Here is a 72,089-nt window from a genome sequence, read left to right on the forward strand (position 1 = left end):
GAGAATTCGCAAGTCTTTGTGACAAAAATCCTTACACATACGGAGCCAAATAATAAAATATTTTTGTCGTTTAAACTGCAAATTATAATGACTTAAAACCGAGGCAGAGTGAAAAATATAGATACCCCACAAGCTAACAAAAACCGTCATTAATGTGCTGTATTACACTAGTGGCCAAAATTTCGGAAACCTTTTGGAAGAAGTGTAATTTTGAGGTTTCATGGCTCATAACACCACTTTTTTGTTTGGAGTAATACCATCAAATTATATATTAATGGAAAGATAATTTAATCAAGAATGTAATGCAATAACTTTTATAAAGGATTTTTTTATTAGAACAGCATTTATAAAGAAGAAAAATGAAACACATAGAAAAAATGAGATATACAAAAATTTTCACAATGTGAGTTAATACTTAGTTGGGTAACCTTTAGCGTTAATTACGGCTTTACAACGTCTTCCCATGGAGTGAACCAAGTTTTATTGTTCTGCAGCTGTTATAACGTGAAACCAAGATTGAATTATTCCTTCTATTAATTGGGTTTTATTGGTGGGTTGCTTCTGACTAACAAATTTTTTTAGTCAGCTTCATAGATTCTCGATTGGGTTATGGTCTGGGCTCTTCCCAGGCCATTCCAGCAGTGGAATATGATTATCTTGAAACCAAGTTTTGCACACAGTAGCAACATGACATGGAGCTGAATCCTCTTGAAATATAAATGCTTCATTATCTTGAAAATGATCATGCGGAAGGCTTCAGTTTGGGCTCAAGTATTTCATTTATGTAATTTTGGGCATTTATATTCCCATTAATTAGGCAAATTCTGCCGACACCTTTTGATGTCACAAAACGCCAGATCATAACATGAAGTGTGGGTTTCACGGTAAGTGTAATGCAATCAGGATGCAAATCTTCTTCGATTCTTCTCCTTACGTATTTTATGCCATCACTCTCAAACAGGGAGATTTTGGTCTCATCATTCCAAATAACACTGTCCTCCCATTGTTCCGCTGTCCAGTTAACATGGGTTTTAGTCCAGTTTAATCTTTTCAACCTTTGTTTGAGCGATAAAAATGAAATTTTTCGTGGAATTCTAGCATTTAGACTAAATTTCTGCAGTCTGCACAGAACAGTCCTTTCACTCAACTTCACATTGTATTGCGCCATTTCATCTTGTATACACCCAGATGATTTTCTTCTGTCACGTAGGCACAGGCGCTCAATTGTTCTATCATCATTTTCTGTTGTGTACCTTTTCCTGCCTTTACCAGTCTGGTTTTGTAGTGAATGAATCTCCTCATAACTCATCAAAAGTTTAGAAATGCCACCTTTGGTTAAGTTTCCACCAATTTTTCTTCTAATTTCTTCATAACTGTAGCCTTGTTCACTTAATAGTACTATTTACATTGCTTTCTGGGTGACCAGTCAACTCTTGGCGCCATTTCTTTAATTTTATTACGTTTTACAAGTTCACTAAATGCAAGAACACACACACACACAAAAAAACCCAACCAACTTGATAGCAATCACATAACACACCGACAAATGTCCTCCTCTCAGCCACAATACATGCCATCAATAGCTGAATCCTACTGTGACCTTATTGGCTCATTGCCCAAACAAGATAACACCTGATTGCTCTCTAAACACCTTATGCTCATTGACTACATTCAAATGAAGGAAAGCTACTTCATATCACAAGTTGTGCTTCTTTTTTCTGGTTATTTGGATCTAACGTTTCACAGAATACAGATCATTGCACAAACTTTGTTGCATTACATTCTTGATTAACTTATCTTTCCATGGATATATACGTTTATGGTATTACACCAAACAAAAGTGGTGTTATGAGCCATCAAACCTCAAAAATACACTTTTTCCAAAAGGTTTCCACAATTGTGGCCAGTAGTGTATGTGCTGTATTAATACATTAGAAAAACAATGCGAAATGCAATTATGGATGATATAGTTCTTTTATCTATATCTATGATATAGATAAAAGAAATCGGAAATTTGAAAATTTCCGATTTCTTTTTTTTTTTTTGAAAATTTGAACTTTAAAATTTGAAAATTCGACAATGCACCTGCACAGTGTGCAGGTGCATTGTCGTGTAGTTACAGTGAACTGTTTGTTCAGTACTACTCTTCTCCCACTCGTCTCAAGCGTTGATTCGAACGTGTATGACATTAAAAATAACATTGAGTGTTAACCGATATATCATCGAGCAAATTATTTTTAGCAATTCCATGAATGTCGATGAACTCTGGATAGCGCTTTCTATTGAATCCCTATCATCTCGAAATCTGCGAACAATTCAAAAACTCACGTGATAGGCAACCATTCCGCAGTTGTACTGTAAAAAAAAAAAATTTTGGACAATTTTTTTTTTTTACTGTATGGCCGGAATAAATTTGTCTCGTTATTTAACAGCTCACTGCATATTTCTTTACAGATATATTCTTATTCTTCATCACTTGAAAGTTCAGTAACGAAGTATTTATTTAAGTTTAAATTTATTAATAATATATTTGAAAGCGACTGATATATCAATGTGGTTATACCGTGGATATCACTAAATTATTTGGATATTAAAAGGACACTTTGACTCGAAAAAAACAGCCTTTAAGTTCGTGAAATACTATTAATGCACGTGCGGCTAGTTTTCGTTTGTTTGTGAAACAGATGATAATTAGAAGCATGTGGAAGACACGTGCGGGTGTAATTGATAGAGCAACTAAATAGCAAAAAAAAATTCATCAACAAATGAAACAGATTTGAAATGTCAGGCAATAAATATTCATCTCGTTATCCGAAATGAAAACAGAAATTGGGCCTCTCATTAGGAGGCTTTTATTTTACACGTTATGGATATTTAATGAGAGTTTGAAAAAGAAAGAGGTGAGAACCAAGTGATCATTTTATATCATCTTCACCATAATAATAACAATAAAAAAAAATTAAAAAAAAACTTGTGTTCGAGATATGTTCAACAGAAACTGATTAACGAAACATAGGATTATTGAAGTTTAATAGTTTAATAACTTCTCCTCTAATACATCACGTAAAAATATTGTTCGAATATGAGATTTTTTTAGAATATTACTGAGACAGTATGGAGAACAAGGTACGAGAAAAAGGTCGTATAAATGTATGGCGTGTAGCATATAAAACTAAGCATTTAAAAATTAGCGTACACTACAGTGGAAACTGGGCTCGTTTTCAAATTAAAATTAATCATTCCAATAAAGGGTTATCACAGGATGTCATTGTCCGCGCAGTTAGCCTCGTGGCTGTGCGCTTCGCAACCATATGCTTGGTGGAAGGAATGTCCTAAGTACGATTCCCGTCGACGACGTGAGGAGTTTAAGGATCTTCCTCAGCCATAGCCAAGTTAGCCGGTCTTGGGCGTGGACAGCAGGGTTTTTCCTCCAGTTTATCTGGGGTTTTTCATCCCGCAAGCAGGCAAACCGGCCCCGTGAACACACGGATCTACAGCCATAAATAAACTTAACATAAACGTAACCCCCCCCATGAGGGGGTACTCAACTCTCCCCAATAGGAACGGGGGAGAAAAAATGAGAACACTCAACTTTGTTATCCACAATGCAGATTGTAGTATTGCAAGTGGTTTTACGTCCGTCTTTTCCGATAGATGGCGTTAGGACTAGTTATCAAACATCCTGCCTGATTTCTGTTATAATAGTAATAGCTGTTGTCGTCATCGAGAGGTAACAGCCCTAATTAGCAACGATCATATAGAAAAAAAAAGTGTAATCTTCTATAACAAATTATTTTAAAATAAATACCGTTGAACTGCGATGTATAACACACTCTCCCTAAGTGCTCCATGAAACAGGGAATATACTTTAACTGCGTGAATATGTTTAAAAAAATTCAGTGATTTTTCACATTTTAAACGTCGTAAACTATCAATATGATTTCGTACTATATTTTGCGTTTTTAATATTAACATCATTTCTAGTGGATTTAACAAGCAAATATATAATAATCTTAATATTAATCATGAAATGATATTGTTGTTAAAATTGAAATTGAACTATTTTATTATTATAAATCAATAATAAATAAACCTCTATGATGTAGTGCGCGTTATAAGTCACAGAAGAAATAACCTTTTATTCTGTTTATAATAAATCAATGAACCTTCATAAAACTGTCTTGCGCTTATTTATATATTATGTGTTAATTGTGTTCGATGATAAGATACAAGTTTAATTAGTTTGTTATATTTCCATTTGTTCTGATACATTTAATTCCTCTTGTCTTTGTATAGTTTGGTTTCAGGTTTTTAACAATAATTTCTTGAAAAGCAAAGTACTTATTAGGTCTGTGTCATAGATATAATCATTGTTACACAAATATGTACTTGAAAAAAATAAAAATAATAAAAATACCGGTTTTCCTGAAATGAAAATGAATGAATTGTAGTGATAATATGGACATTAAAGATTGAGTTAATTTAGGCGAAATTAAAAAGTAGAAAGTAGATTCTCAAAATCATGTTTATTCCCTTAGCTCAGTTTCCCGTTTTATTTCGTATATTATCTTTCCCTCCGTAATTATTAGATGTATGTAGAATATCTGAACAGCATTTTGTCCACAAAGCAATCACTTTCCTTCTATAACAATACAGCCTACAGAATGAACAACATTATCCAATAGGACAGGTATAATCAGGTAAACTTTCTTACAGCTTTCTTTGTCAACACAATTCAAGAATGGAATAATACTTTGAATACGATCGTGGCATAAAATATTACATTTTTGTCTACATAGGCATGTAGCAATTGGGTAATAATGAACTGAACGGGCAGCTTTTATTATCCAAGCTGATTCCTCTTTTTGCAAGCAATTTTATCAAAATCTGAATACAGTATACCTGTCGGCAAGGACAATCATAGGAAGGTGCAGCTGAATCACGTCTTCAGTATTCCTCCGGAAGGAAGAAAACTCATCTAGCCTTAATGCAGGGCTGTTCGCTACTAGTGCAGCATTTCGACACGGACCTATTTTAATGGAAACCATTGGTTTGCATGGACAAGTCTTGCATTTATTTATGCTACATGAGACATTAAAATTCGAACAACATTCTTTTGCACATGGAGAAGAACAACGGCAGGACATCTTCGATTTGTGCTCACCATTCTCCAATTATTATTGCCCGACCAAGAACTTCCCGGATATCATTCCTCACCAATCGGACACATGAACTGAGGCTTGCTTCAATTGTATGAATAAAATTCTTCCTTTCACACGGCCATCATTGTATGAAGAAGTAATATCCTAACTTCCGTCTCACAAGGACAAATCCAGTTGGGTAATTGAAATTACGCACACTTGCCTCTAAGATCATTATAATTCATACCTATTTCATAACTAATTCATAACTATCTAATTCTTAGATCTAATTCATAATATTGTTCTTACAACATTGCACGTTACATGGACAAGCACATTTTGTGATAATTGAATTACATATACAAGTATATAAATTGACGCATGTCACACGAACAACTGCTGCATGCGTAAGAATTTTTCAGACAGCATTCTTTTCCACACGGACAAGTAGCATTCGGTATCGTTGAATCGTTTTAACATGGTCCTATAGGTTTTTCATGAGTAAGATAAAACTATGAAAATTGCATTTTTCTGTGAGTAGCAATAAATGAAATTTAATGTGAGTAGTAAATTAGTTAGCATTATATAATGTAATATTGATTTTTATTCACAGTGAATAAATCACAATCACTGTATGAAATCGCTGAGAAGTTCATTGATTACTGGAATACTTCGAAAAACAAAGTCTATTAAAAGGTACCAGTAAATTATAAACAGATGTCAATTAATGTCGTAAACTCCAAAAAAAAATGTACTATGTAATATATATGAAAAAATGAAATACGTTAATTCCTTTTTCATCTAATACAGAATATGTTATAGCTTAATGTTGGGACAAATTGTTAAAATTCACCAAAGAAATGACTAAAAAAATAAAAAAAAGGCTTAAAATATTCCTCTAGTTGGCGAGTAGAATCTAAGCTAATAAAGGTCTTTCTTCTATGCCTAGAATTATGAATCCAGGAACACTCCCGCTAGGTACACTAAATTGATTTTAATTTGTATTATATCGAAAAATGTAAAAAAAATATTATTTTTGTCACTAACACTTTATTAACTCTCGAATAAATTACATGAATATTATATAAGGAATAATACTATAAGTTGTTACATGAGAGTCATTCAAATTCCAATTTTATTCTTATAATTTGCTCCAAGTACGATTCATATAACAGAATAATAACAATCACAATAATGGCTACACAAGACACTTAAAATGATTCTATGATGCATTTTTGTAGATTTGTAGATTTGGCAAAGCGTTATCATACGGAATATTTACATTTATACACTTCACATGATATTTTTTCAGTTTTCGTAAAAAAGTACATTCTTATGTACATAAATATACATACTACATAAGTAATAAATATATTGTTGAATAATAATATTTTATATCATACAAAGTATTGACATAAGTATTGCTTTTTTTTGGTGGGGGGATTTAAATATAATTTTTTCATATCAATATCATAATTCATTGTTTACATATACACAATCAAGGACATTGTTATTACATTTTTAGTACTACAAAAATCAGTATAAAATATGATGAGTCTTTTTGACTAAAGGGAGTTCGATAATAATAATGTCATTATTTTTTATCGATGAACTATTTTAATGTGAATACATACATACTATTTACAATGTATACACGTGAGTGTAGATTTGCGTAAAGTACATATATCTACATAGGTTACATGCATAATAAGGGAATATGATGTTATTGAAGAAACTGAGTTAGGTGCTAATATTCGCAGTAAAAGAATGATGAGGTGGAGTAACATCTAAAACTGGTGTTAGCCTTTCTGCAGCCAGTGGGATTAACGATTAGCTAAACTTTTAGTTTATTGTTAGCGTTTGTTGGTTATTATGAAAGGTATGGCAACTGTTGCAGTTCTAAGTGGCTTTAATGTTCTGTAATTGTTCAGATGTTTTAAATTACGTGGCATGTTGTTGAGTAATGTGGGTATAAAATGCTGCCTGAGGGTGGTTCCATATAATTGGGAGAAAAGCATCGATTCTTTGCTTTCTCGTGTTTTTTGTGAATTATTATTATTATCATTATTATCGTGACCCCCAAGGAGTGCAACGACTCATCGGTTGGAGGGGAGCTCCACTCTACTCCTCTACACACATCCCTCCATCTCCCCCTACTACTTAACTTTCCACCTTTCCACACAAAGACTACTACTACCATGACCGCCCTCTATCGCCCATCACCATCCACTAACAAACAGTATATTTTGTATGTAAACTGGTGGATTCAAATAAAATCAATCAATTTTATTTGAATAAATGAAATAATTGATTTAAAAAAAAATCATCATCTAACGCCTTTTTTTATTCTCGTATACGGGAGTAGGCGAGGCCATTTAGCCTACTCTAACTTTTGGAGACTGAGTGGGCAGTTCAATCTCCACTGGTACCCAATCAGAGACAGATGGCCCAAAGCTATCACTAATTAAGCGGTACGCAGTGAAGAGAGACAGCTCAAATGTGCCGCCATCTCGTGGTCCCTAACCCTAACACAATATATTTTAATGTCTGAAATAATGTGGGTTCTACGGTCGATTTTCTTGAGTTTACAGGACGAAAAACCCGAGTTTCCGGGAGGAAAAAACCTGCTTGCCCGTGCCAGAGATCGACTAACTCGGGAACCGGTCGAAAAAAGGCTTAGAAAAATTTCCTCTAGTCGCCGACTAGACTCGAAACCAAGTCTTCTTTCGTGCGGCCAAGCGCGATGGTGTGCAAACGCCACATCCACTGAGCTACACAGGCTCCTAATTGATTTCATAATAAATAAAATGAAATAAAGTAAATATATTTAAATTATGAAATATAATATAATAACTTATGTTAGCCTCTATTTTTTTTAATTTAATTATTTTAGCCTTAAATTTATTTATTTTTTAAATTTAATATTTGTTACTTAATTAACCAGTTTATTAATTTATGACATTAGGTGAGGCAAAAAGTTAATGATGCGAATTATATGTATTCGGTGTCCAGAATATGTTTACTTAAAAATAAGTTGGATATTCGAATCTAAAATAACACGGATGTAACTTTTGAAATCGCCGTCAGGTGTAAGATTACTCCGTTGTATATTGTACGTCGAAATTGCTTAATAAAAGTACTATATCTGGTCTCTAAAGAAGGTTAGAGCATTATATAATATTACCCGCCTAAAGTATTAACCTGTTATAAGATTACACCTTTCATGGGTAGTATATTGATTAAGCAATAAAAAATAAATTAAAAAATTGGTAGAGCCTATGCTACCAATGACTCAGCAAAAGTTAAACAAGTTTGAGCGCGGTTAGTAGTTGGAAGGGATTCAATCGTTCGATGCTGTTGGCGCACTCTCCCTCGATGAGTCTTTGGACTCCCTGAAGGTGTCACATAATAATAAAAATGGCATTTTTAAGATTGTTTTCCATATTTGTTTAAGACAATATTGTTTAAAATTTTTGCAGAGATACTGGTGTTGAACCACGTGAAAAGCGAGTAACGGCCATAAGTTTATTATTATTATTATTATTATTATTATTATTATTATTATTTAACAAAGATCTCGTGTAACGAACTCGGATTTTTATTTCAAAGAAACCCGATTTTTCATTCTAGAACGGACAAAGCAAATTCAAATGATACGCAATTAACATGCGCAACAATGCCATATATGGCCTTGATTGTTTCGTCATATACTAAAACATAAAAGTATTGATCTACTCAGCTGAAAAAATTAATATGCAGCGAGAAGTTCGATCTTATTAGAATCTGATCGTTTAAAGATATGAAGATTACCGAATTCCTAATGTTTTTTGTTTGTTTGTTGTAGTTGTTGTCAATGAGAAACCGCCCCTTCTCTTAGACTTGGAATCGCATTTCATTCAGCGATTTTGAACCCGTCTAATAACAATATACCTTGCAGCAAATGATTAACGTAAATGACCTTTCTAACAGGAAGAAAATCTCTCCTTAAAAATATAAGTATGCAAGCACAACCTGTTCTACCAGGAAGTTCCAAGTACCAATAAGACAACGCTACAGGAATAATACACAACACATGCGCTAGCTAGCACATTGGTGACTTAAACAAATATATCGTCCAATGGACAAACAATACAAGGCACATGATACGACCTATTAGCCAATAGTCGTGCAACATGATTTCTCTCAACCAATAGTCGTGCAACATGATTTCTCTCAACCAATAGCTACGCAAAATGCCATCTTACTTTCTCCCATACCAGATATAATATGATTAATATGATCAATATGATTAATAGAAAATTTAATGGCAATAAGGAAAGAATATAGTTTAATCGAAGTATATTGTCTTAATAGATAAGCATACTGTCTCTTATAATACACATCATGATTTAAAGTTTTTCAATGAAAATCCATCGGAATGGCCGAAGTTAGATTGTTGTCCCCTGCTTTGGTTAATTGTTCGAGTGGTGGTTAGTATCAATAATAGATTTTTTTTTTAAATAAATTCGATTTGAGTTTCATAATTCTAGAAAGAAGAAATGTTCAATAATTGCACATATATGTGCATACATTCCTTCGAATATCGCATCGTAATAAAAAATATTCATGAACTATATTCTAACAAAACAAGTTGTGGATTTTTTGGTTTTTATTTGATTTAGATCAATAATAAATGATTGAAAAACAGAACAATGTTAAAACATTTAAGGTATTTTCACTCACTGAAGTTTGGAAGGTATCAGAAATGATGACAGGATTTTTCTTCCAGCGTTCCTTAAAGATCTTTACCTCTCTCCGCGTTTTTATTACATTGTTAACACTCAGTTAGCAAATATAATATTGACTATGTTAATTATAATATGTTAAATATAATATGTTAATTTATGTACACTATATTACTTGACCACTGCCAGTATCTGTGTATTGCGTAAGTGTTTCGGCCTGTTTCTATGTATTTCTAGATAGAAAACACCTAAGAAACATTTTGGAATATCCATATGAGACAATCTAACTCATCGTCAATTTTAAACGCCTTGCGCAAGGTTCTTCGAGTCCTTAACGTGATTTAATCCTGTCAGTAGCAATTTCAAATACCAAAGAGAAAATTGTTCGCTCTGATAGCCACAGATTCAGACAGTCGAGATACTGACGTTGTTAATAAATTTCCAAATTTTGCAAATTCAATTCCATTTCAGAATAAAATATTAATAATGAATGGATTTTTGATTTTAATTTATAATTATAATGAATGTATTAAATATTTGATCCTGCACTTGAAGTGGAATGGCAAAATACATTCACTTATATCATTTATTACACAGTTTAGTGTTCAGTATCCATGATCATTGGTACATTTAATTTCTGTTCCCAAATGTGAACTATCTGTGACAGAAATATAAACTTATAAATGTTAAAATAATTTTTCTTATCTGAAATTCATCGCTTTATGGCACATCCTCTGTAGCTGAGTGGGTATATACTGGGTCGGAAAGATCTGGGTTCGATTCCAGTCCATGACTTGAGAAACCTTTATCTGGTTTCTAGTCTCTTTCGACTAAAGGTGAGTTAGCCGATCTCATACGGGGTTAGGGGTTTTTTCTCTTGGAAACTCGGGTTTTTCGTCCCTCAGAACACAGACGGATCAACAGTCAAAAAATACATACTTAAAATCCCTCATTAGGAGGGCTCAGCCGATCCTAAGAGACGAATAAGGAAAATTAGGGGAATCTCAAACGACAACATCACTCATGACTTTTCCAAAATTCTTTAATTTTCAAAGTGAGATGATTCTCATTTTGAAACTGATTGTCTTCAATGTTTTGAAAAGCTAAAGTTGTTAATTGCTGGAAAAGACTGCCAAAGAAATCTGTCTTTGTTTTGTTGTTAGAACATATCAGTGAAATATTGTGCGAAATACTTTTTAAATTTAAGAAAATAATATTCGTAAATTTTTTATATTTATTAAACAATCTTTCTTTTGTGTTACAATTCTCTTGTCTTATTTGGGAGACTAAGATAAGTGAGTGTAAAATATTAGATTTTAAATATTTGACTTTGAATTCGAATAAAAGTTTGAATCAGACTTCGAATTTTCTCTATCAAGTTTCACTCTTACTCTTGTTTAATACTGTTAGCCTGAGACTTTAGCATACTTGTAAATATCGCAAATTTCTCTCTTTTTATTTATCTATATATCAGCACATGCATCCTTACCTCCCTACTAGAGCTCTCGAATAATAATAATAATAATAATAATAAATGTGGGATTTAATATCCCCTGATTTAAACAATGTTTATATCGCCGAAGTGAAGCCTATTGGCTCTTTATATTTAAGTAATAATAATGCTTATTTTACATGGAATGAAAATAAAAGTCTGCGCACATGTCTGCTTTAGCAAGACGACATGGATCGTTTCTATGAAACGATCCATGTCGCCTGGCTAAATATTCCAAAATATTCCAAAATATTCCGAAATATTTTGTAACTCCAGCTTTTATGGAGTTACAAAAAAAGGCTGCCGACACATTGCAATAATACTAAAGTGCTACCACTGGTTTATCAGACTTACGTGGGTAGGATTCATATAAACGTAAGGTCAATATTGTCTGTTGATTGAATGCGCTGTTTTTCTGCTTTTGCGGTATGAATAAACAAAATTTCATAACGAAGATCCATACCATCTTCGTATTAGAACGCTTGTCCGAAATGGGTCCTGCGTGAGGTATCTTGAAAGTATGTGCAAAGTGTAATGATGACAGCACTGCACAAAATTACATTGCCTTCGGCCTTTAGTTCCCAGAGAAACTCAAGAGGTATGTCAGTGGATCTGCAATTATTTATGGACTCTTGTTTTAATTATTTGCCCCAAGTCTCTAAAACTGACATTAATGCAGGAGTAACCATCCAAACAATGGTCGTGTGTGTGTGTGTGTGTGTCATTTTCATAAATATAGTTGCAATCAGATGCATCCATGAGCAGAGAGAGAGAGAGAGAGAGAACGGGAGAGCAGGAGGATCTTGAGACATCTCTAGGCAAAATGAAAAAAGAATTTCCGTCTTTAAAATATATTACTTGGAAAGAAGTCAATGAACACCATTGTGTGAGAAACCATCAGCCATGGTGCCCATTTTAAAAATATCTAGAACCTCCTTGCCCTGCGATGACTGTAGCTATCCTACGGGGTATACGGGCATAATTTCTACAAGCGCTCGAAGCGATGAATAGGAATTTTGGACCACTCTTCCTGTGTACAGGTAATGAGGTCCTGGATTGTTGTATGGCGGACGTCCTTCCACCTCAACCGATGCTTCAGTTCATCCCATACATTCGAGCAATAGTACTGAAAACATGGATCTCTGGACGCTGGTCTAGTCTACATTTCCTCAAACCACGCAGTTACCCCATGCTCTTGCTGAAAGAGATAGTGGTCTGTTCCATAGAACTACTACAAATTAGAAAGCATTATTTTGTCTAAAATGTTCAGTTACCTCTCGGAGTTCAATGTTCGCCGCATCACAAACGGAGGTACGAGACCAAACCAGGAAAAACAGGACCATACAATCACACTGCCTTATCCGAATTTCATAATTGGGATTACGCACTCTGGTAAGAGATGTTCACTCGGCATATGATACATCCACACTCGTCCATCTGTCAGGTAGAGAGTGTAACGTGATTCCTCGCTCCATAACACAACTTTTCAACTTTCCCCGTTTCATGTACACGCTCTTTGCACCGCTGAAGACAACGCTGCATGTTGGTTCGGGTAATATACTGTCTTACCATGGAAAGTAATGCCTTGTTGTGAGCGTCTGTTCTGAATGTTTTTATGAAGATTCTCGTTTTGGTGGATATCCGGAGCTCCGAATGCAACGTGTCGACCGAAAAATGGCAATTTTTACATATCATAATTCGTAGCACCCTTCGGTCACATTGGATGACTGTCATGGATCGTCTACAGCGGGTAACACTTAGAGCTGACTCACTCTGCTTCAATCTCATTATGGTATCACTGATTTTTGACCGGTAATGGCCAAATTCTTCACACATTTCCCTTTCAAATAGGCCTGCAACATCGCATCCTATCATAACGCCTCTTTAACATTGTCAATTTTGTTATCGTAGCCATTTCACCCGGACTCAGTTAAACTATTGTGAGTGCATCATATTCCTTCAATTTATACTGGATACCAACACGTCACTCGTTACATGACACGATGGATTTTTCCCATGGATTTACCTGTCTTCTTTCCAAGGAGTGTAGTACTTATCGATAAACGTTGATTTATAAGTTAGAGCATGTTTCAGCATAACATTAACTGTAAGACAATTAATGTTATGCTGAAATAAAAAAAAAAGCTTTTTGCTACGGTCCAAGAGACGGACAGTATTTCTGCTGATGAAAGGGTAAATATGGCAAGTATTCCATAATACCTTATGAAGAAAATGAGCTACTTTTGTTGTTATTGTACTGCCGAAGAAAAGGAGACTATGAAGCTAGCTTCTTATGAATGTCGGTTGCATGTCTACCTCTGGCTGAAAGTCTGTTTTGCAGAATTAGGAAAACTTCCCGGGATGAGGGGCCTTCCCTCTCAATAAGATCTTGTCTCTCCTTCATTTGACAAGGGCATATAACTATCCTTCTTTGTATTATATGGGAATTGAATCCTGGTCTTTCTAAAGATATGTTATCATCAGAATTGCAAGCAAAATGACCAAAATTTCCTTGTTTGTAATCAGGAACCAGACATGTTTGTAATGATATTGGAAAAACGTACTCTTAGAAGTCTCTGTCAATTTTCAACGTTTACATTTAAATCACACAAAATTACAATGTAAAGAACTCTTAATGAACTCATGTTATAAAATCCATGTTTGCAAACAAATGGTTTTGTAACAAATAAAGCTCGGATACTTAAAACATTTTGCTGTCTTAGCGCTATTAAGGTTCTTCAAACTTTTTTGCAGAAAAATAGAAAAAATAACAACCAAAATAAATATTTTTATTTGCTTCATAATTTAATATTAAATTTAATATTATGAGTAATTAATGATACGAGTAATGTTAAATTAAAATACGTTTTAATTACTTTATGTTAACGTAAAGAATCCAGTTTATAGTGGATTATGAATTCCACAAATCAACTTAATAAGTTTATCTTGTGTCACTTAATATTAAGGAACAACAACAAAAGAGTTTGCATGTTATCGATCTGCATCGTGAATTCCATTACAAAACTTGAAGTTTCATTCAGAAAAGGTTCGACAAAATTCTTATCTTGTTGAATGAGAATAATGGGTTTAAGCGATCGTTAAAATAATTCAAGTAATTTACGATGTATTCGATTTAGGTTTTCTGTTCAGGGATTAAATTTTTTGATTCAGTTTTATTAATTTAATAACTATTACGAGAGGTCATTTTCCTGCTCATTTAAATATTATAATTATAAATTAAATAATAATTCGGGGTAGTTTTACTCAATAAGAGAATTTTATTATTATTATTATTATTATTATTATTATTAAACTTAAACTTGCATTTAACAAAATATATAACAAAGCATTAACAAAAATAAAAATACGCCCCCAAACGAAACAAAATCCATGGATAACAGACAACATACTAACAGACATACAAAGAAAAGATGCCCTATGGAAACAACTTAAGAAGTCGCCGAACAATATCGCTTTAAAAGCTGAATACAAAAGAAAACGGAATCTCCTAACAACCCAGATTAGACCGGCAAAAAGAAACTATTACAGCAACAAATTAACAACAGCTCAGAATGACATAAAGGAAACCTGGCACCTGATTAATGAAATGCTGGACAATATACACAGAACCACTGCCTCAGAAACAATAAAACACAGCTTTGCCTGCGACCCAAAATCCCTTAAACATTTGGCAAACAACTTTAATCAGCACTTCGTAAATTCTGTCCAAAAGTTACAAGAAACAACCTTTCCTCACACAAACGAACATTCTCCCCTAGGTCCACGAGCAACCCAGTCGATGTGGTTCCCCACAGTAACAAAAGAAGAATTATCACTGGCAATTCAACAAATTAACCCTAACAAAGGACCGGGGATAGACGGAATCAGACCAAAAGACATCAAGAAACACTCAACCAACCTACTTCCACTTATTCAAAAACTGTTAAATAAAATCTTCGAAACGGGACACATACCTGAAGCACTGAAGACTGCATTAATCACACCCATACACAAAAAGGGAAAAAGAAACATTATAAGTAATTACAGACCCGTCGCCACGCTGTCTGTAATCAACCAAATCAATGAGCGCATCGTGCATCAGAGACTCTCCACATACATTGAAAATTTTCAAATCATACCCAAAACACAATATGGCTTTCAAATAATAAAGGAACAGCAACACTCCTGGAAGATTTCACAGATCTAATAAACGCTGCATTGGATAAAAACAGAATAACATTAGTGGTATTCATTGACCTAACAAAAGCATTTGACACACTAACACATAAAACCTTATTAACGAAACTTACCCATATCGGAATTGGAGGTGGTCTACTCCAGTTGTTTAAAGCATACACGAAAAACAGAAAGCACACCACACGTATAGGATCAGCACACAGCAAAGAGGTACATGTAACCTATGGAGTACCGCAAGGAGCTGTCCTATCTCCCATTCTATTTAACATATACACACACGACATAAGCCAACTCCCCCTAAAAAGTAAAATCTTCCAGTATGCAGATGACGGCCATAGTATCCATTCGCAACAACGCAAATATCGCTTACACAAATATGCAACACGACATCAATCAAATCACTAACTGGTTAACTGAAACGGCATATATATAAACCCTGGAAAAACAAAGCTAATGATATTCAAAAAACCCCAAACCCGGCACATAGAAACTAAATATCTCACTATCAAACATTCATCCTCCTATACAAAAAGCATAGACCCTGAAATCACAACCATCACACAGGTGAAAACAACACGCTACCTTGGACTTCACTTCGATGCTGATCAAAGTTGGAATAGCCATACAAACTACATACATACCAAGCTTAGGATAATAGCAAGCAAACTATACAGATTAAAAGACATTGCCCCAACCCACATAAAAATACTAATCTATAAAGCATTATGTGAAAACATTTTAAGATACGCAATCACATCATACGCATTCTGCACAGACTACAGACATAACAGGCTACAATGGTTGCAAGATAAAATGATAAAACTGATATTCTGGGAACAACCCACTCTTATGCAGGAAGCACGGACAAAACACAAAATATTTAAGGTGAAACATTTATGCCACTACATAGTCATATTAAAACACTACTACAGCCCCACGTATAGAGTAACCAGAACAACATATCAAATAACAAGACCACAGTCAACAAACTACATAGCATATAAGTACAACAATCACCACAGCAAAGCCACCCGAAACTTCTACGTACCTCACATGATAAACAAACTGCCGTTCGACAACAGAAACCTACGAACATACAGAGAGCTGAAAAAGGCACTATATAAATATCATAGCTAGAATGAAAATTAGAGCAATTCCTGTTTCTCCCTCCCTCACCACACATGCACACACACACACACACACACACACACACACACACACACACACACACACACACACACACACACACACACACACACACACACCTATGACAAACCCCCCCTCAAAAACTATCACTACAAGAACACCAAGAAACAAACACACCATGTCTAAATCCAACCCTATTTGCCCAAAAAAAAAGAAAAAAGTTAAACTGTAATAGCAGTCAAAGTCTTTCAAGCACGTACCAACAAACAGTAAAATCAACACCTGGCTTGTGACCAGTATAGGAACATAACCAAGAAACCACCACCATCTATCATCTATTATCTTCCTCAGATAAGCTCTGCTAAGCTTCGAGGAAGAAAATTATTAACTTGCAAGTATCTGTTATCCACAATTGTAATGTGTTATAAAATATTATATATATATATAATTATTACAGCATCTATGTATGCAATTTATCTGACACATTAAAAAATAATAAATAAATAAATAAATAAAATAAATAAATAAATTATTATTATTATTATTATTTAATTATATTTAATATATTTAATATATTTAATATATATTATATTATTATATTATTATAATATTATATTATAATATAATAATATATTTAATTGAGCCTGTGTAGCTCAGTGGATGTGGCGTTTGCACACCATCGCGCTAGGCCGCATGAAGGAAGTCTTGGTTTCGAGTCTAGTCGGCGACTAGAGGAAATTTTTCTAAGCCTTTTTTTTCGACCGGTTCCCGAGTTAGTCGATCTCTGGCACGGGCAAGCGGGTTTTTCGTCCTGTAAACTCAAGAAAATCGACCGTAGAACGCACATTATTTCAGACATTAAAATATATTGTGTTAGGGTTAGAGACCACGAGATGGCGGCACATTTGAGCCGTCTCTCTTCACTGCGTACTGCTTAATTAGTGATAGCCTTGGGCCATCTGTCTCTGATTGGGTACCAGTGGAGATTGAACTGCCCACTCAGTCTCCAAAAGTTAGATAGGGCTAAATGGCCTCGCCTACTCCCGTATATACGGGAATAAAAAGGCGTTAGTTGATTTTTTTTTTAATATATTTAATTAAAGAGACAACGGACCTATGGCAAGAACTAAACTCTCTAAAGCAACAGTACGAGCTCTCAAACCAACAGCAGCACAAAAATGACCTCCTCATAAATGGTCTCCCAGAAATAGCTACGGAACCTCTAAGAGACACTGTAATACAACTAAGCCAAAAAATCGGCTCCCCCATTGAACCAAGAGACATCCAGTCAGTGCATCGGTTACCACAAAAAAGGAAAAGAGAAAATAATACCCGTCCTTATCCCGTCGTAGTGCGACTCACCAACAGCCTAACAAAAACTACACTTATAAAAGCTAGCAAGATTAAAAATCCAGTAGTAAAGGATCTGAAAGGAGACCACGACAACACCCCAATATACTTGTCTGAATACCTTACTCCACACTATCAGAAAATATTCTACCAAGCAAGGAAAGTAAAAACAGAAAACAATTACCAGTTTATATGGATAAGAGACAGCAAAATATTCCTTAGAAAGACACAAGACTCAAAATCAATCGAAATAAAATCCGTAGATGACCTCAACAGGCTGTCACATTGAAAGGAATATCGACAACTCGTAAAGAAGGACCAGCACCCCAACCAACATGAATGCACACCATCAAGCAGACGTAATCACCCCGGAACATGATAATTGCCACATTCTGAAATCAATATCAGAATGGAAACAACTGAAAATCCCCAAAAAAGGACTATCTATTCTCCACATCAACATCAGAAGCATTCAAAAATACTGGCTGACCCTGCAAGCTTATCTGAAGGAAGATATAGACGAAATAGACATTTTAATACTGACTGAAGTATCTACGACAAACGAAGAGGCATCCTCCTACCAAATGCCACACTTCCAACAACACAAACACTGCAGACAAACAAAACGAGGCGGTGGTATAATAATATTTACCAAACATAAACTAGAAGTAACAGAAATAAACTATAAATTAGAATACGCAGAAAACATATGCATCGAAATTAAAAACATCAAACAAGAAAACTCCCTGATATTAAACGCAATATACAGACCACCCAACTAAAGCACCACAAAATTCCTAGAAGAACTAAACAGATGGCTTTCAGCCACGAAAGTAGGCACCTCAAAATACTTGATAATAATAGGAGACATTAATATAAACATTAGGAACATAAATAACAACACAGAACAATACCTAGACCTATTATCGGCATATAACATAACCCCATCCATACAGTCGTATACACGAGAAGAGATAGTCGGAAACACAACAACCTCAACCTGCATTGATCATATAAATATAAGGGCCCCTCCAAACAGCCACACAGCAGCCGTCATAACATGCAAACTAGCAGACCATTATTTCACGGCATTGCAGTTACACACTGAACCAGAACCCATAAAAATCACTGACACTACAAAACAGTATCATAGCATTGTAAACGAAGCAATAGTGAACGATGAAATCAGAAAAACAGACTGGATGCAGATAGCATCTTTAGACACTGCTGAAGCTGTATATAATAATCTTAAACTTGCATTTAACAAAATATACAACAAAGCATTAACAAAAATAAAAATACGCCCCCAAACGAAACAAAATCCATGGATAACAGACAACATACTAACAGATATACAAAGAAAAGATGCCCTATGGAAACAACTTAAGAAGTCGCCGAACAATATCGCTTTAAAAGCTGAATACAAAAGAAAACGGAATCTCCTAACAACCCAGATTCGAACGGCAAAAAGAAACTATTACAGCAACAAATTAACAACAGCACAGAACGACATAAAGGAAACCTGGCACCTGATTAATGAAATGCTGGACAATATACACAGAACCACTGCCACAGAAACAATAAAACACAGCTTTGCCTGCGATCCCAAATCCCTCAAACAGTTGGCAAACAACTTTAATCAGTACTTCGTGAACTCTGTCCAAAAGCTACAAGAAACAACCTTTCCTCACACATACGAACATTCTCCACTAGGTCCACGAGCAACCCAGTCGATGTGGTTCCCCACAGTAACAAAAGAAGAACTATCACTGGCAATTCAACAAATTAATCCTAACAAAGGACCGGGGATAGACGGAATCAGACCAAAAGACATCAAGAAACACTCAACCGACCTACTTTCCGTTATACAAAAACTGTTAAATAAAATCTTCGAAACGGGACACATACCTGAAACACTGAAGACTGCATTAGTCACACCCATACACAAACAGGGAAAAAGAAACATAATAAGTAATTACAGACCTATCGCCACGCTGCCTGTAATCAACCAAATCATGGAGCGCATTGTACATCAGAAACTCTCCACATACGTTGAAAAATTTCAAATCATACCCAAAACACAATATGGCTTTCAAAAAAATAAAGGAACAGCAACACTCCTGGAAGATTTCACAGATCTAATAAACGCTGCAATGGATAAAAACAGAATAACATTAGTGGTATTCATTGACCTAACAAAAGCATTTGACACACTAACACATAAAACCTTGTTAACGAAACTTACCCATATCGGAATTGGAGGTCGTCTACTCCAGTGGTTTAAAGCATACACGAAAAACAGAAAGCACATCACACATATAGGATCAGCACACAGCAAAGAGGTACAAGTAACCTGTGGGGTACCGCAAGGAGCTGTCCTATCTCCCATTCTATTTAACATATACACACACGACATAAGCCAACTCCCCCTAAAAAGTAAAATCTTCCAGTATGCAGATGACACTGCCATAGTATCCATTCACAACACTGCAAAAATCGCTTACAAAAATATGCAACACGACATCAATGAAATCACTAACTGGTTAACCGAAAATGGCATATATATATAAACCCTGGAAAAACAAAGCTAATGATATTCAAAAACCCCCAAACCCTGCCCAAAGAAACTAAATATCTCACTGTGAAACATTCATCCTCCAATACACAAAGTGCAGAACCTAAAATCACAACCATCACACAGGTGAAAACAACACGCTACCTTGGACTTCACTTCGATGCAGATCAAAGTTGGAATAGCCGTACAAACTACCTACATACCAAGTTTAGGATAATAGCAAGCAAACTATACAGATTAAAAGACATTGCCCCAACCCACATAAAAATACTAATCTATAAAGCATTATGTGAAAACATTTTAAGATATGCAATCACATCATACGCATTCTGCGCAGACTACAGACTTAACAGGCTACAATGGTTGCAAGATAAAATGATAAAACTGATATTCTGGGAACAACCCACTCTTATGCAGGAAGCATGGATAAAACACAAAATATTTAAGGTGAAACACTTACGTCACTACACAGTCTTGTTAAAACACTACTACAGCCCAACATATAGAGTAACCAGAACAACATATCAAATAACAAGACCACAGTCAACAAACTACATACCATATAAGTACAACAATCACCACAGCAAAGCCACCCGAAACTTCTACGTACCTCACATGATAAACAAACTGCCGTTTGACAACAGAAACCTAGGAACATACAGAGAGCTGAAACAGGCACTATATAAATATTATAGCGAGAACGAAAATTAGAGCAATTCCTGTTTCTCTCTCCCCCACCACACATACACACACACACAAACCTACGACAACCCCCCCTCTCAAAAAACTATCACTACAAGACTACCACTACATGTCTAAATCCAACCCTATTTTCACAAAAAAAAAAAAAAAAGTTAAACTGTAATAGCAGTCGAAGTCTTTCAAGCACGTACCAACAAACAGTAAAATCAACACCTGGCTTGTGACCACTATAGGAACACAACCATGAAACCACCACCCTCTGTCATCTATTATCTTCCTCAGATAAGCTCTGCTAAGCTTCGAGGAAGAAAATTACCAACTTGCAAGTATCTGTTATACACACTTGTAATGCGTTATAAATATTATATACATATAATTACTACAGCAACTATGTGTGCAATTCATCTGAGACATAAAAAAAAAAAAATTCTGTATAATCCTTATTGTAAATACTGTAAATATTATTATTGTATGTAACTTATACTGACACCTAATAAAAAAAAATTATTATTATTATTATTGAATTGTGTGTTTATTCTGCATTACTGCATTGTATCGTGAATTGTGTGCACATTGGTGCCAATCCATATTTAGCTAGTTTAAAAAAATTTATATTCATATTTATAAAATGTACTCTGCATTTTGTATATCGAATTTTCGTACTGTACAGAAAAGATAATATGCTTTTCATTATGTGTGTGCAGATACTCTGTGTGATAGTAAACCTTATCATTTTCATTGTAAAAACAAAAACAAATAAGTCGTTTATAAAAAAAAAAAAAAAAATATTATTATTATTATTATTATTATATTCTAAATTCAAAAATTCTGTATAAACCTTATTGTAAATATTGTAAATATTATTATTGTATCTAATTTATACTGAGACATAATAAAAAAAATAATAATAATAATAATTATTATTATTATTATTATTATTATTATTATTACAACTGAGATCAACAGAAAGGAAAAAAAAAAGAATTACTTATTACATTGAAGTTCTGTAGTTACAGTGGTTAAAAACCTTAAAAAGCAAAAAATTGTAAAATATATATAAATTCCTCTTATATTTATGTTATTCTATAAATGCGGTTAAAAATGTAACATTATCCATACTGCAAACCATAAATTACCATCCATAGTAACTACTATTAACTCATTTTAGAATATAAAAAACGGAAAATTTTGTATGAAATTCACTGTAAACAGAATTATGTATAATATGTAAATATATGTAAATATTTGTATATGTAAATGCTCTGTAAGATGATAAATAAAATGTTAATGTTAAAAAAAAAAAAAATTATTATTATTATTATTATTATTATTATTATTATTATTATAAGTATATTCAATATTCAAAAATTCTGTATAATCCTTATTGTAAATATTGTAAATATTATTATTGTATGTAATTTATACTGAGACATAATAAAATGTTTTTTTTTTTAAAAAAATGTAGTTGGCATAATAATAATAATAATTATTATTATTATTATTATTATGCCAGCTACAGGACAGTCAGAAATACATACCATGTAACAAGACCTCAGACAACTAATTATATCACACATAAATACAATAATCACTACGGAAAGGCCACGCGAAACTTCTACATCCCAGACATGATAAACAAATTACTTTTTGAATACAGAAACTTTACAAACTACAATAGCCTGAAAAGAACTCTAAGGACATACTACGAACAAGAAACACGCACCCAAAATACCATACAAACTTAATGAAACACAATATATTCGTTCAGCATGCTTTCAGTTCAGCGACGCATCAATACATTCCAAGTTATTGTGTGTGTGTGTGTGTGTGTGTGTGTGTGTGTGTGTGTGTGTGTGTGTGTGTGTGTGTGTGTGTGTGTGTGTGTGTGTGTGTGTGTGTGTGTGTGTGTGTGTGTGTGTGTGTGTGTGTGTGTGCGCGCGTGTGCGCGTGTGTGCGTGCAAATTTCTCAATGAACGGTTACTATGAAATCAAGTCAATTAAACATAGACTTGATTTCATAGCTTCCTAACATAGCAAATAAACCAATAAATAATAACTGATGTCATCCTCAGATAAGCTCACAAATAAGCTTCGAGGATGAAAGTTGAGAAAATACATATCATCCGAGATAAAAAAGAAAAATTTAAATACACATATAAAAACATAAATGTATCATATGTAATCAAATGCATGTAATGTACGTTGTAATGTTGTATCATGTGTAATGATAAGTATGTAATGTATCTATCATATGTTATAAATGATTATAATTATTATTGGGGAAAAATTATTATTATTATTATCAGAATACATGAATGTATCAAATGTAAAGAAATGTGTGTAATGTTGTATTATACGTAAACATATGTAAGTAATGTTGTTTCATATGTAAACAAATGTATGTAATGTTGTATAATACGTAATAAATTATTATTATTATTACTATTAAAAAATATGAAAAAAAAAAAAAAAATATATATATATATATATATATATATATATATATACTGTATAATAAAAAAAAATATTATTATTATGTGACACCTCCAGGGAGTACAAAGACTCATCGAGGGAAGGCATCCACTCTACAACTCTGTCTTCACCAACTACAACGAACCGCAACTACCATCATCATCTACACCAACGCCATCTGCCACCCATTACCACCACTAGCATTTTCGCAGAAAATCACTAACATCCCTGCCCACGTCCGGATTAGAACCCCCAGCCTTTTGGCTGGAGAGCGGATACGCTAACCACTCGGCCAACCAGGCAGGAATTAACCTAAAAGAATGAAAAATATATCCAAAATTTTTTGTTCTATTTTTATTTTTATATCTTGATCGAATCGAAATGAAATTGATGCAAAGAATATGAAAACAGAGACTATACAAATGATACAATTGGTGTACTAGCAAAATGGGCATATAAAAGAGAGCACAGTTAAGCACCAACTTCCAATGTATTTTAAAAGAGCCCCTGCGATACAGATTTCCTACGTTCTATCGTGATAAAAATATTTTATTTAAACGTAGCTCCGATTAGAGAATTGTGTTGCAATAATTAAAAGTAAACTCCGGGTCCATTAGAAAAGAGTCCGTCACAGTGTTCTCATAACAGTCTGATTTCAGCCGATCAACTGGCTTTGAAGCACGTTTTTGTTGGAAGTACGATTGAGGCACGATGAGATTTTTTCGTAGTAGGATTTAGTTTACGATCGATACTCATTATTTATCACTATTTATTATTGATGTGTATAGTGAAACAATGTTGTGTCGTATGTCAAATGCTCGATAATTTATGTCTAGCTTACCTTCACGGCTATCTACTATACTAGCCTATCTTCTATTTTCAAGTCCTAATTTCTATAATTAATATACGTTATCCACCACTACGTAGTCCATCAATAACTGTAATCTTATCTTTATATATTACTACAGCTACTGAGTAGCGTTACTCCGGACAAGTAAGGTTTTCTCTATAGCGACATACACATCTTCTCGATCATGCAGGCAACTTAGAGATATAAGGATACTTTTTATCCCGTTTTGTTTATGTGGCTCCTGCGAAAGAAAGGTTTAGGTAAACCTATATTACATTCATACTCTCTGCGAGCTAAGGATTATCTTTCTGTTTTATTAATTTATATGATTTTTTGTATTTTTATTTATTTTTTACATAGTCCAGAAATCCTGCTCTATAGACGAAGCAAGAATTCTTTCAAGCATTTCCTACGTACAGTAAGCAGAGCAGTGGGTTCATAGTAGGAGATAAATTTCATGCACCACCTAAATACCACTTGGTCAATCCGGGTAACAAATTTATTATTATTATTTTTTAATATTGTTGTTTGTGAGTGCTGCCTTGCAGGAGAGTATATCGCGTTAAAATGAATTTGACGCAACAAAAGAAGAAAAATGATTTTGGGTTACACTTCTGTCTTACAGAGAAACAATATATGCAGGAGATAATCGTTAAGTTTTTTTTTTATGGAGAGAATCCCATGAAATACAAAAAATATTGAAGCAATATCCAGGAAAATCTCTTTAAAGAAATGCAATCTCTTGAAATGTAAAAATTTACAAAGTAAAAATTTAAGGATATTTATTAGCCACTTCAGTTATGTATCATATTTCTCTACTTTCATGAAGATAATTTTCTTTTCACACTTTAAGGTTAAATTATTTCATAAATAAGAAAAGATATCCAGTCTCAGATTACTGAATCTATTACATGAATTAAGTAATAAAGCCATTTTTATGAGACTAAACAGGCGTTGGTGTTACTTCTAATGGATGAAGCCTTAGTAGCCAGGAGTTGAGTTCTTCTGTAGGAGAAAATGGAAATGGAAGGTGAGAAGACAAATTCTCACCTTCTGCCTGAAGTATGTAAGGAGGTCAGTAGCTTCTTGCAATAACAGTTTTGTGCAATGATGTGCTGTGTCTGTGAGAACGAATATTCCTTATAACATTAACTACTTTACAGTACAAATATGCTTTATGTGTAACGTAATTCTACTAAAGGCGCTTATAAAGATTCCTGGTATATCCTGGATGGAATCAGAAATTATGTCTTCCGGAGGAAGTGGAATTGTGGCTTCTTCACCATGGTCTCGTATAGAGAGGTTGTGTTTCACGTAAAGAATCATTCGAATGTTTCTATGTATATGAAAATGTTTTATCAATATTGATGTTTTATAATATTCACAACAGGTGTTTCAGTACTTGGTCATCGTATATTGTCCATTGCATTAATCGGAATCACTTCCATTCATTTCTGTATTGCAAACATCTGAATCCTCATTAAAACTGCTGTTATTGCTGAGGGCTGAGCCAGCCATGTTGCAAATCACATAAAGCTGCAACTTTGTTTTTTTTAAATGATAATCGTTCATCCCTCTAAATATATTTTATTAAATTAGACCGATGTATTTTGATAGCAATGCAAATTATTAATATATTGTCCAGAAAATAGCGGATATTTTTTCTATGTAAATTAAATGATTACCTCTAATATCTTTAAGATTCAGAAATAATAAATATAAACATTTTTATAAAAGTCTAATTTAATAAAATATATTTAGAGGGATGAATGATTATCATTTCAATTAAAATGTAGTCTTATGCTGATACTTTCTTCGTTTAATATAAGTTTATCTATAAATCATATACTTTTACTTAATTATTAATTTCTCTATATCCACCAACTGGAAAAATGCCGGTAAAAGAGCTAAAAATTAAAAACAAAAATTAAAATAAAAACAATATAAATCATGCAATCCATGTTTATACTATACTCTGACGATTAGCCTGAATGATGAATGTGGAATGCTGGGTATTATACAATCACATGTTTTATGCACTTCACTGATATTCCCAGGTATAATTATTATGAATAATTTATAGCCTTTAACACGTTTTCTCCAAATAACTCAAAAGCAAGTATCTAACAATCTCCCTCTGGTGGTTATCGGATGAAACACTCGATGTTATTTCTTAAATCGAAATCGACAATTTGATCATGTAAAAACAGTTACATACATACATACATACATCTTCAAGGCCCACTCTTCCTAATTGGGTTGTGGGGGCAAGAGGAACTTCCAATGGTTACGATCCTCTGACACCAAGATCAGGTGTTCTGGTGGAATTCCCAAACGTGTCCACCCAAGGTTTTGGATATAATCTATCCAGCGAGTCCTTGGCCTTCCACGTGGCCTCCCACCCCCTCTGGCTTGGCAAAGAGGACATGCTGAGGGAGCCTCTCTTGTGGCATTCTGACCAGGTGCCCGTAGCAACGTAACTGTTATCTCTCAACACGGAGAAGCAGCGGTTGAGTATTGAGGGTTTCCCGAATTGCAGAGCTTCTAACGCTGTCGAGTTTTGTCAGCCCCGCAACCCCTCGAAGGAACCTCATTTCAGCCGCTTGGATTCGTGTCCGCATTCTTTCGGTCATTACCCAACTCTCATGACCATAAGTGAGGATGGGGACATAGACTGTATTGAAGACAGCCAGCTTTGCCTTCTGGCTTAACTCCCGCTTCAATACTACCGAACGGCCAAGCTCCCGCAATATTGAGCTTGCTAAGCCAATTCGAGTATCTAGCTCTACAATATAAATTTTCCATCATTCGTGAATATGAACCCAAGGTATTTAAACTTCTCCACCTGCCTCATTGGGACTCCACTTACATTTAGAGTGCACTGGAATGGTTGTCTTGAGACCACAAATATTTCAGTTTTAGCCACACTGATCTTCCTTCCGGCGTCTGCACAAACAGCTACAAACCTATCCAGGGTCCGCTGGAGGTCATCTGTGGAAGAGCTAAGCAGAACTAGGTCATCTGCAAAAAGCAGACGTCCAATGCTACATTTTTAAATTCTGACACACTCACTGCCTCGGCTGTGCCTATCAATCCAGTCCATAAATATTATGAAAAGGAGGGGTGACATTTCACAGTCTCTGTTGGCCTCTGCCAAGGGTGTGTTCTGTCACCCCTCCTTTTCAGACTTTGTGCTGTTTACCCTGACACAAAACTCTGGGCATTCATACAGGGACTTGATGGCAGCTAATAGTTGACCATCCACTCCATACTCCTGTACTACTTGCCAAAGCTTATCCCGAGGAACCCGGTCATATGCCTTCTCCAAGTCCACAAAACATGTGTAGACATTCTTGGCATATTCCCAAGATTTCTCAAAGACTTGCCTTAAAGTGAAGATTTGGTCAGTTGCGCTTCTACCAGGACGAAAGCCACATTGTTCTTCCTGTAACTTTGACTCAACTATGCTCCTGCACCGTCTTTCCAAGCACTTAGCATACACTTTCCCAGGTGGGCTGAGCAGAGAGAGATGTCACGATAGTTACTGCAGTCCTTCTGGTCTCCCTTCTTAAAGACTGGTATTATTATGCCTGTCTGCCATTACTTTGGTGCTCGCCAAGATATCCAAGCAGCCTGACACACTCGAGTCAGCCAGAGAACACCGTCTCGATTTAAGACTTTTAGCATTTCGGGCCGAATTTCATCATCGCCAGCAGCCTTGCCGATTTTAGTGATTTTATTGCTAAATGGACCTCTTCTGCTGTGAGACTTGTCATTGCCCCGATCTGCACCTCTTGGATGTCCACAACTGCTGGGCCACCCGAGTTAAGAAGGCTCTCAAAGTATTCTCTCAAAGAAGGCTCTCAGGAATATATTATGTATAGGAATATCCTTCTCTGTAAAATAAATTACTCTGCTACTTTCATAACGCTATGTCTTTTAAATATATAATTATTCATTGAATCAGTTGATTGGTTTTTTTCATTGATTTTTTCATTGATTTTCTTTACTTTCTCTTTATTATTCTGCATTTTAAAGATGTGTCTAAACCACTAAATGAGATGCAATAACTGCTTCTATTCAATATCCAATGAATAATTCTACCGGAAATTAAAATAAAATCCAGAAATAAAGATCCTAAGTCAATAAAAGTTGAATACATTCGGCTCGTAATCAGTCCCTTTTAATCCACATGTTAATCAATTTTTACATGACAAAACTTCATACTTATTATTTTAACTAACAATATTATTTGGACAGCGTTGAAAATATACGCGATCTCGTATGTATTGATTTTTATTTATTTACTTTGCTTTAAGTAAGGATTATGTTACTTTTATGAATATTTAAAATGAATATTTAGCCAAGTGCATCCATTTGGATGCACTTGGATAAATATTCATTTTAACTACTAACTCTGTCGAGAAAGAAAGAGAGAGTAATACAAAAACAATTTTATATAATATTTTTGAAGGAAATAAAATTTATATGAATTATCATTTAGTAATAGATGGTTTGAAAACCCTAGTTACCACGAGTATTTTTGCTATAATATTTAAGTGTTTTTTTTTTTTTTACTATTAAAATTTTTCTGTCTTGTGGAATGTCTAATTTGTTTATAACCTTAGTGTGCTGTCACACAATGTTAGCTTAAATGTTAGCTAAATAATAATCAGTATAATATCATAAAACATTTTAAATGTACTGATTTTTAATTTGCCTTGTTTATTACAATACAAAAATTATCATGTATATTACATTTAAAATTTGCAACTCAAAATAACCTGTCGTGCAATATTAATGATATCTTTACCATTAACATGAACATATCTTCCCATCAATTGCAGAAAATTTAACCCGTAGAATATTCCCATTCACAAAAATTGACATTTGCAAAATTCAAGGCTATACTATACATTTTACAATAAAATGCTGACCAAGACAAATTCTCTTAAAACTAACTTAAAATAATAATACTTGAAGGAAATAATGATCTTCAGAAGGCTCCGTGAGTCCTTATTATTGATCAGTTAAAAGACAACATTCATTTTCGCATGGACATGTTTTGTTGGGTAGTTTTAAATTATCAGGACACGTGCCATCTTCCACGCAATTTGTCCCTTTTTCTCCGTAGCATGTATACGAAACGTCTGAACAACATTCCTTTCCACATGGACAACCACCGCAAGATAACTTTGAATCTGTTGCACAAGTTCCATTTTCCACACAGGTACCTCCAATGTCGCTGCAATACAAGGAGGCCCAACAGCATACTTTACCATATTCACACGTATAGTTGAGTTCTTCTTCATTGCAGGGGCAGGTTCCTTCTTCAACACAGCCTAAAGCCGATCTTCGCCCGGGACAAGTAATGTTACAACATTCATCTCCACCATTGCATGAACGACAGGGCAACTTTAGATTTGGAGGACACGTTCCTAAACTAACACATGTTCCTGATCTCACTCCCTCTTCGGTGTCACATGTTTTATAAATGTCACAACATTCCCGATCGCTTGGACAAGTATAATTGGGCAGCAGTGATACGTGTGGGCAAGTTCCGCTGAACACGCAACTTTGTCCTTCACCGATACAAGTGTAGTAGACATCTGGAAAATGCGTTTAACATTATCATTCACAATTTACTCGAGTAGATGTAGAGCATTCTTTAATTTTTTAACGTAATAAATGTACAAATATTATATTTTTAAAATTAATCATATATTTCCAAGTAAGGAAAATTCTTCAACAATATGTTTGCAAAATTCGTATCAAAAACGCTTCATTAATCAAACCAGATAAGTCAAACGAAGATTAAATACAAATTATAACATATAATGTCACCAAACCCACTCGATTGGAATGCTATTCAAAGCTTTGGCATCCACAAAGGATTTTTATTTCCATTCATGCAGTCTCTCTCTCTCTCTCTCTCTCTCTTTCTCTCGTTGAAATTTAACTTGATCTTCAAATATTTAAAAATAAGCAGAATGATGACTCCCATTGACCGATGAAGTTGTTCTACCGCTTCAGAACTTTCAAACTCATCCATGCGTTTGAAAGTTCTTACGCAGCAGTTCACTATTCACTCATTTAATGAGATTTTCTATTACTAGTTTAATTTTTCCTAAATAACAAACTCACTTGGCATAAGACGATACTGTACAGTGCAATCAGTACGTAGCTGGGTGTTTAAGGACCTTCAGGAGGTACATCATTTTCATTCTCCGGTGTGACCTAACTATCTGGCTCATCGAAGGTAATTAGGTAATTAGGTGGCCCCAATATCCTCCATACTTTGTTCTGTGGAATATAGTTGATCACCTATACTTTTGCTCATTACCCATAGTTCTGTGAGTATAGATTTGACATTAACACAAAAACTATCATTAAATTTGGATGATAAAAGATCTAATTATTTCCTTCACAACTAGAAATATGTAGCCATTATTTTATATCCTCTAGTAAGCCAAACAAGAGAATATAAATATTATATTAAAACCAACTAAATCATTTATAATAGGTATGTTGGAAAGTGATGCAGAAACATAAATTTATTCCGAATCATTATGTAAACTCACCATAAATTATTATATAAATGATCACTGAAAATCACGCTGAAATTTGTAGCTGTTATATGCAGAGTTGCTGCTAAATAATCCTTCCTACGTTTTAAATAGTTTGGATAAATTTTTCCTTGAAAAAGTGTTACATCTCTGAAACCTCATTCTGCTATTTTTCGTAGTTATTTCAATAGAATCATCTCTGTTGTCCACATTATTCTGCCAACGTTTCAAAAGTAAGAAATGAAACGCTATTAATGTAGTCATATTTTCAAAGATGTTTTTGATTTATCATCGGAATATGAAGTGATTTTTCTCATATTTTTTTAAATCCATCAAGAGATTAATATAGATGGGATTAAGTCTAATCTGTATGTGGTGTGCCATTCAAGACAGGAATTGCTCTACGATGGTATTTTATACCATCGTAGAGCAGTGTTCCTGATAAGGTGGACACTGAGTGTATATTCACATGTAAATCGCATAAACAGTGAGTCACAATCTCTTGCAACATGATGCACCAGAAAGTGATGTTGTCAGAGATTGTGACTCACTGTTTATGCGATTTGCATGTGAATATACACTCAGTGTCCACCTTATCAGGAACACTGCTCTACGATGGTATAGCATGTTATCAACGTTTCCACGTAGATAACATGCGTTGGAGGGAGTTTTAGGTATTTTATAAATGCAAAACGATTGTAGCTTCATAACATCTATCAATATCGTGCAACCAGCGGCAAGGTTTGCAAAGAATCATCTGCAGATACGACAACAGTTAATAAATAAAATATGTGGTATAAAAATCTTCACATTTCATAAGCCACTTTTGTTTACAAAACAACGAAGAGAAAAGAAACTTCTAATCTCTGTTTACTTACGTTGAACAGTCCAGATTCGTGTGGAGATATTTTTAAAAATGTAAGATTGTCCTCTTGGTCATAATGAGCTAAATCAGCTGCCTTATCTAAATCTCAAAGAGTATATATAATGTCAAAAATAAAGGTAGTCAGGTCAAGTGATCCTCTCTTCCCTTCCAGTATTCCCGCATTTGATAATAGCTATGCTATTTGGATCCTAATGTCGCAGAATGAACAACTATCTCATAGATCGAATGCAGGAAACTAATTTTAAAATAAAGATACGATAACATATTAATATGTTATCGTATCTTTAACATTTCAGAATTAATCAATGTATAGGAATGTATAGGAATAATATCAATGTATAGGAATTTTCCTATACATTGATATTATTCTGAATAATATCACACATAATCGGCATATAAATTACATCATTCATTTATATCTTTTCGTTACGTGTTGAGTTTGAAATGCTTTCATTTTTTGATACAATTTTCTACGTTTAAGCTAATTTTATGCGTCTTTAATGAAACATATAATCCTATACACCCGTTAATCAGTTAAAGCCAATGCATTTTGCAACAGTTCATAAGAAGCAACTTATTCTTTTCAATTTTATCAATTCATGATTTTTCTTTTATTTTCAAAATATTACATCTAACTGAAACATATATGCAATAAAGGTAATAGCAACATCAAAAGTGACGTTTTCCCAGAATTTTCTCTTAAATAGAGTGGGATCCCTTCGCCCAATGATCTTTAAAAATTATTCTATTCTGTATGGTAGGCGAGGGATTTCAAGTTCGACTTTAAAAGCTAAACCGAACTGCTGCCACCATTGCCGCGAATGTACACAATACAGCTCTCATTAAATACGCATAGCTTTAAACATACCTGCATGTCCAGGAAGGATGGCGCCGATAAAGAAAAATGCTATCGCAAACATCGAAGCAGTAAGGATTTCGCTGTTAATAAATAAGAAAGAAATTACGGATTCCTTGTAGCTGAATGATGTAGTTACAACACGAACACTCCTGTTTTGTAAAGCTAAATTTTGTTTATGCAACTGCCTCAATGACGAAGCCTAGCACAGAAATAATAAAAAATTAGCCCTCTAGTGGTGAACATATGAAACAAAAAGACACGTCATTATGTTTCATATATATCTTTCATTCTTACTCAACAAACTCGTTAACTGTGAAAGAATAATACGGATATTGTATTAAAAACAGTTAAGGAGAAATGTTATTTTCAGTTATTCAGATTTTTTGTTCAATATGCGGTATATTTTTCTCCGATCGCTCTTACACATTTGGCCATATAAATCATTAATAATTATATTCTCGGAATAATGCATTTTGGTTTATGTATTGTAGTAATATTGTAAAGAAAACGAAGATTAAAACAGAAGAACGAAGAATTGGTATTTAGGATCGCTAACAGGAAAATAAGAATTAATTAAGACAGAGAAACGTGTGTGTGCCCGCGTGTGGGTGTAAGAGAGAGAGAGAGAGATTGTGTTTCACATGCTAATACAGTGATGTATATTGGAGCTCAGCAACAGAATCAATTTAAAACAATAAGTAATGAATGTCGTCGTTTTCAAATATTCTTTACACAAGCTTCAAAATGCATACCTTGAACATTTATTCCTTATTCAGACTCAATATTATAAAAATAAAAAGCTTCATTTAAATTGACTACAATATTTTAAATCTACAGTCCAATCAAAATACTATGATCACTCCCGTATTTCACAGTCAGCTATTGAACTCTGCCGGGTAACGTCCACATCATAGCGAAAGCGAGTATACATAATAGAGGAGATGTATCTATCTATCTATCCCAATGGCTTTAACAGGGCTTTAAGGCCCACAACTTTCCAAGCATGCTTGGATTTCGTAACCGAAATACGAGGATAGAATGGTCACTCCTATACCTCAAGGTATTCTTGGCTGTATCCCTGTGTGTTCAAGGGGCCGGTTTGCCTGCTTGCGGGATGAAAAACACCAGATAAACTGGTGGAAAAAACCCTACTGCCCGCGCCCAAGACCGGCTAACTTGGCTATGGCTGAGGAAGATCCTTCAGCTCCTCACTTCTCCGACGGGAATCGAACCTAGGACACTCCTTCCCCAGACATATGGTTGCGAAGCGCAAAGCCACTAGGCTAACCGCGCGGACGAGGAGATGTATGCCGTACTTTATTCGAAGTAGCCGATCGACATGGGAAAGGAACGTGATCTGTGGGACCTCAAAACAAGGCTCCACTGTAGCATATTGATTGATGAGTGCAGTTATTGTAGACTGATCAGTCAATAGTCAGTCAATATTGCAGACTGTTCGCGGAGTACAACTTAAAGCGTGAGTTTCAAAAGTGGAAGAATACTGCGCAGAACAACAGTCGCCGTACAATGATTAGCTTCCTCGCCGCAGTTCTGCCCCGTGGTTAAGAGGCGCCTTTGTTCAAAGTTATATTTCAGCGCCTCCATAAAATAAAATTTGCAAATTAAAATGAAATTAATTTCAATTTTTTTACTTAGTTAGTATATAAATACAAGATATACGTATGTGTAGGTAAAAATATAGCATCTCAAAAAAAATTTTTCAGTTATCACAAAAAAAAAATCACAACACAATTTAAACCTGCGTTGACACACCACTCATGAAGCAATACGTCAAAGCAAAGCAACTAATCGGTTATTGAGTTTACTGTTCATTTTGTATCGCCTTACTGTTTATATTAAGTCGTGCAATCTCTCTAGTGAAGTTTTATTTCATGAATAAGATATATTCATGAAATAAATAAATTTTATACATTGTATAAAATAATGTACTATTGTTTATCGTCTTGAAATGGCGCCCCTCCTAATCAGCCGCCTGTTTGTGGGGCATAACCTGCACACCCGCACGGGACGGCTCTGCTCTTGAGTTCGTAAATTAGGACCCAGATCTTTATAACTAAAGCACTAAGTTACTGAATGAGTTACGGTGGCTGATTTTACCCACATTCAACCCCTGTTTCAATCTAATGAAATACTCAAACGTTTAATTCCATACACATTTATGAATCCTCTTCACGAAGATAATAAAGAATTAGTGCTTCATGAAGAGGGCACTTTTCGACGCGTAAATATTGCACCACATTCGCGTTAATAGACTGAGTGTGCTTTCAAAATGCATACACCTTTGGGCACTTCGAAAAGATCTAAAGAAGCTCAGCGGTCAAATTCTTAGCGTTCTAGTATTTTTAAACCGCTGAGAAGAAGAGACTGGGTGAGCTAACATTTTGAGCTTACCCAGCACCTAGCGGCTGTGACTGGTTATTGTATCACCCAATCCAATTAGACGTTATCACTTGTCATGTGTGAGCAATTACTATATCCGATGGCTGAATTACAAACAACTGTTACACATGTTTTATGGAACTGAAAATTTGATAGTGGATATTATGATAAAAAACCGAAATGTTTCTCTTACTATGCAATCTGTTGAGGTTGCAAAGTTTTCATTTTATTTTTATTTTATTTTAATATGTTATATATGTGAGATTGATAAGACAGAAGAACCGCTGTTACTAAAACAAACAAACAAAAAACTGATGAATGTAGGATTCTCGAAAGTGTGGATGATTTCGATGCTATGTACACTGAGCCTCAGTAAACAAAATAAAATTCTTGGAAAACGGAGCCAAATATACATAAACCAGAGAAATGCACATCACATGGCCAACAAATTTTACGATGATTTGATTTGCTGCTCCATCAAACCATATTTATTCCTGCCATACTCTCTGTCTCCTCCTAAGTTTTTTTTTAATTACGCCATCATGAATTCGCTTATTCATGTCTAGACGTTATATAAGATTGCTGTTCGCTCTACCCAGCAACTTATAGGACACACATATCACAAATGTTAATTATTAATAATTTCTTTAGCATTAATGAAAGTATTTCAACTCACTTATTCTTTCTTTTCATTTCCTATTCTCACATGTCTTATAAATGATGGTTCACATATTTTCATCTTTGAGGATTTCAAATATACCAACCTACAGCATTCTCCTTCATTGTTGTTTTCTAATAAATCCTAAAACAAACAGATTGTTCTCCCACTCTACGCAGAAATAATCAAAGTTATCCTGCAATTAATTGCATTGGATCAATTAAGATGAGCGCTGATGCGCTATTCACTCTCAAAACTTTCACACATCAATAAAAATGCAATCATACGGTCATGGGCTTCTGCAGAGGAAGGAGGGCAAATGAGGAAACTCTCCCCCTGGCTTAAGAAAAGCCCAGGGGAGAGTTTCCCCATTTTATTGAGCTGGCCTGTTTCGGCTCACAGCAGGATAGCCATAGAATACGTTTATTGCAGCAATAAAAAATTTAGAATCCAAAACTGGAACACTGTGTTCCAGTTTTCGGTTCATCTTTTTCTGATTCGTGAACAGCAACACCAGTTCGTTAACCCTCTGTGTCCTGTGAGTTACTGAGTGAAGTGTGAATTGTAAATTTATAATGAAACAAACGTAAACAGAAAAATATATATTTAAAAGGTAAGCGTATGTAATTTAATTTTATTTTACTTGCAGTTTTTGATGATTTTTTCCATTTCAACTGAAATTATTTAATTTAGGATTTTGGGATTAATTAATTAGTTGATTTTTAATAAAATATGCCAATCAATTTTTTATATACGAAATTGTGATAAAAATTGTATTAATTCTGAATACTTTTTTTCCAAGAATTAAAGATCATTAAAATCGATTTAAAATGAAAATAATGTAATATATTTATAGTTAACATCGACAAATAATTACATCAAAAATGCTAAAATACGTTTATTAATGTAACTATTTAATGAAATAAATAATAATAAAAAAATATATTGATGTAATTATTTGTCTCCAAGCATTGCCCACCCGTGGAATATTTTCTGCGGACGCACGCCCATGCATATCGTCAAACTGACATGAAAGTTTTTAATGCGTGTTGCATATTGGGTGTGCTGTCATGTGCGTTATGCACATGACAGCACACCCAACCGAAATGGGCACTCGACCTAATCTTTATTGTTAGCACTACATGCTAGTTTCAACATTATACTCTTAAAGTAAGCTTGCGAAAAACTGACATCTAGCGGTCAACTGAAACATATACTGTACGTACTTTTGCTTTTAAAGTTATAATCACAATTAAATGTATAACCGATAATTTTAATATATTATATATAACCTGTTAAGAGAAAATATTTTTGTTGATATAGCATTTCTCCTCTTCCAAAATATAAAAATAAATAAATAAATAAATCTTCATAATTATTATTATTATTGTTGATGTGAAAATAGACAAGAAACTGTGTCACATTCAAAGCGAAATACGTTAGTATAGAATGTTAGCCTTATTCCCACATTCTGTTCTTTTACTGATTATGACGAGGGAGGAATAACTATAAATTTCGAAGGGGGGAGGATAGCAATCTTAATAATAATAATAATAATAATAATAATAATAAATATCTGTCATTACCAAATTCGATCGATTATTTTCCCATCTGAAAGGCTTTTATCCTTTGTATAGTGTTTAGCACTGCCATAACAATATTGCTCTGATAAATAACTGCCTACTATCAATACTTTAAGTTATGAAGTAGGCAGTTAAGATAAAAGCACTGATTACTGATAATTGTTTACGTGTTGTAAGTTCATTTGGTTCAATGTATTCAAATGAAAACGTAACAGATTAGCATTAAGAAAATGCTGCTCTGCTATTTTTGGAAAGACAATGGTGTCAAGCTTTAACAGAAGCGAGTGCAAAAAAGATGAAACTACATTGTTTGCTAATTATTATTTTTAAAATGGAAATGCTTCAAACCAGATGACGAGATACTGCATGTGACTACGTTGATGTACAACATTGTTGACGACATGGACAAGTAGCACAAGCCAAAACTGAACCATTTGCACAACCTTCATTGTCAACGCAAGTTCCTCCGTAGCTTCTACATGAATAAGGAACGCCAGAACAACACTCTTTTCCACAAGGACATGTAGAACATGGAATCATAAAATTTTCGGGACATGTTTGGTTTTCGACGCAGTTTTCGCTGCTAAGAGTGCACGTACCAAACACGAGACAACATTCCGTTCCAACTGGACAAGTAAATTGAGTTTAATTGTAACCGCATTCGCAAGATCCTTCCGACCGAGTCATATGTGTTTTAGTACCGACTAAAACACACAATTTACAGGATTGGTCGTTTTGATTTGATTTAAGGCACGAGCATCTATGAAACCGACATCCACTGATCAAGAGAATTTTAAAACACACACGTATTGTACAACGATAGTTCCGAGAACTGCGGTTGGCAGTGGGTCAAGAAGAGTCAATACATGTTGAAATAGAAAAACGAATAAGGATGTACGAATTCATCGCCAACACGCGGAATTATGTGCTTATGGGTAAAATTTTCCAGCTTTTATACAAGCAAAATTGTTACATCTCTAAAAGTTAGACTTTTCTTAAAACAAAAACTAATTTTTCGATGTGTATTTATCATTACACATCGACGAAACGCATTGATTACACTATTTTTGGAATGGATTCACCTTCTTCTGACATGCGCAGAAGTGTCGACTGCTCTGGCATCAGTGGTCGAACAGTATTGTATATAAGAGAGGAGGGGGATTTGGAATAAAAAATTCTGATAAACGCCTAGAATGAAACTGATATTACAGCAACCACAAGATATAACCTCAAGAAATAATAAAGGAGAATATACACATATAAGAACATACGTTACCTTCAAAACTCTTCCACTGGTATGTTCGTCCTTCTGGTTATATCAGTTGTTCTAATATCTATTTTGTTCTATCAGAGCTTTAGAGACGCCCCCCCCCTCGTATATGTACTCCATTTCAGAAGCTAAACATATCTCGTATCGAATCGTACGAAATTTGGTATCTCTCATGAAACGATCTCTAAGTTTAATCCTTTGTGATAAACAATAAAGTATAATGTTAATGCATTATCAAGCGTCTTACCTGGTTGTCCAACAACAAAAAATATCCGAAAAAAAAAATTCGATTGAAAATCCCAGCATCCTTTACTGCATGGCTGGTTGCTCTCTCTCGGCGCTGCTCTCAATAGACGGAAGTGTGCAACTCTTGCCGGTACATCAATCTGTACGGTTTCGTATGACTATTTATCGCTAGAGTTACGAGTGTTTTATTTTTAATTATTAATCTGTACATGTCTGACATCTAGCGGCTACCTCTTGAAACATAATTAACTCGAACTGCAACTTTGAAATCATAGTTTCTTAATAATGTTTAGAAATAGGTTAAGAACTATTAAGTCATCGAAATTTTTGAGAATGTGGAAGTAAATGCCCCCCCCCGCTCACCTTTATAAGCGCATGAAATAACCCATCGAAAATTTACAGTGCCAATGTAATCTCCATAAAGAGAATGACTTTAGTAATGAGGTACAACTTCCGTTTTCAGTTTCGAATGAAAGATGAATTGTTGAATAATATAATTTTATCTTCGATCCGCGTCAATCAATAATACGTTATCCTAGTTATGTTGTACAGTATTCGTTCGATGTTTTTTTTTTTGAGTAAAAAAACTTCATTTTCCAAAAGCAAATGAGGTTTAACTTATGATATGAGTTACTAGACCCAACACACACACACACACACACACACCTACTGATCTTCTTGTTCTGTCTTCAAGTGGCACTTAGGCACAGACAGCTAAGACATCAAAAATTTTCTATCGTCATTCTCGTATATATTGGTTAACCATAAGCCTCTTGTGTGTATTCTGGAGAGTTTGCCTGCATGCGGGATAAAAAAACGAGTTTCCGGAAGCAAACACCCTGCTATCTCCATAAAGGACACACACACACACATATACAGGGTGTTCGGGATAAATTTGACATATTTATAATTAATTATATTTTTCCGTAAGTTACATGTATTAACACACACTTCTCTTCATTTAAAAGTTTGGACCCTTCTTCATTCATATACAAGATGTCAGAAAGGATGGATAGCTGGAACCCACCTGATTCATGGAAGAGAATAACTTGTATCATGATGATTCGTGCCCGCCATCAAAATAAGGATATTACGACTGCTGCCCAATGCTCCCTGAATACAGTAAAAACAATCAGGCATGAACTAGAGACTTGCAATGGTGACTACGAGGATGTAGCAAGAAGAAAGATCCCTAGCAGACGATCTCATTGTCTGCTAGGGATCTTTCAGCAGAATCATCGTACAGCAGAATTCCTCGCAAATCTGCAGGAACAGGTGTTGAAGAACCCTGGCATTGGAATTCGGGCTTTGTTCGTGGAGTTGCTAACTGTAGTCAAGCCCTGGATAACAAGGGTAGCCAATGGTAGGCCGTATGTATGGCAGCAGGATTCGGCCCCTTGCCACACCTCTGGGAAAAGTCAAAAATGGTTGTCTGAAAATTTCTACGACTTCACCAGTCCAAATGTTTGGCCTCCAAACTCCCCAGACCTTAACCCCATGGATTATTTTGTATGGGGCGCAGTTGAAAAAGACACCAATCGCACTTCCAGTAATACAAAAGCCCAGTTAATGGATAAAATTAAAACAGTTTTTGCGGCCCTTCCCAGGGAGACTGTAGCATCAGCTTGTTCGAGGTTCCGAAGCAGAATTGAAGCTGTGATCGATGCTAATGGTGGTTATTTTGAGTAAATCTTGTTGATAGTATTGTAATTAACTCTGCCTGTAATGTTTTTTTGTCAATTCATTAAATTTAATAGATACAAAGAAGATTTTCTTTTTCCTTACGAAACTGTCAAATTTATCCCGAACACCCTGTATATATATTTATATAACATATGATATATATATATAATATATTATATTATATATATTATATATCTAATATATATATAATATATAATATATTTTATTATATATATTATATATCTAATATATATATAATATATAATATATTTTATTATATATATTATATATCTAATATATATATAATATATAATATATATATATATAATATATATATATATATATATATATATATATATATATTTATTTATTTATTTATTTATTTATTTAGGAAACAAACGTATTCGGAATTAATACAGTGTTTAGCACAATTTCATATATATGAAAAATTGACCAGCGTATTTTATTAAAAACCCAAAATTCTGAATCAAAGTATTTCAGTTCTAAAAGAGCAAAAAAAATAATAAAACTAACAAGTAAAATAATATTAAATTACATACAACTTTTAAAAATATATTTTTCTGTTTAAATCTGTTTCACTATAAATTGACAATTCACACTTCACTCAGTGATTCACCTGACGCAGAAGGCAAACGAAGACTCGTTGCTGTTCACAACAGTTCATTTTTATCACAAGTCAGAAAAAAATGACCAAAAACAGGAACACGTACTTTATTGCTGTAATAGAGCACGTATTCTAAGGCTACCCGGCCGTGGGCCTAAACAGGCCATTTCGTAACAACAATTTAAGACAGAAAAACAGTCCCATGGTCGAAGGTGTAAGGTTACATATCTCAATCACTTGTGGAATCAATAATTTGTGGAATTTTGAACTCGATTGCGGGGGAGGGGAGTTCCCCGCCTCTGAGGACGCACATGAGCGTATGATTGCATTTTTATTGATGTATGAAAGTTTTCATAGGGCATAGGGCATCAGTGCTCCTCTTAATTGTTCCAATGCAATTAATTGCAAGATAACTTTGAATAATTCTGTGTAGAGTGGGGGAACAATCTGTTTGTTTTAGGATTTATTAAAAAACAGCAATGAAGGAGAATGCCGTAGGTTAGTATATTTGTAATCCTCAAAGATGAAATTTGTGAACCATCATTTATAAGACATGTGAGAATAGGAAATGAAAAGAAAGAAAGAATAAGTGAGTTGAAATACTTTCATTAATGCTAAAGGAATTATTAGTAATGAACATTTGTGATATGTATGTCCTATAAGTTGCTGGATAGAGCGAACAGCAATCCTATATAAAGTCTAGACATGAGTAAGCGAATTTATGATGGCATAATTAAAAAAAAAAACTTACGAGGAGACTGAGAGTATGGCAGGAATAAATATGGTTTGATGGAGCAGAAAATCAAATCATCGTAAAATTTGTTGCCCATGTGATGTGTGTTTCTCTGGTTTGTATATATTTCCCTCCGTTTTCCAAGAATTTTCTTTTTTTTACTGAGACTCAGAGACTCAGCGAGAACTACTATGAGAAATAGTGTAATCTTTCTGCTGCTGCCAAACATGGATGAAGTGTTCGAAGTCGATGCTCCGTTGGCTGAATAAATCGTCTGAATCTTTTCTGGTGGATGAGGCTGAATGTTGTTACCACTGCATTGAAGCTTTATTTATAATTAGCAAGATGTACAATGTTTCTCACTCTGAGTAATAGTCAGTAATAGCAAGGCATACCTAGCGGCCAACAGATGAACCACAAATTTACACTTACATACATTTATTGTGAAGTAATGAAGAGTGGTAAACAAGCTGTTTCTTCGGAATAATTAAATATTTTATTGTGTTGGATTATGAAGGCTAAAGATTTTTCTTCTAATCACTGATTCTGAAGTAAAGTTATGTTTTCCAAAAATATAATTTTTTTATTCTGGTTTGAATTTTACGCATATCGCAACTACGCACTCATAATATGAATAAATTAAAAAATACATCACGTAATAGTAAAATTTCCGTATTCATTTAGGGATGCGATATGAATAAATATTTATCACGTGGAACATTCAGGTGCTGTATTCTCTATTTTTCGTGCTGGATCTTTTGAAATGTCATGCAAAATATACCCTGATTCTGAATTACAGTACACACACCTATATCATATATTTGAAAAGAAGCCATATCTATTCGGTTGAAACACCATAACACCAACTTCAACACATTTTCGGAAGCAATGTTCACCAGAATGAAATACGATGAATAAAAAAAATTAACGAAATCATGAATGTCTTTATTTACTAGTTTAAGGAACCTTTATAAGAATGTAATTATATGAATTAATTAAATGTATTTTAATACAGAGATTTTAATTCATTATGAATAATTATGCCAGTAATTTTAATCAAATAACTCAAATAGCAATTTAACTTTTGTTAGATAAGGATGCAACAGTGCGTTTTTGATCTGCTGTGAGCAAGAGCGGCACCCATCTTGCGCAAAGCTTTTTCATTTGCAGTTCTTCATGCAAATACATCCTACACGTTCTTTTGAAATGCCAATAGTCTCAGCAAAATCAAGCACTTTGACTCGTCGGTCATCCAGTACCATATCGTGCAGTTGATCAAAGATTTCCGCAGTGTTACTACATTTTATGGACGTTCTTAACATGGATCATCTTCAAGCCTTGTATGACCACGTTTACACTCGGTGCCGATTTTTTAATTGTCGAAAACGAAGGCGAAGAGTGTCCATAAACTTTCTTGAACTTCGAATGAATTTCTTTTTTCGTTAAACCTTCTTTCAAAAAGATTTTTTTTACCGCACGATACTCAGTTTTATCCATTTCTAGGGATACAGATAACACTTTTCCTTCAGTCAGCTGTATAAAACAAACTGTTTGATAGAATAACTTGCAATTTCAAACGAATGCTTAAGACAGATATAGCAACTTCGAAAAAAAAATAGTTCCGATAGTGTTGCCATCTATGGTCGAGGTGGAGAACTGTTCAGATCACCCTCGTATAATTCGAAGTTATCTTTATATAACTATAATCAAATGCATTTGCATTAGATTGACACGTAAGTGAGTGCCGTTTATATAAGCTACTTCTTAGGTTAATTCAGGCAATGCCAGGAAATAAACTGTGGCTCGAGTAACATAATAGTGACATAAATAAAGACTAAACACATATGACCGTGCTTAGTGCACATACTGTTTCTTTTAGTGGATGGACGAATGTTACTGAAATTCGGTATTTGAGATCATTGAAAACGGTTTGCCAGAAGAATTTCTTCTCCATATACGATTTACAGAATAGGTTGTTTTGATTTGATTTAGGGCAGAAGGGAAGGGGATCTGGAAAGTTCTGATATATACCTTGAATAAAATTGATGTTAAAACAACCAAAGGACCTGAAGAAAGAATATAACAGAACATAAAAACATAAGAACATAAGTAACGTCATAACTCTGCTACTAGTATGATCTTCCTTCTGGTTATATCAGTTGCTTTAATATCATTTTTATTCGAGGTATTTGTCAGAGGTTTCCAGACCCCGTCTCTCATCGTAAGTGTACTACACTTCAAAAGCTAAACAAATTTCGTATCGACTCGTACGAAATTTAGTATTTCTCATAAACCGATCCCTAAGATATTTAAACTAGAATGTTAACAATCAACTAGAATGTTAATGCATTACCACACATCTTACCTGGTTGTCCAACAACAAACAATATCTGAGATAAAATTCAGATTGAAAATCCCAGCATACTCACCCGGCACTGCATGACTGGCTGCTCTCTCGACATTTCTCTAACTGTACGGAGATGTGCAATCTTTGCAGGTACATCAGTCTGTACCGTTCCATATGACTTATTACCGCCAGAGCTATGAGTGTTTTATTTTTAGTTCAACAACGTATATTTCTTTCATCTTTAGTCATTAATCTGTATATGTCTGACATCTAGTGGCTATCACTTGAAACATAATTAACTGGCACTGCAATTGTTAACTTTGCAATCATAGTTTCTTCATAATGCTTTCAAATATGTTAAGATCTATTTAAGTAATCAACTTTTTGGGAATGTGGAAGAAAATCCCCCCCCTCTCTCTCTCTCTCTCTCTCTCTCTCTCTCTCTCTCTCTCTCTCTCTCTCTCTCTCTCTCTCTCTCTCTCTCTCTCTTTCTTTCTCTCTCTCTCTCTCTCTCTGCGCATGAAATAACCCATCAAATAATATTACCGTGCCAATTCTAATGATGTAAAACTTCCGTTTTCAGTTCTGAATGAAAGATGAATTTTTAGTGATTAACAGTTGTGAAATCGTTCATATCGATGCTATTATTCCCACAAAGTTGATTATGATTTTACCTTCGATGCAAGTTATCCTAGTTGTGTTGTTTTGATTGCTTTGATTTTTCTATTTGGAGTAAAAATCCTGATTTTCCAAACGAAAATCAGATTTAATTTATTATATGAATTACCAGACCAAACGCACGCACGCACTCATGCACGCACGCACGCGAACACACACACACACCTACTAATCTTCTTGCTCGGTCTTCAAGTGGCCCTTAAGTGTCCAGGTCCATCTAAGTCAGATTTGCTATCGTCTTTCTCGTATATATTGGTTAGCCATATGTCTCATGTATATTTCTCGGGTTCTAGTCAGTTAAATTTTATATATATATATATGTGTGTGTGTGTGTGTGTAGAATATTTCTTACCTCGGGTGTGTAAATACGTTAACGATACCAAGAAATTTTATATATTGGTTTTAATCCTTTTCCCAAATAAGCAAACCAAAGTTTTGCACGTGAAAAATCTTTATATATATATATATATAAACCGCATTTATATATATATATATATATATATATATATATATATATAACCGTGTGTCATTTAGGATCGAAATATGTTAGCTACCAAAGTAACTTTCAAATCCTGAATTCCAGAAGAGACAGGTAAGTGAAAATCGATAATAAGATTCATATTTCAGAATTCCAGGAACAACAAAGAGTCGATTTTTCCAATCGAAATGAGGCAAATAATAATTTTGTGAGAAAATATTTCCCTGAATAAGTTTTATGTACTCAAAATACACATTCTCTGGATTTACGTTATACATGCTTCAACTCGACAATGTGGATATAGAAAATTTTTTCTTAAATTTACATTACAGAAAAAGTAGTTTGCAAACGAAGATTGAATTGCCTTCCAGTATCCTTCAGATGCAACGATAAGTGACTTTAATGAGAAACGGTAGTCCGCACTGTAGGATATTTGAAGTTTTTTTGAAATGTCCTATAGAAATTGGAACGTATTGTCAGCGTATATTAAAATCCAGATGATGACATAATGCATCATGTATGTATTCAGCAAAAGGTATAATTTTGTTCATCTGAGTAGCGATTTATTAATTTAAAATATAATTGATTGGGTAGTGGCTTAGCGGATTCTAAAAAGAACCTCTCAATAACCTTTTAATTTTATTTTTAATATAACCTTCATATTACAAATGAAGTATACAGAATCATTTCAAATGTGGAGAATAACACATATTTAATGCAATTAATGTAAACATTTCTGATTTTTATATTTTAATATATTAGTGTGTTAATCTTTAAGCATATGCACTAAGTGCACATTGATTCAAAGAAACTCGATACAGGCTAATAATAATGTATCGTTCCTTATATTAATATGGAAGGATTATGAGAATGGAATGCAGCATTGCTTATAACAGGAACAAGTAGCACAATCTAAAACTGAACCATTAGAGCATTTACCATATTCGACACAAAACCCTCCATGGCTGCTGCATGTATACGAAACATTGGAACGACATTCTTGTCCACAAGGACAATGCACACACGGAATCTTAAAATTGTCGCCACAAGTACTTTCTTCCACGCATTCTCCTCCATAATCCTCACAATTATCGAATGCTAAACAACACTCTTCTCCGATTGGACATGTAAATTCAGGAAGTTCTAAATCACATCCGCAACTTCCTTCGTCTACGCAGAATGAAGGCAAAAGATCACTTTCAGAGTAGAACCAGGAGTAACAAGTAATATTACAGCATACCTTCCCACATGGACATGTCGATTCGGGCAAGTCAGGTAGACATGAATTGTTAGGGCATGTTCCATTATCGACGCAGGTTCCTCCGTAATTTTCACAAGGCTCAGTCTCACAACATGTCTCCCTACATGGGCAACCTGAAAGAGACACCTCTGAATTGCATCCGCAGCTTCCGTTGTATACGCAAAAATTACCCTCTTTAATGCAACGACTTTCTGTAGAGGCACAACAATCTCCACATTCACACCAACCATCCGTGATAACTGATTCGCATGGACAACTTTCATATTCAACGCAAGTTCCTCCATAAATGCCACATGAATCATCATTTGAACAACATTCTTCACCTGAGGGACATAAATAATTGCAAAATGATGTATAATTTTTTGGGCAAGTCCCGTTTACTACACAGGTTCCATCATTGTTGGTACACATCTCATATCCAGAAGAACAGCATTCTTGTCCAATTAGACATGTATATGTGGGATCAGGGCCATCACCCAAGCATGTTTCTTCTTCAACGCAGCCTTGATCATAAGGACAAGTTACATTGCAGCATTCTTCATACTCGCAAGAACAAGTGGCATCTTTCAACAAGTAACAATCCTGACAGGTTCCTTTTTTAACACAAGTTCCTCCGTAACTACTGCATGTAGATGAACAACATTCCCGACCACACGGACACGAATACTGAGAAGTATCTGAAGTACATCCACACATTCCGTAGTCGAGACATTCACCACCAATGCTGCCACAGGTATAAGAAACATTTGAACAACATTTTTTTCCACAAGGGCAAGTACCGCATGGTATCTGTGAATCATTAGCACAACTTCCTTCATCCACACATTCTCCGTAGTACTCGCAGGAGAAATAGACGTCTGTTAAGAAACAATTTATCATATTGTTATTCACGTATTAGCATTTATTCTATTTGAATGAGACACAAGTTATTAACTAATATTTCTCAAGCATACATTGTACAATTAATATAGCAGATACTCGCTTTAATACTAAATTAAAATTGCATCTTCAATCTTATGTTACTGCTGATATTTAAGGAGCAAATTTTAAATACACTCGACTGATCTCTGTTCGTTGATATTACGAACGAACAACCAAATCCATTAGCATTGAAACTCAGTATATTACCTCGCAACTTGTGATCTCTGTCCGGTTTGGCTGTTTTGACGGACATTTCATATTAATTTTATATTGATGTGGCAAGAAAAACCCTGCCACATCAATATAAAACCAAATCACCGAATTTATATTGAAGAGTCTTGCAAAGATTTTAGTTCATCGAGTTTTCTAAGCCAAATATTTCCAACGGAATGCAAATATCAAAACTAATTTACGCAGGAACTTGAGAATGCAAAGCGTACAGAAATTCACATGGTATCTGTGAATCATTAGCACAACTTCCTTCATCCACACATTCTCCGTAGTACTCGCAGGAGAAATAGACGTCTGTTAAGAAACACTTTATAACATCGTTAGTTACGTATTAGCATTTATTCTATTTGAATGAGTTATTGATTCAAATTTTTGAAGCATGGACGAATAGCAAAAAAATTTCGATTAACTCAGTTATTAGTAGACTCCTTTTAATAGTAAATTTAAATTTAAACTCTAATCGTATAAGAAATGCTAATATTTAAGGAACGATTTGTGAATACACCATAGTTTTCTAAAAATCGAGATTTTGATGTTCTTAGCGCATCTCGTAAGTTTTAAGTCCAGAAAGGGAAGACATTCGTCGGATTCTAGTTCACAGGTGAAGTTGATTTTCTGATGAAACTTGTTGAGGTGGTCCAGGAAAAGTTTCAGGTTGTTGATACCGTGTTCCCGGATGAGAAATACATCGTCAATGTAACGATACCAAACTTTAGGTTTAAGAGGTGAAGAATTAATAACTTTTTCTTCAAAATCATTAAGGATTCCTCGGGATATATATATATTTGACTTATTTAAAACTTCTCCTTAACCATGTTGCTATAAAATCGAAGAATCAAATTATAACTAATTTTGCTTAATATAATTAGGATTACTGAACAATGCTTAAAGGTATTTATGAATGAAAGAAGAACATTATTAAGTAAAATGCATAAATCGCAATCAACAGAAAAGCTGAATCCCATACCTGGTTGCCCAAACACAACAAGAATCTCAGCAAGAACCCCTATGAGAAACAGAGTAATCGCTCTGCTGCTGCGAACCATGGCTGAAGGCTTCGATGGCGATGCTTCGTCGGCTGAATAAGACGTCTGAATCTTTTCTGTAGGAGGAGGCGGAATGTTGTTACCACTGCATTGAAGCTTTATTTATAATTTGCAACACGTGCGATGCATCTCACTCTGAGTACTAGTCATTAATAGCAAGACGATACCTACCGCCCAACAGATGAACCACAAATCTACATTTACATTCATTTATTATGAAGTATTGAAAAATGGTAAAGAAGCTGTTTCTTCCAAATAACTAAATATTTTATGCTGTTGGTTTATGAATGAAAAAGATTTTCTTCTAGACACCCATTCTGAAGTAAAGTTATGTTTTCAGAAAACATAACTTGACTTTATTCTGTTTTTAATTTTGCGCATATCGCAACTGCGCACTCAAAATACGAATAAATTAACAAATACCTCAAGTACTAGTAGAATTTCCGTTTTCATTTAGGAATACGATATGAATACATTATTTTCACCTGTTGAAATAGTTGATATGGGTGTCTATACTGTATTGCACACATAGAGTATATTTCAACAGAGGCTGTAACTATTCGATCGAAACCCGAAAACACTTGCTTCAAAGCAGTTTCAGACGCAATGTCCACCACAATGAAATACGATAAAAAAACAAAATACCGAAAACATAAATAACTTTACTTGTTAATTTAATGAAACTTTATAAGAATGATATTATATAAACTGATTAAATATACTTTAATACAGAGCTTTCAATTCATTATGAATAATTCTGCCAGTAATTAGTAATACTTGTGATATTTTTAATCAAATAACTCAAATGACGACTACCATCTGTTGTAAAAGGATACGCTCCCTGTCTTAGAAATGTCGCTAAAAAATATGTAAGCTGTTGCCGAAAGATATGCAACATTACACTTCCTAAACCAAACTCCACAGCTGAGATGAAGCTCTTGTTATAGGACGTTTTTCAGGCATCCCCTTACGGTCCATACAAACCTCTCGGGAAAGGACATAGCGTGATTAATCGCGCTATATCGAACTTCAAATAATAAAATATTTTTGTCATTTAAACTGAAAATTATAATGAACTAGAACTAAGGCAGAGTTACAAACACGGATAACTGACAAGCTAACCGAAACCGTCATTAATTTGCAATACTTTATAAAAACAATACGAAATGCTATGTGGATGATGTGGTTGCAATCCTCTAAAGATGTAGCGTTGAACTCTGCCAAACCAGCCACCTTGGAAGTTCGCTTTCAATTTTGGAAACTACAGAGAAAAGTCCTCTACCGTCAAATCTGTATAATATGGCGGTTTTGCCAGCATTACGATAGATTTGGAAGCGATAAACTGTTATAACTTACTGCACAATGTGCAGGCGCATTGTCGTGTAGTACCAGTCAACTGTTTATTCAGTACTGCTACTCTCCCACTCGTGTCATACGTTGATTCAAACGTTGTATGACAATTAAAAATATTATTTTTTTTAATCGATAAATCATGGAACAAATTATTTTTTAACAGTTCCATGAATGTCGATGAACTCTGGATAGCCTTCAATTGAATCCCCCCATCTCAAATCTGCAAACAACTGAAACACTCGTGCACGTGATAGGCAATCATCTTGCAGTTGCACTAATGACGTACTATTTTGGACAATTTTATTTACTGTATTGCCGGAAGAAATTCATCTGACTTCATATTTTGTTTCAGATGTATTCTTATTTTACGTTAAAGTTCAGTAACGAAGTATTCATTTAAGTGTAAATTGATTAATAATTTATTTCAAAGCGGCTGATATATCAATGTGGTTATGCCATGGATACCATTAAATTAATTGGACATTGAGCGGGCACTTTTAGACTCGAAAATAAATCCTTCAGTTAACCGGACAGTATAGTGTAAGCTTTTCAGTTAATGAAATATTAATGAACGGTGCGGCTAGTTTTCGCTTGTGAAACAAATGTTAATAATAGAAGCATGTGGAGGACACTTGGCGGTATACTAGACAGAGCAAGAGAATAGCAAAAGGTAATTTCATCAACACATGAAAGAGGTTTGTAATATCAGGCAATAAATATTCATCTCGTTATCAGAAATGAAAACGAAAATTGCGCGTCTCATTAAGAGACCTTTATTTTACACGTTTGGGATATTTAATGAGGGTGTGAAAAAGAAAGTAGTAAGAATTAATAATAATAATAAACTTGTGCTCGAGGCATCTTCAACAGAAAACTGATTAATAGAAACATAGGATTATAAACATACAATACTTTATATGATAACCTCCTCTAATACATTAAATAAAAAAATTTATTTAATGACAATGAGATAACAGCCTAATTAGCAACGTTCGTATAGGAAAAAAAAAGTCTTATCTCAGTAATAAATTATTTTTAATGAAATACTATGGAAGTGTGGTGTATAACATACTCTCTGTAATTATTCCACACGTTCTCTGTACGTAGTACAGAGAATATACTCTACTTGCATGAATATGTTAAAAAACATTCAGTGACTTGCAGAATTTTTTTCAATATGATTTCGTATTTTATTTTGTGTTTTTCATATAAATATCTCTAGTATAATTTATAAGCAAATATATAATAACTTTAATGATTAATCATTTACTTATGTTGTTATCAAGACTCAAATTTAACTATTTTATTAGTATCGCTGAATTAAGAAATTTCTATGACGTAATACGGATTATAATTCACCAGGGAAATAACCTGGTCTAAAATACTTATTCGCGATGTATTGGTTTAGTACGTGACATTATTTTCACCTTCCAATGAATAGTAAAAAGAAAGCCTTGTATTCCGTTTATAATAAATCGATAAACCACAGTACTATATATATATAAATAAGTCTTGCACTTATTTATATATTATGCTTTTGATTGTGTTCGATGATAAAATTAGAGTTTAGTTATTTTATTTTATATAATTGTAATTAGTCTGTGTATAGTTTCGTTGTAGATTTGTAAAGAATAACATCTTGAAATCAAAGTACTCATTAGGGCTGTGTCATAGATATAGTCATTGTTACACAAACATGTACTTGAAAAAAATAATAAAAAACCAGATTTCATGAAAATGAAAATCAATCAATTGTAGTGATAATATGGCTATTATTCATTTAATCAGAAGTAAACCGTAGATTCTAAAAACCATACTTTATCCCTCATATTAGTTTCCAGTTTTTTGTCTTATATTTTCTTTGCATTAGAAATTAATATAAACATAATTTCAGAACTAGAGGTTGGTACAACTAAAATAACTGCTAAACACGTTTCACATTACTTTTTAAGCATTCCACTGTTAATCAGTGGGTGTAACAAATCTTGTTCTTCTTTCACTACGCGTTCTTCTCGCTTCCTATGAAGGGTCCTCGTGTTACTCCATGCGACTATTTGTACCACTCCCAACCGACCTGTCGCCTAGTCTGCCGCTTTGGGGGGGGGGGGTTAATTGGGATATATTTTTGACTGTATGTTCACGGGGCCGGTTTGCCTGCTTGCAGGATGAAAAACGCCACGCTCCCAAGACTAGCTAAATTGGCTCTGCCTGAGGGAGATCCTCAAGTCTTCGACGAAATCGAACCTGGGACACTCCTTCCTCAGACATATGGTTGCGAGGCGCAAAGCCAGTAGGCTAACCCCGCGGACTGTAGTGTTACAAAGATTACTACATCTATATATATATATATATATATATATGTTTTAATATATAGGTTTTATTATATATTTTAATATATGGTAAACTCAAAATATCGATATATGGAAAGCGCACACATACCGACAGATATCTGCATAGTCAGTCCCGTCACTTTCCTCCTCAAAAGCTTGGAATAATTTCCACCTTGGGACATAGAGTCCGTTCAATTCTGAATGACCCAAATGAACTTCTTACAGAAATAAACCATCTCAAAACTTCTTTCGAAGTTAATGGATATTCCAAGAGAATCATTGGAAGATTCCTTCTTAATCCTCATAGACATCACTCAGAAGAAACAAGGAGACTCAATGGCAATATATCTATTCTTTACATAAGTACAGTTTCACATAAATTAGCAAAAGTTCTAAGAAAATACAATATCAGAACCTTGTTCACTCCACTTCCAAAGATCCGTTTCTTAATAACCAACCAAAACCCTGTCATCATCAACTCAAATACCCTGGTTTATACAAAACATTTTGTATACACCAGGTATTGTGTGATTGTGATATTCCTTATTTTGGGCAAACAGACAAATCTGTCGAATTGCGCATGGAAGAACACATGAGAGACATTACTTACAAGAGGCAGCGAGCCAGTGCATTATCAAGTCATATCCTTTTCCCGGCTAATCCTAATGATGAAAACGAAAGACACAAAGTCTGCTTGGAAAAATCTACTAATATCTTCCATTGCAATGATGAACTACAGAGAAAAATCGTGGAATCTAGAGAAATCATCTTCAACCCTATTCATCTAAATAATAACTTGAGCTACAACCTCCTAGATTGTCATTCAGCTGTAATCATGTACTGGCGTTCACGTAATGCTACTAGCAATCACTTTCCCAACAATACAACTAACGAAAGAGCAGATTTAAATACAACCACCACGATTTAATGTCAATTATGTATAGAGACTCTCTATGATGTTCATAGTTTATTTAAGCTTTAGTGTTTTAGTGTTTTTTCTTTTTTCTTTCTTTTATAATGTCACCTGATGAAGGCTGTTACAAGGAGAAACTAGTCGGGTTTTTATATTAAAACCTTTTTACTTAAACCTCGGTTCTAGTCATTCAATTCTTTATAAAAATATGTAATATGTATGTTATCCGAGTTAATGATCATTCGTTTATACATATAAAGTATTTTATCTTGGGTATAACGAATGTTAAAGATACCAAGCAATTTTAAACCTGGTTTTACTCAATTTCCCAAGTAAGCAAACTGACAAACAAGCCAAATGTTTCAAGTCTACCTGATCCTACAGGTAGTGCAAGACCAAGACAACTCGTGGTAAAGGTGGAATAAGCTCTGATCACTAATCTTAATATTTACCCTTAATGCCAAACCCATCTCCTAGAGGAGATGTATGATGTTTTGTATTAAAGGCAAGGTGGCCGCTAATCAGACCGGTTTCGACCTTTATTGAGGTCTCATCAGTGTGAGCCAGGCTAGAAATACCAAGATTTTAGTAATACAGAGCTTATAAGTATTTTACCAAAACAAGTTACCATAAGGTGTTTTTACGTTATTAAATAAAAATCTCAGGAGGAGATATAAAAGTAGAAAGTATTTTACCTTGGGTATAATAAATGTTAAAGATACGAAGCAATTTTAAACCTGGTTTTACTCCATTTCCCAAGTACGCAAACAGACAAACAAGTCAAGTTTGCGCCTGCAAGTGTTGCAAGTCTATATATATATAGATATATATGAAAGAATGATCATTAACTCGGTCATAATGATCATAATGATCAAAAGAATGATCAATATTTTGATCAATATATATCGATCAATGATACACACACACACACACACACACACATATGTGCGTGTGTATGTGTGTGTGGAACTCGATGCAGGTTAATAATAATGTAGCGTTCTTTATATATATATATATATATATATATATAGATCAGAAACGTTCCTCAGATGCCAACTGGATTTGTAAAGTTAATATAAGTCCTGGATAATGACAGTATTTTAATGTATTTAAGAATATTAAATATAAAATAGATAAGATAAGTTAGGCGAAGTTGAATCTATTTTTTGTGGAAATGTTCTGAACTGAACCGATTAGGTTAGTTACAGATGCAAAAAATAATTTCGCTTTACCACAACGGGAATACTCCACACGTTGCATAAATGGTTGCTTTTACGTTTTTTTTTTTTTTTTTTTTTTTTTGTTATGATTCGGCGTGTTCGACCCTACTTCTCATTCAAAGTCATATGTTTGTTAGGTATTTATCAGATGACTTGACGGTATTGCCTTCTACTTGGGTGTAGATTTTACTGTGCTCTTCTAATAATGCCCTTTTAATAATTTTGTAGAGAATCATCAGTGGCATGCTTATAGTTTAATGTTTTACTGCAGGACTACATTGCTATACCCTTGTGTCATTTAGGATTGATATTTGTTCGCTACCAAAGTAACTTTCAAAACCTAAATTCTACAAATCGACAATAAAACTCTTATGCCAGAATTAGAGAAACAAAAAACAGTCGATTTCCTAATCTTTATATTATACAAACAAGAATTTATGAGAAAATATTTCCATGAATAGATTTTATGTACTCAAAATACATATTCTCTGCATTTACATTATACATTCTTTAACTCGATAGTGTGGATATAGAAAAAATGTTATTCACTTTACAGTACAGAAAAAGTAGTTTACGAAGAGTGATTATAATAAGAAACTGGAGTATGCACAGTAGGGTATTCGAAATTTCTTTTGAAATGTGCTACAGAAATTGGAAAGATATGCCAGCGTACATTAAAAGCCATATGATTATATATGGTGTTCTATATTCAGGAAAATGCGTAATTTTATTCATTAATAAGGATTTATTGATTTAATATATAATTGGGTAGTGACTTAAGGATTCTAAACAGAACCTCTCAATAACCTTTTCATTTTATGTTTAATATAACCTTCATATTATAAATGAAATATACAGAATCATTTCAAGTGCGGATAGTAACAAGCATTTAATACAATGAATATAAACATTTCTAATTATTTATTTTAATACTTTAATGTGTTTAACTTCAAGCATTAAGTGCACATTGATTCAAGGAAACTCGATACAGGTTAATAATAATGTATCGTTGCTTATATTAATAGGGAAGGATTAGAAGAATGGAATGCAGCATTGCAAGTAACAGGAACAAGTAGCACACTCTAAAACTGAACCATTTGAGCATTCACCATAATACCCACAAATTCCTCCACAGCTGCTGCATGTATAGGAAACATCGGAACAACATTCTTGTCCACAAGGACAATCAAATCACGGACTCTTAAAATTGTCCACACAAGTATTTTCTTTCACGCATTTTCCTCCATAACCCTCACAATTATTGAATGCTAAACAACACTTTTCTCTAATTGGACATGTATATTCAGGAAATTCTGAATTACATCCAACTGTCCTCTTCTACGCAGTAAAAATAAGCGGGGGGGATAGATATATCACTTTCAGTCTCTTCTTCAGAGACGATCCATGAGTAACACGTAATATTACAGCATTCTTGCCCACATGAACAATTCGATTCGGGCAAGTCAGGTAGACGTGAATTGTCTGGACATGTTCCATTATCGACGCAGGTTCCTCCGTAATATCCACAAGGCTTAGTCTCACAACATATTTCCCAACATGGGCACCCAGAGGAGGACACGTCTGATTTGCATCCACAACTTCCATTGTATACGCACAAATTACCTTCTTCAAGGCAACGACTTTCTGTAGAGGCACAACATTCTCCACACTGACACCGACCATCTGCAATAACCGACTCGCATGGACAAATGCCATATTCAAGTAAGTTCCTCCATAAATTCTACATGAATCAACATTTGCACAACATTCTTTATCTGAGGGACATAAATAATTACACAATGACATAGAAATGTTTTGACAGGTCCCAATTTCTACACAGGGTCGATCATTGTTGGTAAACATCTTATATCCAGAAGGACAGAATTCTTGTCCAATTGGACATGTATATGTAGGATCAGGGCCTCCACCCAAGCATGTTCACTGTTCAACGCAGCCTTTGTAATAAGAACAAGTTACATTGCAGCATTCTTCTTACTCGCAACAAGTGGCACGTTCCTTTTGGAACACAAGCTCCTTCATTAGCGTAGCACTCGTCCTTAATATCTCCGAAAAACAACATTGCTGGTAACATGGACAAGTTTCATTACAAATCGAATCACACGGACAATATCCGTAGTCGAGACATACTCCACCAATGCTGCCACAGGTATAAGTAACATTGGAACAACATTCTTTTCCACAAGGGCAAGTGCCGCATGGTATCTGTGAATCATTAGCACAACTTCCTTCATCCACACATTCTCCGTAGTACTCGCAGGAGAAATAGACGTTTGTTAAGTAACAATTTATAATATCGTTATTCACGTATTAACATTTATTCTATTTGAATGACACACAAGTTATTAACTAATATTTCTCAAGCATACATTGTACAATTAATATAGCAGATACTCGCTTTAATACTAAATTAAAATTTCATCTTCAATCTTAAAAGTTACTGCTGATATTTAAGGAGCAATATTTAAATACACTCGACTGATCTCTGTTCTTTGATGTTACGGCCAAAGCAACCAAATCCATTAGCATTGAAACTCAGTATATTACCTGGCAATTTGTGATCTCTGTCCGGTTTGGCTGTTTTTACGGACATTTTATATTACTTTTATATTGATGTGGCAGGGTTTTTCCACCTTCCTACCTACTTTTTAGACGACCCAGATGTCTTGAACATTCTCAATATTTGTTGTGTTAGCAGGGTTTCAGTACCAGGTAACTGTTACCCTATCCACAGCACTAATACTCGGCTAACACAACAAATATGGATATTTTCCAAGACACCTGAGTCCTCTAATAAGTAGGATGGTGGACTGTTCTACTCCGTGATAAAATTTATCTCCCATTAAATATATTTACAAAGCACCCAACGTCCTTGCAGGTTTCAAAGCCAAAGGTAGAAAAGGATGAGGCGCCTACGAGTGTCCGGTGAATTGAAATGCCACGTCAACGTTTCTGAATCACTAATATAAGCAATAAACTTTATGCTTTCCACTGATCGAGTGGAAAGCATAAAGGATCCAAAGCCTTTTGTATGTGTTGATGTTTCTGGATATCTTTCAGCGGGAGATTAATTTGATATTCGGGTTTATCACCAAAGCGTCAACCAGCTCTATGTTTGGTGTATAAAAAATGATTTACGTAGTATCAAACTTTAATTCAATCAATGGACTAAAATCAGCTAGGTTTACATTTTGTGAGTTAGAATCACATACAAAATTAAATTTACACACTCAAATGCTCCAGCACTTTTCATTTAATGTTTATCTTAGAACTTTAATGGGAATTCCAGCTACAAAATGAAGGCAACTATTGCACATTAACATCATCGATTGGTCCACCTATCCATGCCCATTCCAGGTTTCTACCCTTGATCTAATTGAAGAGTGGAAACACAATCTGCTAAGCCAACCAGGCTGATATATATTTTTAGTAATGCAAATATATCACTCCTTTACAGAGATATCAGTTGAGGTATAATAAAACTAATAAAGAAATGTATAACTCCTAGACTTAATCGAAAACCATAAACTAAACCTCAGATTTCAAAAGAATGCTTTTGACTTATTTAAACGTTATCCTCAATCGTATTGCTATAAAATCGAAGAATCAAATGAAAACTAATTATGCTATACATAATTAGGATTGCTGCAGAATTTTACTGGTATTTATGAATAAAAGAACAACATTATTAGGTAAAGTGCATACATCTCAATGAACAGAAAAGCCGAATCGCATACCTGGCTGCCCAAGCACAACAAGAGCCTCAGCAAAAACTGCTATGCAAAGAATGTAATCGCTCCGCTGTTACGAACCATGGCCGAAGACTTCGATATCGATGCTTCGTCACATGATATAAAACACCTGAATCTTTCCAGCTGGATGAGGCTGAATGTTGTTACCACTGCATCTAAGCTTTATTTATATTAAGCAACACGTGTGTTTCACCTCACTCTGAGTAATAATCATTAAGAGCAAAAAATAACTTGAGGCCAACAGAAGAGTCACAAATTTACTTACATTCATTCATTTTTTTGTAATGTTTATTCACACTTACATTCATTTATTATGAAGTATTGAAGAATAGTAAAGAAGCTGTTTCCTCGGAATAACTAAATATTTTATTATGTCGGTTTACAAAGGATTAAGATTTTCTTCTAGACACTCATTCTGAAGTAATGTTTTTTTTTTCATAAAATATAATTTTTTTTAATTCTGTTGTTAATTTTGCGCATATCGCAACTACGCACTCATAATATGAATAACTTAACAAATGCATCACGTACTAGTAGAAGTTTTTTTGTTTTTCATTTAGAATTGCGATATGGATAGATATTTGTCACTTGGTACAGCATAGTGCTCAGTACTTGGTTTTTCATGCTTGTTCTTTTGAAATATCATGCTAAATATACCCAATTTCACCAGAGGCTGTAACTGTTCGATCGAAAGAGCAGTTTCAGAGGCAATGTCTACCACAATGAAATACGATAAATAAGCAAAAACCATCGACAACACGAATATCTTTAGCTGTTATTTTAAGGAAATTTTATAAGAATGGAATTATATAAATTGATTAAATATCCTTTAGTACAGAGATTTCAATTCGTTATGAATTGAAATTCATATTCAAATTTCGTCAGTAATTAATAATAGTAGCGATATTTTTTAATCATGTATCTTAAACAAAGAACTAACCTTTTTTAGAAAAGGATATGCAACCTCTCTAGAAATGTCGCAAAAGAATATGTAAGTTGTTGCAGAATAACATATACAACACTACACTTCCAAAACGAAACTTCACAGCTGGGATGAAGCTCTTGATATAAGACGTTTTTCCGGCATCTATTTTTTACACAACAGTCCACCCAACATCTAATAGGAAAAGGGCATAACCTGATCCACTGCTCTATAGCACGCACTCCAACTTTATAGCGAAGTCTGATTTGTTGATTACATGTCGATATTTCGCTTATGTTCTGGGGAATAAAAATAGAGACACTGTGCAGTAATTTTTCATAGAGCCGTACAGTGAATTTAGAACTCCTAAGATTTGTTGGCATTCCTTGTAAAATGTTTAAATCCTTATTCAATGTATATTCAAGTCAATTGTAATGATATCTAGAACAGTTTTCTCTATACATACTTGCCAAATAATAAAACGTTTTTCTCATTTAACAGAAAAATTTAATAACCTACAACCGAGGCAGAGTCACAAACACAGATAACCCACAAGCCAACATAACCCGCCATAATTGGTGGCGCTGCTATCACGTAGCACAGCAAAATTTGCATAATCCTTTTTACCTGCGTTTACTGGAAATATCTGACTGATTTCTGCTATGCCAGCGCCAAAACGTCCCGTATCGGTGAGTTTTTGTACTAAATCTTTTTCGGCGGAATTCATCTCCCCATGCTTTCGAAAGTCTCAATATAAAACGTGATCTCATTCCATGTATTAGTTTTAGTTACAGATAACTCCAAAGAGTGAAAGTTAATTTATGGCCACCCTGTACTTAATGCACAATGTGCAGGTGCATTGTCGTGCAGAAACAGTCAAATGTTAGGTCAATTGTTCGGTACTACTCCTGTCCCACTCCTGTCATACGCTGATTCAAACGTTGTATTACATTAAAAATATTACTGTTTTTTAATCGATACATCATGGAACAAACTGTGTTTTAACAGTTCCATGAACGTCGATGAACTCTTGATAGTCTTCTATTGAATCCCGACCATCTCGAAATCTGCAAACAACTCAAACACTCGTGCACGTGACAGGCAATCATCCTGCAGTTGTACTGTTGGTATACTAATGACATACTATTTTGGACAATTTTATTTACTATGGCCTGGAAACATTTGTCTCTTTATTTAACAGCTCACTGCATATTTTGTTTCAGATGTATTCTTATTCATCATCAATTGAAAGTTCAGTAACGAAGTATTAATTTAAATTTAAATTGATTAATATTATATTTTAAGGTGGCTGTATACCAATGTAGTTATAACATGGATGCCACTAAATTACTTAAAGATTGAAAGGACACGTTCAGGCTCCAAAATAAATCCTTCATTTAAATGGACACTATAGGTAGAGCGAGCGTTTCAGTTCGTGAAATACTATTATTGTACGTGCGGTTATTTTTCGCTTCTGAAACAGATGATCATCAGACGCATGTGGAGGACATGTGACGGTGTACTTGACAGAGCAAGAGAATAGCAAAAGATAACATCACCAACACATGAAAGAGGTTTGTAATGTCAGGCAATAAGTATTCATCTCGTTATCCGAAACGAAAACGGAAATTGCGCATCTCATTAGAAGACTTTTATTTTACACGTTATGGATTTTTAATGAGGGTGCGTAAACGAAAGATTTGAGAATCAAGTGGTTATTTTATCTTACCTCGACCATAATAATAATCATGTGATATTTTTTATAGATAACTTCTCCTCTAATACATTAAGTGAATAATTATTCCAATACGACAAAAAAATAATAAAAATAATAAAAAAAACTGATCTTCTCGAAACAAAGAGATAATAACGACCTTATGTACACTGCAATGTGAGAACACGAAATACTGAGCAAAACATTTATGTCACTATGCAGCTTTGCTAAAACATTACTTCGATGCCAACTACAGGACAGTCAGAAATACATACCGTATAACAAGACCTCGGACAACTAATTATATCACATATAAATGCAATAATCCCTACGGAAAGCTGACACGAGACGTCTACATCCCAGACATGATAAATAAACTATGTCTTGAATAGAGGAATCTTACAAACTACAACAGCCTGAAAAGAGCTCTAAGGACATACTACGAACAAGAAACATGCATCCAAAATACCATACAAACTTAATGAAACACAATATATTCGTTCAGTCTTCCAGTTTAGCGACGCATCAGGACATTCCAAGTTATCGGGCGTGTGGGGGGGAGGGGGAGGGGAGGGGTGAATTTCTGAATAAACAGCTGCAGTGGTAATGAAACCTATTAAACATCAGTCTACTTCCCAACACAGCCAACAAACCAATAAATAAGTACTAACTGGTGTCTTCGTGAGATTAGCTTAACAAATAAGCTTCGAAGAAGAAAGCTGAGAAATTGCGTCTCATACAAGGTCGATAAACAAAAGTGGGAAAAAAATCCAAATCCATTTATCGCATTTAAGTGCTGTATTTACAGATCTTAAATATACTAAAAAAATCAAAATTTTAAATATATATATAACTCATTGTTAAATGAAAAAATGCTGTATTATTATTATTAATACATTATACAGGGGTAGGGGTGATTGAAAAGAAAGAAAAATAAATAAACAGAATTAAACCTGTTGTAAATATAAAATCACAATATTAATCATAATTTTAATAACGAAAAAAAAGGATTGAATTTTTTTAAAAGAAAAACATGTATTTAAATGCATTTAATTTATACATCATGTGTAAACTAATGTATGTAATGCATATATCATATGTAATAATAAAAACAAATTTCATTTAAAAAATATTATTATTATTATTAACTGATACTGTGAAGCCGTTCATCGCTGAAGGACACGCAACTCATCATCTACAATATTAATTCACCATCTGCTTACACCACACTGTCCGACATCCACACTTTGCCGTCTATCATTCACTAATACATGCACCATCCACACAATCCATATTTGAGTCTGTTTCAGCAAGATGCGGGATGGAAAAAAAAAACCGAGATGTATTTATTTATTATTATTTATATATTTTTGAAGAGGGTGGGAGAAACTCTATTAATAGCATACATGATATTAACTTCATGATTAGTGAATTGCTTGTAATGTACCACATAGAAATACAGTGAACTCTTTTCGAAACAATAGCATAACACGAGACACAAGCATTCCATGCAAATCACACATTTGGTAGTGTTATCCACAACAGACTGAATGTTTTGGAAAACAGATATTTAACAATTTAGCTTCCATAAAAAATATCCAAACTCTTATTTGGTTTCTTATGCATTATTTAAAAGAGGATAATTAGTTGATTTTGTCCTTCTAACTACTGTCAATCAAATATTCATACTATGAATAATTCAAAGAGGATTTACAAAGAAGATTGCAAGAGAAATATATGCAGGTATCACCGGCATGTCTTCCACGTGATAGTATAGTAATTTTCAGTGCGGATGTTTTGTAACCACACAGTCCTTTAGAAAACTTCATTCTCCAACTTCTACATTTTACTGCACGCCAAGGCACATAATTCCAACATAGAAAGTAGGATAAAATAACTAACTCAATCCTACCAATACAAATGTTCACTGTCGTGGATTTGACCTTAATAGAAAACCAGAGTATATAACTTATTGAAAAATATTATTAATAAAATCGTAAAAAAAAGACATATACAAAATAAATGCAAAGATATATTTTAATGATATATATATATATATATATATTTTTTTTTTTTTTTTATTTATTTATTTATTTTTATATATATATATTTTTTTTTTTCTGAACACATCTTTGGCATTCAGGAAAAAAATCTTTGGGGGATTATCATGTTTTTCCTATTTTTTAAATGCCAGTCTAATTTATTACCTTTTGTGAACATATACTATATTAGCAAGGATAGTTGTTGAGTCTCCATTGCTCAATTGGTACAGACGAATCTTTTTTGGTTTGTAAAGACCCTGGTTCGAATCTCGATGAACGACATGAGAAATCTAAATCAGTGTTATCATTTAAATGATGGGATAGCCGTTCACATACGTAGATGTACGATTTATTAAGTTTTATTTCATGAATAAAAGCATTGTATTAAAAAATAAAATGTACTATTGTTTATCGTCTTGAAATGGCGCCCTTCCTAATCAGGCGCCTGTTTGCAGGGCACACCCGCATGAGATGGCCCTCTTCTTGCGTTCGTAACGACATTAGGAATCAGATCTTTATAACCAAAGCATTACGTTACTGAATGAGCTACGTTGATTCATTTTACCCACATTCAACCCCTGTTTCTGTCTAATGAAATACTCAAGCGTTTAATTCCATACACGTCAATGAATCAGATTTGATTTTATGCAATATTTATTCATATTTATTCATAAATAAAATTTCTTTCTATTTAATTTTAATATTTATAGATTTCTTATCTTACAATAAGAAATCTATATCACTGAATTAAAATTTTAAAATTATGCAAGTCGCAATAGAATTAGAAATTTTATTTTTATTTGATGATTCACACTACAAAATGAACAATAAATTTCAATAGCAATCAACATGCATGTTGATTTATATACGTATAAAGTAAATTAACAGAAACAATTAAACCGGTACAGTTCGCTGTTTATCCATTGTTGGAGAATTAACAATACCGATTCATTTAAAACCAATCCATAGACTTTACTTGGCTTATTCGAAAAAAAAAAAAAAAACAACTACGCATGCCCAATGTTATCCTAAACATTTTAAAAAATGAGGAAAACGGTTATCGAATGAAATTTACAAAAACCTGCATCACATTCGCGTTAATAACCTGAGTGTGCTTTCAAAATGCATACACCTTTGAGCACTTCGAAAAGATCTAAAGAAGCTCAGCGGTCAAATTCTTAGCGTTTTATTATCTTTAACCCGCTGAGGAGACAAGACTGGGTGAGCTCACTTTGTGACCACACCCAGCACCTAACGTCTGTGATTGGTTATTGTATCAACCAATCCAATTGAACGTTGTCACGTGTCATGAGTTGAGTTCTTTCTGTATCCGATGGCTGAATTACAAACAGCTGTTACACATGTTTTCTGGAAGTGAAAATTTGATAGTGGATATTATGATAAAAAACCTAAATGTTTCTCTTTACTATGCAATCTGTTGAGGTTGCAAAGTTTTTATTTTTATTTTTATTTTATTTTAATATGTTATATATGTGAGATTGATATGACAGAAGTATCGCAGATACTAAAACAAACCAACAAAATAAAAAACTGATGGATGTAGGATTCTCGAAAGTGTGGATGATTCCGATAATGATCGATTGTTATGTATACTGAGTCTCAGTAAACAAAATAAAATTCTTGGAAAACGGAGCGAAATATACGCAAACAAGAGAAATGCACATAACATGGGCAACAAATTTTACGAGTTGATTTGCTACTCCATCAAACAATATTTATTCCTGCCATTCTCAGTCTCCTTGTAAGATTTTTTTTTAATTATGGCATCATAAATTCACTTATTCTTATCTAGACTTTATTGGCTCGTCCTATTCGCTCTACCCAACAACTTATAGGACACACATATCACAAATGTTAATTATTAATAATTTCTTTAGCATTAATGAAAGTATTTCAACTCACACGTATTCTTTCTTTTCATTTCCTATTCTCACATGTCTTATAAATGTTGGTTCACATATTTTCATCTTTGAGGATTTCAAACATACCAACCTACAGCATTCTCCTTCATTGTTGTTTTCTAATATATCCTAAAAGAAACAGATTGTTCCCCCTCTCTACGCAGAAGTATTCAAAATTATCCTGCAATTAATTGCATTGGACCAATTAATATGAGCGTTGATGCGCTGTGCATTCTCAAAACTTTCATACATCAATAAAAATGCAATAGGTGTCTGCAGAGTGAGGAGGGAAAATGGGAACCTCTCCCCCGGGCTCGAGTAAAAACACAAATTATAATCGTGAAAGTGAAACCTTAAACCGACATGTAATCGACCTTGGAAAGTTTTGTATGTCTTAAAATTTTATTATGAGTTGGCCTGTTTCGGCTGACAGCAGGATAGCCATAGAACACGTGTTTTATTGTAGCAATAAAACACGTATTCCTGTTTTGGGTTCATCTCTTTCTGATTCGTGAACAGCGACATCAGTTCGTTTGCCCTCTGTGTCTAGTGAGTCACTGAGTGAAGTGTGAATTGTAAATTTATAATGAAACAAACTTAAACAGAAAAATAAATTTTTAAAAGGTGAGCGTATGTAATTTAATATTATTTTACTTGTCAGTTTATGATTGTTTTTTGCTTTTCAACTGAAATTATTTAATCTAGGATTTTGGGATTAATTAATTAGTTGATCTTTAATAAAATATGCCGGTCAATTTTTATATATGAAATTGTGCTAAAAACTGTATTAATTCTGAATACCTTTTTCCCAAGAATTAAAGATCATTAAAATCGATTTAAAATGAAAATAATGTAATATATTTATAGTTAAATCGATAAATAATTACATCAAAAATGCTAAAAGACGTTTATTAATGTAACTATTTAATTAAATCAATAATTATAAAAATATATATATTGATGTAATTATATATCTCCAAGCTTTGCCCACCCCTGGAATATTTTCTGCTGACGCACGCCCATGCATATCGTCAAACTGACATGAAAGTTTTAATGCGTGTTGCATAACGCACATGACAGCACACCCAACCGAAATGGCTATGCGACCTGATCTTTATTGTTAGCACTGCATAACAATAAAGATCATACAGATCTTGATATGCCATGGCGAAGGCCATGGCATATCAAGATCTGTATGATCAAATAGAAACAAAGGAAGGACAGAGAAAAATTTACCAACTAGCGAAATGTAGAAATAAAGCAGCAAAGGACATCTTACATGTGAGGCAGATCAAAGACGCTGAAGGAAGAGTATTATGGAGGGATGTGGGCATAAGAAACAGAAGGAAAATATACTTTGAGGAACCTTTGAATGAGGAAAATGCAAGAACTTGCAGAGGAGATGGGCAGACTTCAGAGGGGATGGTTCAGAACATCAGTAGAGTGGAAGTGACGAAGGTCATGAAGAGGATGAGGAATGGAAAATCAGTGGGCCCGAAAGAATTTCAGTAGAGGCATGGAAGTCATTGGGGGAGGAGGGAATTGACCTGCTGTGGGACCTTTCATGAAAGTTTGCCAACAGGAAAATATACCTGAGGAATGGAGGGAGAGTACTTTTGTCCCCATCTACAAGGGTAAAGGGGGATGCACAACACTGTAAAAATTACAATCACTGTAAAAATCCTAGAAAGGGTTCTTGATGGACGATTGAGGAAGGAGATGGAGATTGCAAAGGAACAATTTGGCTTCATGCCTGGTAGATCAACAACAGATGCTATCTTTGGGTTACGGCAGATGATGGAAAGGTATCGAGAGAAACAAAGGGAGCTACATCTGGCATTTATTGATCTGGAGAAAGCATAAGATAGAGTGCCAAGGCAAGAAGTCTGGAGGTGTCTGAAGGAGAAGGTTCCGGAGAAATATGTCAGGTTGGTGCAGGAGATGTACAGAAATGTGAAGACAAGTGTTCGGACCTGTCTGGGACAGACAGAAAGTTTTCAAGTTACAGTTGGCTTGCATCAAGGGTCAGCATTAAGTCCATTTCTGTTTAACATTGTGATGGAGGTGGTGACGGAGGAGGTGAGAGAAGATGCGCCTTGGACCATGTTGTATGCAGATGACATCTTGCTATGTACAGATTCAAGAGAAGAAGCGGGAACTAAACTGGAAAGATGGAGAAAAGTACTGGAAGAGAGAGGTATGAGACTGAGCAGACGTAAGACAGAATATATGTGTTGCACAGTGGGCGGCAGACAGGAGACAGATCTGGAGCTGGAAAGAAATGTCATCAGGAAGGTGAGAGACTTTAGATACTTAGGTTCAACAGTGGAAGAGGATGGAGGAGCTGAGAAGAAGTGGGATGCAGGATACAAGCGGGTTGGAGGAACTGGGGAGAGATGGCTGGAGTGTTATGCGATAAGAGTGAAGGGGGAAGCGTGGGTGGCCAAAGAAGAGATGGAGGGAGCTGGTAGAAGAGGACTTGAGGATGAAGAACTTAGACGTGGTGACACCCCAAGACAGGAAGGTGTGGAAGAGACTCATCACCAACAGTGACCCCACTTAAGTGGGAGAAGCTGCAGAAGAAGTAGAAGACTGCATACTAGTTTCAACATTATACTCGTAAAGTAAGCTTGCGAAAAACTGACATCTAGCGCTCAACTGAAACATATACTGTACGTACTTTGCTTTTAAAATTATGATCACAATTAAATGTATAACGGATAATTTTAATATATTATATATAACCTGTTAAGAGAAAATATTTTTGTTGATATAGCATTTCTCCTCTTCCAAAAAATAAAAATAAAGAAATAAATAAATCTTCATAATTATCATTATTATTGTTGATGTGAAAATAGATAAGATACTGTGGCACATTCAAAGCGAAATACGTTAGTATAGAATGCTAGCCTTATTCCCACATTCTGTTCTTTTGCTGATTAAGAAGAGGGAGGAATAACTAGAAATATCGAAACGGGGGTGGGAATCGCAATCTTAATAATAATAATAATAAATAACTGTCATTACCAAATTCGATCGATTATTTTCCCATCAGAAAGGCTTTTATCCTTTGTATAGTGTTTAGCATAGGCATAACAATATTGCTCTGATAAATAACTGCCTACTATCAATACTTTAGGTTATGAAATAGGCGGCTCAGGTAAAAGCACTAATTCTTGATAATTGTTTACGTGTTGTAAGTTCATTTGGTTCAATGTATTCAAATGAAAACGTAACAGATTAGCATTAAGAAAATGCTGGGCTGCTATTTTTTGGAAACACAATGGTGTCACGCTTTGACAGAAGCGAGTGCAAAAAGATGAAATTACATTGTTTGCTAATTATTATTTTTCAAATGGAAATGCTTCAAACCAGATGACGAGATACTGCATGTGACTACGTTGATGTACAACATTGTTGACGACATGGACAAGTAGCACAAGCCAAAACTGAACCATTTACACAACCTTCATTATCAACGCAAGTTCCTCCGTAACTTCTACATGAATAAGGAACGCCAGAACAACACTCTTTTCCACAAGGATATGTAGAACATGGAATCATGGAATTTTCGGGACATGTTCCGTTTTAGACGCAGTTTTCGCTGCTAAGAGTGCACGCACCAAACACGAGACAACATTCCGTTCCAATTGGACAAGTAAATTGAGGATAATTGTAACCGCATTCGCAAGAACCTTCCTCGACGCAAGATATTGCGGGAAAAAAGGAAACAATAGAACTTACATCTTCTAAATCCCAAGGATACTGGTATGTAATATTGCAGCATACCTGATTACATGGGCATGTATCATCATTTATCTTCGAATCACTTGGACAAAACCCTTTAATGAGACAAGTTCCTCGATAGGTTTGGAAACAGTCTTCAGTGATATCCAAGCAACATTCTTCCGAGCATGGACAACTATGATGTGAAACTAAACTACATTTACAAGTTCCATTTTGCACACATATTCCCCCAGCAGTGGTACATTGTTTGCTTAGTAGACAAACAGCATTCTCTGCTGCATGGACACGCAACATTAGTGATGAGATATTCGCATGGACAAGTTTTATATTCGACACAAGTTCCTCCATAGACACTGCAACTGTCATCATTTGAGCAACATTCTTGTCCACAGGGACAAAAATAGCAAGACATCTTCGAATTGTTTGGACAAGAACCATTCGCTACACATATCCCTCCATTATTTATACATGAACTCCAGCTCTCTGAAAAACATTCCTCTCCATTTGGGAATGTACGTTTCAGCTCACTGAAATTGCATCCACAAATTCCTTCTTTAACACAATCTTCGAAATACAGATGTAATGGTACAGTACTCTATTTCGCATGCACAAGTAGCATTTCTCAAAAATAAATTGGTCTGACAAGTATCCTTTTCAACCCGTTCCACCAGAATTACCACATGTATTACCAAGAGTCGAACAGCATTCTCTTCCCAATGGACATGAATAGCGGGATATATTCGATCCACATTCACAAGTATTCTCTTGTACGCAGTAACCTCTATTATTAATGCATGGTTGATACTCGGAAGAACAGCATTCTTTCTGACATGGACAAGTACCATCCAAGACACGTTAAGTACACGGACAAGTGTCAGAATTGACGCATGTGCCACTGTAGTGGCTGATGCATGTATAAGAAATATTGGAACAGCATTCAATTTCACATGGGCAAGTACCACAAGGTATTTTCGAACAATGTGTTTAGTTCCGTATAAATAAAATTCCGAGTATATGGGATAAATTGTGTCTACAACTGAAAATTCCAGTCAATGATCCTAAATATGATGTCATTCTATTATACAATATTTAGGACATTTCTCTCAAACATTAGATAAACATAAGTTTTTTGGGGTAATTCCAACAGTATATATCGTAAAGTTATCTTTATTTAACAATAATCAAATGCATTTACATCAGATGGACACGCAAGTCTGTGTCGATTGATATAAGCTGTTTGTTCACGTAATTCAGTCAATCCTACGAAAGAAACTATGGCTCGAATGACATATTACGTTCACGTTTTAAATATACACTTACAGTAGCTTTACTGCTAAGTACAGTTAATGCTGGTTGGGCGTACGTATATGTATAAACAAGTCTATCTGAGAATTCTGAATCCTAATAGAAGTTCGTACTTCGACGGAGATGACCTGTTTATGTTATCGAAGTGAAAACCTCTAAAGAACAATTTGTGTGCTTTGGTTAAAATGCTTAGTACCGACTAAAACACATATGACTTTGCTTAGTGCATATACTATTTCTCTCTCTCTTAGTGGTTGGACGAATATTACTGAAATTCAGTATTTGAGATCATTCAAAATGTTTTCTCAAGATATTTCAGAAGAATTTCTTCTCCATATACAATTTACAGGATTGGTCGTTTTGATCTGATTTAAAGGCGCGAGCATCTATGAAACCGACATCCATTGAGCAAGAGAATTTTAAAACACACACATATTGTACACACACAGTTCCGAGAACTGCGGTTGGAAGTGGGTCAAGAAGAGTCAATACATGTTGAAATAGAAAAACGAATAAGGATGTACGAATTCATCGCCAACACGCGGAATTATGTGCTTATGGGTAAACGTTTCTAGCTTTTATACAAGCAAAATTGATTCATCCCTAAAAGTTAGACTTTTCTTAAAACAAAAACTAATTTTTCGACCTCTAATGATAAATACCCATCGAGGAAACACACTGATTACACTGTTTTTGGAATGGATTCAGCTTCTTCTGACATGCGCAGAAGTGTCGACTGCTCTTGCATCAGTGGTCGAACAGTATTGTATATACGAGAGGAGGGGGTTTTGGAATCAAAAATTCTGATAAACGCCTAGAATGAAACTGATATTAGAGCAACCACAAGATATAACCTCAAGAAATAATATACGAGAATATACACATATAAGAACATTCATTACTTTCAAAACTCTTCCACTGGTATATTCGTCCTTCTGGTTATATCAGTTGTTCTAATATCTATTTTGTTCTATCAGAGCATTAGAGACGCCCCCCCCCTTTGTATATTTACTCCATTTCAGAAGCTAAACACATCTCGTATCGAATCGTACGAAATTTGGTATCTCTCATGAAACGATCTCTAAGTTTTATCCTTTGTCACAAAAAATAAACTAGAATGTTAATGCATTATTACGCGTCTTACCTGGTTGTCCAACAACAAAAAATATCCGAAAAAAAAATTCCGATTGAAAATCCCAGCATCCTGCACTTCATGACTGGTTGCTCTCTCTCGGCGTTTCTCTCAATAGACGGAAGTGTGCAACTTTTGCCGGTACATCAGTCTGTACGGTTTCGTATGACTATTTATCTCTAGAGTTACGAGCGTTTTATTTTTAAACAACGTGCATTTATTACATCCTTAATTATTAATCTGTACATGTCTGACATCTAGCGGTTATCTCTTGAAACATAATTAACTCGAACTGCAACTTTGAAATCATAGTTTCTTCATAAGGCTTAGAAATATGTTAAGAACTATTAAATCATCGAAATTTTTGAGAATGTGGAAGTAAATGCCCCCCCCCCCGCTCACCTTTATAAGCGCATGAAATAAACCATTGAGAATTTACAGTGCCAATCAAATCTCCATAAAGAGAATGACTTTAGTAATGAGGTACAACTTCCGTTTTTCAGTTTGGAATGAAAAATGAATTGGTAATGATTAACAGTTGTATAATCTTTCATATGGAGGCTATCATTCCTAACCATGATATCTGGAAACCACAAAGT

The sequence above is a fragment of the Typopeltis vanoorti genome, chromosome 18, assembly GCF_054136105.1.
Source record: "Typopeltis vanoorti isolate ZY-2024b chromosome 18, IOZ_Tvanoo_1.0, whole genome shotgun sequence".
NCBI lineage: Eukaryota > Metazoa > Arthropoda > Arachnida > Uropygi > Thelyphonidae > Typopeltis > Typopeltis vanoorti.